Source organism: Cervus elaphus, chromosome 9, assembly GCF_910594005.1.
Source record: "Cervus elaphus chromosome 9, mCerEla1.1, whole genome shotgun sequence".
Lineage (NCBI taxonomy): Eukaryota > Metazoa > Chordata > Mammalia > Artiodactyla > Cervidae > Cervus > Cervus elaphus.
Genome location: NC_057823.1, coordinates 75,584,951 through 75,645,898, shown reverse-complemented (window position 1 = coordinate 75,645,898; position 60,948 = coordinate 75,584,951). Strand labels below are relative to the sequence as shown.

Sequence of the window (60,948 nt, the reverse complement as noted above, 5' to 3'; positions counted from 1 at the left end):
CTCAAGCAATCCCTAGTTATTTTTCACCTCAGATTTTTCTGTTAACGGATATTTCATATACATGGAGTCATAATGTGGTCTTCTGTTTCTGGTTTCTTTAACCTACATAAGGTTTTAGAAGTTCATCCATGTTCTAGAATGCCAGAGCTTCATTCTTTTTGTCTGGCTGGATGATATTCCATTGTATGATTACCACATATTTATCCATTTGTCAGTTGATGGACATCTGGCTACTATGAATAGTTATGCTGTAAAAATTCAACTACAAATTTTTATGTACATCTATATTTCCTTACAGAGGAGTGTAATCTCAAGTTTTAAAAAAACTTTACATCTAATCATTTGAGGAGGATTGTTTTCCAATCATGCTTGCTGCTGCTGCTACATCGCTTCAGTTGTGTCTGACTCTGTGCGACCCCATGGACTGCAGCCTACCAGACTCCCCTGTCCATGGGATTTTCCAGGCAAGAGTACTGGAGTGGGGTGCCATTGCCTTCTCCGCAATCATGCTCGATTGTTTTCCAAAGCTACACCATTTTACACTCCCACCAGCAGTATGAGTTTCAGTTTCTCCACATCTTTGCTAATACTTGTTATGTGATTTTTTGATCTTGGCCATCCTAGTGAATGTGGAGTGGTATAACACTGTGGTTTTCATTTGCATTTCTCTGATGGCTATGTTGAACATCTTATCTTGTACTTATTGACCATTTGTGTATCTTCCTTGAAAAAAATGTCTATTCAGATTCTTTGCCCATTTTTAATGGGTTATCTGCCTCTTTAATATTGAAGTGTAAGAGTTCTTATATATATTCTGGAGACAAGTCCTTTATCATACATGATTTGCATGTATTTTCTTTTTGTATGATTTTCACTTTCTCAACAGTGCCTTTTGAAGCCTGAATGCTCTGTTTTGATGTAGTGTAATTCATCATGCTTCTGGTGTCATGTCTAAGAATTTTGAAATCCCAGGTTATGAGGATTTTCTTCCCAATGTTTTCTTCTAAAAGTTTTATATTTTTATCTTTTACATTGAGATCTGTGACTTTTTTTTTTTTTTTTTTGGAGAAGCTGTGAAATATAGGTGGTTTCATTTTTTAGCATATAGACGTCCAGTTGTTTCAAAATCATTTGTCAAAAAGGTGTTCATTAAATTGTTTTTGCACTTTTCACAAAAATCAATTGCTATTTATATTGGTCTGTTTTTGGTCTCTGTTCTATTCCATGGATCTATGTGTCTTTCCCTTCACCAATACAACACTGCCTTGACAATGGTAGCTTTAAATTAAGTCTTAAAACTGGGTAGCACGATTCCTTCAACTTTTTCAGAATTGGTTTGGCTGTGTGGTTTCTTTGCTTTTTCATGTAAAGTTTAGAATCAGTTAGTCTGTCTACAATAAAAAGTCCTGAAATTTCCACTGGAATAGCATGTCTTCTGATCCATGAACATGGGGCATCTCTTCATTTAGCCCCTCTGATTTAGATCATCAACATTTTATGGTTTTCTGCTTATGGAACCTTTACATCTTATATTTATTCCCAAGTGTTCATTTTCTGGAGATGTTGTAAGTTATTTCTTTTTGAAACTTTTTGATCCTGTGACTTTGATAGTTGTCTCCCTGGAAATTTTTGCATAAACCACAAACAGCAAAGTTTTTGTCTGCTCTAGTTTGTAGGTCTTTTGTTTCCTTTTCTTGCTTCATTGCACTTGCTAGAAAAAAAGAGGTGGTGGAAATGGCCATCCTGTCTTGTTCTATATGTTAGTTTTGAAAGCATTCTAACATTAAGTATTATGCTAACTGTATGCTTTCATTGATGACCTTTATCCAGTTGAGGAAATTCTCATCTATTAATTCTTTGTTAGCTGATTTTTCTCATGAGTGTACTGGACTTTTCTCAAATGCTTTTTTCTGTATCAGTTGATCCTCTTATTTTTTTCCTTTAGACTCTCAGTATGGTGGATTATTTTGATTTTCTAATTTTGACCAGCTTATCTCCCTTCCATCAAACCTGGTCATGTTGTATTGTTGTTTTATATATTTGGACTCATTTGTTGAGCTTTTTTTGGGAGGTGATATTGTTGAGGTATTCATTTGGGATATTGGTCAATAGCTTATAAAATTAAAAAAAATGTATTATCTTTATCTTGGTTTGGTATCAAGTTATTGCTGGTCTTATAAAATGAATTCTCCTTATAAAATGAAGTGATTCTCCTTTCTGGGAGAGATTTATAGAATTTGTGTTATATTTTCCTTAAATGATTTGGGATTTGCCAGTAAGATTTTAAACAATGGACTCAGTTTTTTAAAATAGTAGAATTTACTCAGGTTACATAACAATTTAGTTTTCATAGTTCATGCCTTTCAAGGAATTGATTCATCTAATTCTCTGTGCAGTTATTTGTGGTATTAAAAAATATAGTTTCCTTTTAATGTCTTTCGAGTCTGTAGTGGTATCCCTTTCATTCCTAAAATTTGTCAGTCTTGCTAGAAGTTTATCTCCTGCTCTTTTCAAGTCCCAATTTTTTTTATTTTGATTAGCCCTATTGTTTCAGTTTCATAGATTTTTTTGTTTGTTTTACACATCCTTCTTCAGACTTTCTTCCTTCTGCTTGCTTTGGGTTTATTTTGCCCTTTTTCTAGTTTCTTAAAATAGAAATTTACTGGTTTTGAAACCTTTTTTTAACAAAAGTGATTGATACTATGATTACTAAGCACTGCTTTAGCTGCATTCCATATATTTTGATATTTTCATTCAGTAGGTTCAAAATACATTCTCTTTTTAGACTTTCACTTACAGGCATGGATTTTTCATAGATGTTTCTTATTTAACGTCCAAGTGTTTGGAGATTGTCCCGTTAACTGTTTATTTTCTAGTTTTATGGTCAGGGAACACATTTTGTATAATTTTAGTTCAGTTCTTAGTTTGTTTATGACCCAGGATATATTCTCTCTTGGTGACTATGCTACGTTCACTTGAAAAGAATGCTTATTCTGCTATTTTGGGATGAATTTTATATAAAGTAGATCCACATGGTGGTTGGTATTTTTCAGTCCTTCTACATCCTTGTTGATTTTCTAGTGCTGTACATTACTGAGTGGAATCTTTTAAGTCTGCAGCTGAAGCTTTGTCCATATGAGCTTTTCACTGCTGTCAGTTTTTAGTACTTCTTGTATTTTTAAGCTCTGATGTTAGGTGCATACGTATTTAAGACTCATATCTTGGTGAATTGATTCTTTTATCACTTTAACATCCTTTATTCCTATTAACTTTGATACAATTTCACATAAGTCCATTTAATCTATTTTGGGAAGTAATGTGCAGAGTGTTTAGGAACATAGCCTGTGTCACAATTGCCTGGATTTGAATCTCACATCCAAGTACAGGTATGTGACCTTGGGCTTATCTCTTACCTGCTCTGTTGTTCTGGTTTATTTGTAAATGGGATAATCTCATTCAGTTTGGAGAATAACATGAAATGATTCATATCTGACAACAGTACCTGACAGTAAAAACTAACACTGCTAACCACAAACGTTAGATCAGAAATATCTAGTTTTTAAAAAGTATGCCACATTAATTGAAAATACATAGAAGGTTAAAGTGCCTGTTTTAAAAAACAGCACTTATGAAAGCAGGGATTATTCAATATATCTAACCTGAGTCAAATAGGAAAGGAACCTTCTAAGTTTTTCTTTATTCAGTAATTCCTTACAGTATCTACTTTCTAGCTTGTTAGTTACATGAACAGTTCAAAATCATATATTAATAATTAACAAGCCGTCTGACCAGACTAATACAACACTTAGTGGTTGCCTGTCATTACCAACCACCTGTTGGTTTAATTAGGTAAGAGGGTCACACAGAACTACAGATGGGCTGAATCTGAGGGTGATTTAGTATTAAGGACAGTCCTAACAGTGATGGGGTAGTCCAGGTGGCGATGGTGGTCAAGAACCCACCTGCCAATGCAGGAGACATAGATTATGATATGGATTCGATCCCTAGGTTGGGAAGATGCCCTGGAGGAAGGCACGGAAACCCACTCCAGTGTTCTTGCCTGAAGAATTTCATGGACAGAGGAGGCTGGCGGGTTATAGTCCATAGGGTCACAAGGAGTCAGACATGACTGAAGTGACTTAGCACGCCCATACAATGGAACCTACATAATAAAAGTGACCAACAATGCATAAGCAAGTTTTTAATGCATATTAAGCATATTTAATTGTCATCATCTTGTGTTTATCTTTAAAAAACCACTAGAAAGCAAAGTGTCAATTAGGTAATAGCTATACTATCATAATTTTTTTTTCCTTACCATGCATCTTACCATGCATGTTCAGTCTCTAAGTTATGTCTGATTCTTTGTGACCCCACGGACTATAGTTCCACCAGGCTCCTTTGTCCATGGGATTTCCCAGGCAAGAATACAATTTCCCAGGTTGCCATTTCCTTCTTAGAGGATATTCCCAGACCAGGGATCAAACCTATGTCTCCTGCATTGGCAGAAGGATTCTTCAGCAGTTAGCCACCAGGGAAGCCCACCATGCATCTTACTTTAGTGCTAAATTTAAATAAAGTGAGTGGAGACAGCTTTTTATTGTGGTGCTATTATCACGTTGCCAAAATAGTTAATTGCATTAGAAGAGAAACGAAGAGAAAACTGCCTGGCAAAGGAATGCATTTCAGTAACTTTATTGAAAGGTATATCCCTTAGTACCAAAACATAATGGGAGTTGGTTAGGTTACCTCTGGCAACTCAAAATTAACACTGATGTATTCAAAATATTGAAATTTATCAGTATTTTGGGAAAACTGTAAAGTTATCCATAAAACATGGTTTACCAAAGTATAAGATACACTGTGGTTCTTTGGTTCATTTTCTAATGCCTCTGTAACCATAAAATGATGTCAAAATTGGGTACAGCCATCTTGGATGGATTCAGGTTACACACTGCATTGAGTAACTCTCTGCAACACTTGAACCCTGTAGATCTCTGAACACTGCACCTCGGCAACCTTATAATTATGAAGATGCCTACTTACCTTTCTTAATACTTCCTTTTGGCACACAGTAGGGGCAATTAATGTCAGTATATTCTCTTCCTTTTAAGCAAAATTCTAAGTTAGAACCAAGTTTTACAAAAACAGTCCTTAGTAAAAACTGATGGAGTGTTAAATCACAAAGTTTTCCGAGTGACACTAATTTGTTTTGAGTTATTAGTAAAAACTAACTTTCTTGATGGGACTAGACTGAGGCAGTAAATTTTGTATAAAACTTTTAAAATCATGGGTATAAGTATCACCTGTTTTCTAGAAAAATATTAAAGATAACATGCCAAAATTAACAGGTTGGTAGTTTTGCTTTACATAAATGCCCTCAAATTTAAATGTGATTTCTATGTACCAGTAAGGTCCACATCTCTGGGTTAATAATTACTTGCATCATAGGTGCCAAGAAACTAACTATTCTCACTGCCTAGAATAGTGACCCTTATTGTGCCTTAAAAAGTGCATTTGTGAAATGGTGTTTTTGATGTAAACCTCATAATTTAAAGTTTAAATTTAAGTAGGTTACCTTTTTTAAACACCACCTAAGTACAATATATTGACCCAATATAGAAACTTGGATCAATGTTAGAAATGAAGATTCACAGTTTACCTTTCCAGGCTTGTCATTTGCATTTCACATTTATACTGTTACTTTGATTTGTATGTTTCATAGGTGAATTCAAATTTGAGTAATTCCACTATAGGGTAATGTTAATTAGGCAGTTTTCCCAAATCTGAGAACACCAATGCTAATCTAGTTGTGATGTTTTGAGGCTTCACAGCTTAAATCCGTTATAATATTATAGAATCCACAGCTCAGGATTGTGGAGAAAGGCTTCAGAAGTTTTTTGTTGCTGTAATCATCCTATTTAACAAACAAAAAATCAAGTTATCAGAAGTCTGCCAAACACAAATTTTGCTACCTGTTAAAATATCTAAGATTCATAATCATCTCTTATGTAGATGTATTCTATGTTCACAATTAATTTTGAGTAGGAAGAAAGTTAAATCACCACCATGAGTTAAACTTAGATGGTAAGAAAGTCTATCATATATTCCTGAGGAGGTTTACATTTTTTATGCATGTAAATACTTGCCACTGTTCAACTCTTATAGCAATGATACACAACGCCAGTGCTGAGACACCCTGGCAGTTTCCAAAGACCCAGTGTAGAAACCACCTGTCCTAACTTATTTTTCTTTACGTATAACACCCGAGTTCATACTGACTTTCCTAATAAGCTAATAGTCTCAAATTAGTTCAATGTATGGTTCAAAATTTTGGTCCTGTTCGTTTACTCAGGCTTGTGTAACTTTAAATGAACTAAAGCTTGAGTCTACATATAGCAAAATGATGTGCAATTAGAAAAAAACAAAACACTGTTTTAGTGCTACTTTTAAAGTTTACATTATTAAGGAGGATGTGGCTTTGTAAGCTGATAATTTAATGAAACAGCTAACATATATATCAAAGTTTAGATAATTCCTTACTCTTGGGATGTTGTATTAATACCTTGAATGTAGTGTGCTCAGTCACTAACTTGGGTCAAACTCTTTGTGACCCCATGGACTGTAGCCCACCAGGCTATGTCCATGGGATTTTCCTGGCAAGAAGACTGGGGTGGATTGCCATTTCCTGCTCCACGAATGTAGTAAATGCCCTCAAATAATAGCTGACTAGATCAGTGAAGTCATTTTCCCCTTTCCTATTCCAACTCCATTTTGTTTATTTTGAAAATAATTCAGATTTATATTCTTGAATTGTAGAAGAAAATTATATAGCATTAGAAAATTTTCTATAATGTGGAGGATTAACTACGAACCAAATTTACCAATTAAGGGCCCATTTCCGGAATTGTTGGAAGGTGGGTTATTCTGTAGTAACTATGCCTCAGTTGCCGTGCAGTCCGCCCAGAAACAATCCATTTCAACTTCTGAACATTTGGTTTGGAACACTTGTTCGATGAATATTCAGCTAAACACTTGGATACAAGCTCTTGCCAGAAAGTCAAATCTCTGCCACTGATCTGTACGTAAATTAAAAAAAAATGTTAACAGTCCTGTAGTTTTCATTATAGTAATAATTACAATCTTATTAACATGTCTTTCCTTGTCAAAAAAATTTAAGGGTAAGTTACTTAAATTTCAAGCAAACATATGACACCTCACTTTAGGAACAAGTGGTTTAGGTTTTTTTACAGCTGTGAATAGGATTTAGGCTATGACCTTGACATACCTTGGAATGTTTCTGAAGACGTTCTACTCCTTCTGTTAACTCTATATACTTCTGCGCTTGGATCTCCAATGCGATGATAGACAATGCCAACACAGACGGCTAAAAGAGATAAATTTTAAAGTAAATATTGAATATGAAAATAGGTATATAAACAGATTTAATCTTTATAAAATATTTACCTTTGCTTTAGAAAATATGATCCTGCAGTAGCATGCCTTAAGTTGGGCTTCTAGTCTTTCAAAATTAAGGCTACTCCTCCTTTAAAGAGAAAATGAAATTTTATGTAGGTAATTTTACATTGAGTCAAAATAAATTTTTAGAAAAATAATGAAGTCAATTTTAAAGTGAAGTTTATGCACACTTATCATAGAAAAATGAATTATTTGAAGAAGTTTCCTTCCTTCAGAGACCTTAACTTCTTAAGGATACCATAGATGAATTTTAAATAATTTGGGCCATAAAAGAAAAATTTATTCTACAACTACCAAGGTTTCTTTTCATTTTAATAAGTCTGTTTTTGAATTGAAAGTTTCTTTTTCCATAAATTAGTGTTAGATGCTTGCCTATTAGGTTCTGTAAGTTAACTAGTCTATAAATGGAAAATGTAATGTTAAAAAATTTACCATCCTAAAGAATTCAAAGACTCCAAGAAGCTACTTTTGACTGAATGTCTCCTCACTCCTGCTGGAGAGTGAAGTGAAACTCAAGGGGCTTAGCTATCATTTTACTTGATTGACATTCTCCCAGGATACTGACTTCATATAACATTCAGACAATATTCTGGTTTCTACATCTCCTTTGTTGAAAACAAAGCTCACATACCTTTCATGTGGCACGCCCTCCTGAAGGAGTGAATGATAGAGTTGCAGAAACTGAAAGGCAGTGGTAGCTTTGACTTTCCAACACACCTTCTCCAGTACAATCTTCTCCATTCTCATCAGGTCTGAAACCGTGAACCTGTACTGACTGATTCGGATCAAGTCAGTAGCCAATGGGACATTCCTTTCCTCTTCTGTTGATTTTACAGCCAAATAGAAGCAGCTTAGTCCAACACACCCAAGGTGCTTGGGCTGTACCTAAAAAGACAATAAATCCATCTCTACCTTATTTCAATTAAAAAAAAAAACATAAAGTATAATCTAGAACTCAGACCCATCACTTTGAAAAATGTATTTGTGAGGTGAATCTCTCAGTGGCGAAGGACTTAGCAAGATCCACTGATGCCTCAACTGTAGACTGTTAACCATATGCACCCACTTGGAACCAATTTTTAAGTAAATGGAGTAAGTTTCAGTGTAATGTTTGGCTTTTGCATGTAACAATTCTTAGTTCTTTTGGTTTTTTAAATCACTGAAGAATGATAAGCAGTAATTTACTTGGTCAAAGACTTATATGAAGACTGAAATACCTTACAGCTTATACACAAAATTTCTTTTCAGAATGTTGTGTTTTTCCAGGCTGTTTTCTTTGTAGCAATACTTGTGAAATGTTTTTAAATACTGTGACACATATTGTTTACTCCACCTGTAAAGCTCTAATCACTACCAGTCTTTTAAATTTATCCATCATTTTCTGAATGTCTACAATCAAAATTCTATCCAGTTTATTTAAAAAGTTTTTTTTTTTTTGGCTATGCTGGGTCTTCCTTGCTGTGTGGGCTCTCTCTAGTTGTGGAGAATGGGGCCTATTCTTCACTGTGGTATGTGGGTTTCTCATTGTGGTGGCTTCTCTTGTTGCAGTGCATGGGCTCCAGGGTATGTGGGTTTCAGCAGTTGCGGCTTCTGGGGTCTAGACCACAGGCTCAGTAGCTCTGGCACATGAGCTTAGTTGCTTGGCCGCATGTGAGATCTTACCAGACCAGGGGTTGAACCCAAATCTCCTGCATTGGCAGGTGGATTTTTTACCACTGAGCCACCAGGGAAGCTCTCTATCCACTTTAAGTTTCAGCTCAACTGAAGCTTTAAAAAGCTTTTACCAGTATTTGGAATCTCCTCTTCTTAGAAACCCTTCAGCAATATATTTATATCTCTTTTGAAGTATAATGTAATTCTTTTCTTATTATTCCTTGTACTAATGATAGTTATAAGTGCAAACATTACTCCCACTAAGATTATAATATACTTAAGGAACAGATGCCATGTCATTCACCTGTGACACATTTAGAATTAAAGGTAGTGCCTACACATGGTGTCTAAAAGAGTTTTTTGTTTGTTTTAAAGAGTTGTTTAATCAGACTGTTGAATAAGTTTCTTGAGCCATTCAACAAACACTGAGTTCTTTCCATATATGTTGCATTCTGTTAGGTACTTTGAATAAAACATGAGTTTCATTTTAAGTGTCACATTATCTCATTATCTACGAACAACCATGGACACAGAGAAGTAGATGTATTTTTAATAATTAAACTCTGAAAGCTACACAGATGTCCTGCTTATCCAATACAGGGTAACAACTGTATATCCGCTCTGTCAGAAGATACTCTCTACTATGTGTAAACTTAGGCTGGAAATGCCAAGCATAAGCATGACCTGGGTAAATCTAAGGCTAAACCAGTTGGAACTTTATTATATATGAATAAAGATCAAGAAATATACTCTACTGACCAGGTGGTAGACAGCATCAACAAAAAGGAAAAAAAAAAATCTAATTTTTAACCCACAATCTAGCCTTCTGCCTTTAACATATTTCTTTAAAAACAACAGTAAATAAGTGAAAATACCTAAACTATCAAACAAGACTTTTAAAAACAATAGCCAACTCTCCTACTGGGAGGCTTTGCAATGATTTGATATTAGACTATTATTCAATGTCAGAAGTTAAGTCTAATAGCTGATGCATTATTCTTGATTAAAAGGAAGAATATTCATCAATGCTATAGTACACAGAATTACCAAAACATTTTGGTTACTTGCTGAAAACACACAAGAAAATGGTCAAGTTGTGAATACCAGCCCAAAGCTGGCAATACCATCTCCAAAACACATTAAGCAAAATCACGAAATACTCAGGGTGATGTAGCTTTAAACGTACCTTCATTTTAGACAGGAATCTGTCCAGTAAATTCACAGCTAGAGAAAATGTCTCCGTGTCAAAGCCAAAGAACTGAGTTAGACTAAGAAGATCTTTTACTTCAAAGTCCCTCAGTCTTGCAGTCATTCTAAGGCCATTATCATGTGCAGATTCAATTAGTCTCAAGCCGCAGACCTTTGGCTGACATCTCAACTCCTGTTCCAACAGGGCATTCAGCTGGTGTAGCAGTTTCTGAGAGTCAGTTGTTGTCAGTACCTCTATCATCTATATATAGAACAAAGCCCAGAAAGGAGTGAAAGAACAGCCCTTCCTGTCCTACCAGGTGTCTTATAACACAAGCCTCCCCTTTCTCAATGCTGTTAGTGAATCTCAGTCATTGCCAAGGGCCATCTGTTATTCTCCCGCTCCCCAACCAGTTGGTTACATCCATCCTAAATTGTGACTTCCTAGAGGGCCTTTAAAAAAAAAAAAAAGCTAATCTTTATGCCCAAACTTTGAAATGAAATGGTAGTATGTATTCTGCCGCTTAGTAACAATGTGAACTATTCAAGTTAAGTCAATTTTTCTTAGTCCTCAGTTCCTAATCTGTTAATAGGTTATTACCCATTTCATAGACTTATGTGAAATAAAGGTAAAGAATCTGCTTGCTATGCAGGAGAAACGAGCACGATTCCTGGGTTGGGAAGATCCTGTGGAGAAGGGAATGGCTACGCACTCCAGTAGTCTTGCCTGGAAAATTCTGTAACACCCGAGCCTGGCGGGCGACAGTCCACAGGGTCGCAAAGAATTGGACACGACTGAGTGACTAACACTTTCAGTTTCAGGAGCACAGGTATATAGCACATACAATAGGTGCCTAATAAACACCTGGACAATATTAACGAGCTTATTTATAGTCTGTAAAACAAGGCAATATCTGCCTCTCTAAATGGCTGTTAAGATTAAACAAGATGATTCAACTAGAGTTCAGCATAGTGCTTGGCACTCAGTGCTCAGCAACTGTTAACTTTTATTGATGTTACGAAAGGAAACTCAGGTGTTAAGAGCACCGGCAGTGGGACAGGAGGCTAATCCATCCCGCAAGAGAAACCTGGGAGTTTCATTAATTTAGGGCAATAATGAACGCCTACTATGCCCCAGGCACAGGATACATGGACAGTCCCTCCCCCCAACCACCAAAAGGCAGGAAGCAGAGCATCTTCAGGGTTGAGCGACGGAAGAGGTGGACAGATGCGGAATCACAATCTTCAGGGATCCAACTCTTTCGCCCCCCGGGCTGGTGCCTGGGACCACGCCAACTTGACAATAAGACGGCTCGGGAGGTCTGATCTGGCCCCGCCCCTCCAGGCTCGGACTAGCCTGAACTTGTTGCTCGGTCTAGAGTTAACCGAGGAAAAGGGCGCGAGACGAACCCTCCACCCCGGCCCCTTACCCTACCCCGCGCCCCCAACCTTGCTCCGTATCTGCACCCTGCAGTCAACCCCGAAATCCTAGCTCACCTTGATCGCGACTGCAGCTCCTCAGCGGTAACCACCCTCCCCGGGCCTGCTCTCACCTCACCCCACGATATTAGATCCGAGAGGCCTACGAGGCGAGAGGACTCGCGGGCAAGAGGGGACAGGCCCGGGGAGGGGGAGCCGTCTTGGGTGGGGGGTCTCTGCAGCGCCGCCGAGACGACACTGCCCTTCTCCGGGTCAGTTCGGAGCCGAAGGGGCCGCGCCTGGCCTTCCGAGTAATATATTGGAGGGCGGGGCTTTCTCGCTGCGATGGGAGGGGGAAGTGGGAAGATTTCCGCGCTAATTGGTGTAAGTCTTTTGATGGATGGCTCCTGCTGTCCAAAGAGGGCTGGTGCGTAGAGGGAAGATGTCCGGCCAATCAGCACACGTTTTTCATTATCCCCGGAGTCAAATTCTCCGCCCCTTGAGACCACGCCCCTGCCTCTAAGCGTCTCTCATTGGAGGATTTCCCCAAGTGTCTTCGCTGAAGAGGGGGAGTTAAACGCTGCGTTCACTAACCCAGGCCCGGGTAAGGCCTCTGTTGGCAGAAGGATTGGCCAGAATATCGTTCCAGAATGTACTGGGAGTTTTCATTCTGTTCCGTTTAGTAGAGTGGTTCTGCTGTCTTTGTAAAATCACGGTGGCTAGTTCTGACAAAAAAGTGAAGCCCGTATTTTTCATTACAGATGGAGAGGTGGTGGGTTTTCTGTGGTGTGGTTTATTAAGTTTCTAGAAGTTTTCCCATGTGCGCTTTGGAAATCACTAGTTCCTTGCCTTATTTTGCTTTTTGTAAAGTTTAATCAAAGAGTGGAGTTGGGCTACATAGGTTCTTGGTCTTCCTCCAATCTCCTGAATTTGAATTGTGAACAAATTAAAAAAGTTGGTAGTTCTTTAGGGACTTAAAAGGTATGTGGTTGACCCTTAAGAGGAATAAGACTAGAATGATTGCAGTGATTAAAAATCTGAGTCCACAGATCCCGTGTGTGAAACGATATTATTTTTTTAATTTACTGGCCATGAACTTAATTTCTGCTTGTGAGCCTCGCCGGGTAAGTGGGAAGATAATTAGCTTGAAGCGTTCCTGGACTCTTTCCCTCCTTTTTCCCCTGTTCTCACAAATGCGAAGGGTCTGCATTAAAAAGGGGTTGAGGATTGGAGAAGGAGGAGTTGGTTATCATTTCTCACGGACTGTATGTACTTTGATGTCTGGTCCCATGGCCTCTTCCTGTTAGTGGCTACCTGGGCTTTGAAAAAATGAGACTCTGAAAGGACATCTGTGTTGTTTGCCCTGCCAGATGCTTCCCCGAGGCAAATGACAGGCAAATGACGCAGAACCAAGCTTTGAAACGGGGGTTAGAGTTGTGAGAAGAAAAGGGTAGGGAAAACCGGGGAGAAAAAGTTAATGCCTCAAAAATATTATCTCTAAAGCGTCATGGGTCCGTTCGTCAAAGCTCCACTTTGTCAAAGCTCCATTTGTCAAAGGTTCGTTTGTCAAAGCTCCGACCAATGAAGAGTCCTTGGTCCTCCTTGAAAATAAACTCATGTAATGAGTATAAAAAGGCAATTTAAAACATTTTAAAAATTATTTTTACAGTAATGCGTGAGTTTACAAATGTACATATTTCTGCTTTAGTAACAAAGGAACAAATTAGGAATATAGGTATATATATATGCACTTTTCCACTATTTATTGAAGATGTATGCCCGTGGAGGATGGGATATACTAGTTCCTGTCCTTGTGGCACGTGTAGTTTTGTGGGTAATATAAACCGATTTGCTTTGAAGTCACAGATTACTAACTAGGTTTTAGACTTTTAGCAACTTTTTAGTCACATTAAGTTTCCATTGTCGTTTCTTAAAAAAATAGGAACTAAATGCCCTTTATTCATAGTGTTATCGGGAGGATTAAATAATACAAAGTACATAAAGAGGTAGGCATTATGCCCAGAGCACAGTAAGTACTTGATAAACAGTACCCTTTATTGCTAACATTTCTTTTGAAATGTTGTGCTTAAAGAGGTATTTCATTCTGTTTTATCTATTTTAGCCTTAGTCTTTTAGAATCAGAGTATTAGAATTGTTTGTTATTGTTGTTGTTTAGTCGCTGAGTCATGTCTGACTCTTTGCAAACCCGTGGACTGTAGCCCACCAGGCTCCTCTATCCATGGGATTCTCTTGGCTAGAATACTGGAGTGGGTTGCCATTACCTTCTCCAGTAGAATTGTTTACTTAACACTAATAAAAGTATCTAAAGTGCATGTGTTAATTTCTATGCCTTTTATACTTAAAATATATGACTGTTTATGTAATAAAAATGTTTCTCTTACATTATGATCTTATTATTACTTTTTATTAAAACCTGAAATTCCCTGTATGAAAAAAAACTATTTCAGTAGTACTGAAGAAGCATTGATTAAATAGAACTCAAATCAAATGAACATTTTTTACCTTTTCTCCTAACCTCTCACCTCCACCATCATTTATATTCCATAATATTAGAATACAGACTGTCATTTAAATAACTTAAAAGTTCTAATTAGCAAAATGTGCAAATGTAAGACAGTTGTGTCCTACTGTAAAAGAAAAAAAAAATGAGCCTTTTGTTAACTGTGATTTTATTTTTAAAGACTGGTAGGTTGAGTGATGAGTCTGTCAGGAATCTTTCAAAGGACTGACTTCCAGGCTATTTTCTAGGCTCAGTGATATATTTGGCTGTCAGTTTCATGCTTTCTTCTCCATCACCAGTTAAGTGCAGCAAGAACTGAAGCTCAGAATAATGGCCTTAAAGCTGGGCAAGAATCCAATACAGTAAGAGGAGGATTTAATCATATTCTCTACATTGCAGACTATTGAAGTGCCTTGAGCAGCAAAAAAAAAAAAAAAAAAAAAAAAATTATAACAAGCAGGTAAACACTGATGGCTTATCAAATGCTGCCCTAGCCGTGGGAACTTCCTCCTTGGTTCTGTTTCTGTCCTGGAGACTGGAGGGATCTTTGCACTGCTTTCTGTTGGGGCTCTCTGATAAGTGTCCAGAACTTTGGAATGTAGGTTTGTCCAGCAGTGATGAGGGCCAAAAATATGAGGATCAAAAGGATCACAGCTGAATTGTCTTCCCCTCTACTTCCTGATCCTTCCTGAAACTACTTATTACAGCCCCCTCCGTGTATCCAGCTGTTCTCTGGTGCATCTGCTCTGTCTTAGAAGAGAACTTGCTAGATTGTAGCTTCATGCGGTCTTCCTTGATCTCTGGGATAGTTTGGGGCTGAGAAATTGTGTATAGTTTGGGTGGTGATGGGAAGGCAGGGAAAAGGATACACAGAAATCAGATTACTATCATTTGTAAGATAGAGTGGAAACCTGCCATATAGCTCAGGAAGCTCAACTTGGGACCCTGTGGTGACCAAGAGGGTTGGGATGAAGGGGGGAGTCAGAGGGAGGTCCAAAGGAGAGGGGATATATGTATACATACAGCTGATTCACTTTGTGTGTGCTCAGTCATATCTGACTCTTTACGACCCTATGGACTGGAGCCCTCCAGGCTCCTCTGCCCATGGGATTCTCCAGGCAAGAATACTGGAGTGGGTTGCCATGCCCTTCTCCAAGGGATGCTTGCGACCTAGGAATTGAACCTGAGTCTCTTATATCTCCTGCATTGACAGGTGGGTGCTTTACCACTAGTGCCAACTGGGAAGCGATTCACTTTGTAGTAGTGCAGAAACTCCCACAACATTGTAAAGTGATTATATTCCAATAAAAATAAAATACAGGATGCCCAGTTAAATTTATATATGTATAATATTATATAAATTGTATATAATTTATATAATATATTATATAAATAAAATTATATATTATCCATTATTAAAATTATACAATATATAAAATTTGTATATAATTTTATATATGTAAAATAAAACAGACTGGTAATTTCAGTTATATCTTGCCCTTCAGAGATTCTAGCTACCTTGGATAAAGTCACCCTTTCCAATTAATTGAGATATTCACTGGAAAAATAAACTTTGTCAAGTAACTACTGCTTGGTTATATAAAGGTACCCGGAGACATTGGATGGAGATCTCCCACATGCTTGCATTTAGTCTAATGGCCATAGACTTTGTTGAGTACAGGGCACAAAGCAAAGATCAGTCAATAATCAAGAGTTTATATTTGTTATGAATTTCCCATGTGCTAAACTTAAACACACAATACCTTATTTAGTCCTTTAGCAACTGTGATATTGAGAAATGAGAAATATCTTGTATATCTCCTAGTTGCTAAATAAGCTTAACTATTTTACTGTTTACTAAATATACTTAACAGGGCTTCCCAGGTGGTGCAGTGGTGAAGAATCTCCCTGCATACAGGAGACCCAAAAAATGCAGGTTCAATCCCTGGGTCGGAAAGATCCCCAGGAGTAGGAAATGGCAACCCACCCCAGTGTTTGGCAACCTACCCCAGTATTCTTGCCAGGAAAATTCCACCGACAGAGGAGTCTGGCGGGCTATAGTCCATAATGTTGCAAAAAGTCGCACTTGATTGAACTACTGAATGTGTGTGTGCATGCGTGCACACACACACAAATATACTTAACAAAAAACTTGAATTTTGATTTTACAGTATTAAAAAAAAGCTGTAACATTGTAAACTGACTCCTTAACTTCAATACTTATTAATATTTTGCCCATGTTGTCCTTTTACTTTCTGTTTGTCCAGCATTCAACGCATATTTATTGAGGACTTTCTAGATGCCAGACCATTGTGTTTTGTAGTCTCAGATTAAAAATGTTAACGAGTTTGGGCAGTAGGGTGTGTTGATTGTTGTTCTCTGTGAAGATAGTGGTTGGAAGGATCAGCTGGGTCATTCTCCAGGGGCGATTTGTTTCTTTTTTGAAGGTTTATCTCTGGGGTCTGCTGCTTTGGTAGGAGGAGGGATTGGGGATGGAAAATAAGTTCCCTTCCTTATTCAGCTCTCTGTCTATGCTGCTAACCTTCCTTACAAAAGCATGTACACACACATGTACACACCCCTCTACAAAAAATTTTGACAGAGTTGAGATTTGGGAAATGAATACTTTCTTTTTTATTGGAGTATAATTGCTTTACAATGTTGCATTAGTATCTGCTATACAAAGAACTGAAACAGCTATATGTATAACATATATCCTCTTTCTCTTGGACCTCCCTCCCACCCCACCACCATCCCACTGCTCGCAGAACATGGAGCTGAGCACTGAGCTGACTTCCTTCTACTATATAGCAGGTTCCCACTAGCTATCTGTTTTACACGTGTGTGTGTGTGTGTGTGTGTGTGTGTGCGCTCAGTCATGTCTGACTCTTAGTGACCCCATGGGCTGTGGCCCACCAGGCTCCTCTGTCCATAAGATTTTCCAGGCAAGAATAGTGGAGTGGGTTGCCATTTCCTCCTCCAGGGAATCTTCCCAACCCAGGGATCAAACCCGAGTCTCCTGAGTCTCCTGTTCTGCCCGTAGTCCGAGTCCCTGGTCGGGAAAGAAGACTCCTCGAAACAATGCAATTTGCAATAGGGGAATTTATTACTGACTCGAGCCAGGGCCTCCCGCCCTCACCAAGTGTGTGAGAACGATAAAGGCCCCGAGCCCGAGTTCTCTCGGGTATTTATTAGGTCAAAAAAGCAGCAGGTGGTTGGCGCAAGCGGATTGGTTACACAGCGGGTAGTTGGCGCAAGCGGATTGTTTACACAGTTGCAAGGTAATTTTTGTTGGCCCAATCCTTCGTGGGCTTTCAGCTTTCCCCTGATAGGTTTCCTTTTTCTTGCTAGGCATATGTTGATTGGCTGGCTCCAGGTGGCCTGATAATTATGTTACCCTGGGAAAGTAGGCCTACTCCTAATCTAGGCTGCCTGTCATGGCATTAGCCGTGACAGCCTCACACTGTATTGGTAGATGGATTATTTACCGCTGATCCACCTTGGAAATCCCTGTTTTACACAAGATAGTGTACGTATGTTAATCCTACTTTCCCAGTTCCTCCCACCTCCCCTCCCCCTCACCACTTGTCCACATGTGTTTCTCTACATCTATGTTTCTATTCCTGCCTTCCAAATGTTTATCTGTACCATTTTTTTAGATTCCACATTTATGTGTTAATACACAATATTTGTTTTTCTCTTTCTGACTCACTCCACTCTGTATGGCAGGCTCTAGTTCCATCCACATCTCTGTAGATGACCCAATTTTATTCTTTTTTATGGCTGAGTAATATTCCATTATATGTATGTACTATTCCATGTGTGTACCACATTTTCTTTATTCATTCATCTGTCGATGCACATTTAGATTGCGTCCATGTCCTGGCTATTGAAAATAGTGCTGCAGTGAACTTCTGGGTACATGTGTGATTTTCTCAGGGTATATGCCCAGTAGTGGGGTTGTTAGTTCTATTTTTAGTTTTTTAAAGGACCCTCCATATTGGCTCCATAGATACATATCTCCATAGTGTCCATATCAATTTACATTCCCTCCAGTAGATCAAGAGTGTTCCCTTTTCTCCACACCTCCAGAAGGTGTAGTTTGTAATTTGTAGTTTGTAGATTTTTTTGCTGATGGCCATTCTGACCAGAGTAAGGTGATACCTTATTATAGTTTTGATTTGCGTTTCTCTAATAATTCAAGAATCTTTTCGTATGCCTTTTGGCCATCTGTATGTTTTCTTTGGAGAAAATTTCTAATCTAGCTTTGTTGTTCCTTTGCATTGTACTAGAATAAGGGACCTCATAGGCCAGAACTTTTGTTCTCTAGATTGGCCTTAATTGCTCAAAGTCACCTACTTTCCTCATTTCTTTAGCCTTTTAGCTCTTTCACTTTTGATCTGAGTTTTGATTTAGTGAAGTTAAGAGGTTGGTGCAAAGGACACTGCAGACAAAAGCCACAGTATGTGCAAAGGCACAGGGAAGAGACTAAGAGTCTATAAATGAAATATGGATCACTCTGCTGGAACACTGGGGGCATTTGGGGGTGTCTAGCAATGAGATGGGGAGTGAAGCAGTTGCCTATCCTAAAGGACCAGGTAGTCATATATACCACTATTGGGATTTCGGACTTTATAGGTTTCTAGGAGCCATCCATGGAATTTAAAGAGAATACCACATTGGATTTGTGCTTTAGAATGACTGTTTGGCATCAGTGTGAAAACTGGAAAGAGGGAGCCAAGAGTAGAGTTAGAAAGAACAATTAGGAGCCATGGCCTTAATCTAGCAAAAAATCGGAAGACTCAACTGAGGGAGTGAGAGTGGGAATGGAAAGGAGGTGGATTCAAGGGACCTTAGAAGGTCTGGCTGATGGATTGTGGTGATTGATTAGATTTGATTGGTTAGGGGATCAGGATGAAGGAGTCAAGAATAATGTTCACATTTCTGGTTCAGGCAAGAGTTGAATGGAGAAGCCTATTCATGTACTAAGATCAGAAAATACAGGAAAAGAGACCAAGTTTGTGGGGGAAGACGTTGAGGTAGTGATGCCTGAGGAAATTCCAGGTGGAGATGTCCAAAGGCATCCAGAGGAACATTGATGCCACAGATAACCTTGAGACTCATTAGAATATGGGGTGGTGGTGGTGATTGACTCATGGAAGTAGATAGTTAGGGGCCATTGGAGATGGTAAGAGAAGCCTGAGGAGGGAGTCTAGGGAACAGGAGTCTGTGAAGGGATCTAGAAGGAAAGGACTTGTTTCAGGATTCAAGAGAAAGTGTTTCAAGAAGAGAGTGAACACCAGTGTCCGATGCTATACTGAAAAAGCAAGACAGGAAACGAAATCATTGAATGTGTAACCCACTCTTGCAAGGAACTCAAACAAGGATAGAGGCCCTGGAGAGAGTGGATGTGGAGTTGAGAGAGAGATTTTATTTTTCAAAGATGAACTAAACTTGCACATGTTTATACAGAAACAGGAAAGAGCCAGCAGAGAAAAAGAAGGATCTGACTACTGGAACAATCTAAGTCCTCATATGACACTAGTCAATTTGCGTTTAGTCAGCTGTATTGTTATGGAAGCTTCTAGTCAAATACTCACAGACTACAATGGAAGCACACCACACAAAGGGGCAGAAATTCTATGTGTTTAGCGTGCCAAAATTTTCTAAGTAGATGTTAAGAAATATTACTACATGCTTGATAAATGTTTGTTTTCTATAGCTATTTTATATTCAGTATTTCCAGTGTCAAATTATCCAAAGCATTCCTCTTGATTTAAAATATTCTGACTTGTCAGTTTTAGGAACTTTATATCAGTGTTGAAGTAAGAGTAATAAATAAAAACATGCATTTTATGTACCCATGTATAGTTAAAATATGATAGAACAAGGCATCTATTTGCAAAAGCTTTAAATATCAAGATTTTGTTGGAAGTCAGCCATACATAGATTGAACTCAAATATAATAAAAGCTTTAGGCACATTACGGAAGTTTCTATTTTTAATGGAAATATACATATATTTACATCAAACAACCATGAATGTTCATGAGCATGGAAATACATGGTTGTGATAACTAATACTGCCAAACAGCCTTGATAAAAAATTTTTCTATAACACACATCCTGTCAATCTTGGCCTTTAAGAGAACTTTTAATAACTAAAAGCAGTGGTTTGGTTGAGACATCAAATGACAGACTATAGTCTGAGTCTCATTTTTCCCCGTCTCCTGACTTCAATACTTTCATATTTTAATTGGAAAAATAGTAACAGTACTACAGGCTGAGGTTTAATTAATTGAAATGATACTCAGAGATAGCACATGTTAGAACTCAATAAATGTTAGATATTATTATTTGGAGAAATAAGTAACCTTCTGTGAGATAAATAAATTACAACCCACGTACCACTGACGTCAATGACTAAGTATATTTAAACTATCAAGGTCTTTGTTCTTTTTTATTTACAATAATAAAATAGTCTTCCAGTTGTTTTCACTTTAAAGTGGCAATTCATCTCCTAGTATGCCAGGTATACGACCTCATAAACTGGGAGTGGTTGGCTTAACACAAATCAACTAATAGACGTAAACCAATATTATACGTTTTCCTTTAGTCTGTCTTCTGTGAAGCATTTTCTGTAAGTGGACTCCCCCTTACATATAAAAGTGTGTGGTGATTCCCATCAAGAGATAGTAGCTCATTTCAGTTGCTCAGTCATGTCCAACTCTTTGCGACCCCATGAACTGCAGCACGCCAGGCCTCCCTGTCCATCACCAACTCCCAGAGTTTACCCAAACTCATGTTCATTGAGTCGGTGATGCCATCCAACCATCTCATCCTCTGTCATCCCCTTCTCCTCCTGCCCTCAATCTTTCCCAGCATCAGGGTCTTTTCAAATGAGTCAGTTCTTTGCATCAGGTGGCCACAGTATTGGAGTTTCAGCTTTAGCATCAGTCCTTCCAATGAACACCCAGGACTGATCTCCTTTAGGATGGACTGGTTGGATCTCCTTGCAGTCCAAGGGACTCTCAAGAGTCTTCTCCAACACCACAGTTCAAAAGCATCAATTCATTGGCACTCAGCTTTCTTTATAGTCCGACTCTCACATCCATACATGGCTACTGGAAAAACCATAGCCTTGACTAGACGGACCTTTGTTGGCAAGATAATCTCTCTCCTTTTTAATGTGCTGTCTAGGTTGGTCATAACTTTTCTTCCAAGGAAGAAATTTTTAGCAAACTCTTAGTTTACAAGGGTCTTCCCTAGTAGCTCAGCAGGTAAAGAATCAGCCTGCAATGCAGGAGACCCCAGTTCAATTCCTGGGTCAGGAAGATCCCCTGGAGAAGGGAAAGGCTACCCACTCCAGTATTCTTGAGCTTCCCTTTAGTTCAGCTGGTAGAGAATCAGCCTGCCCAGTTTGATTCCTGGCTTGGGAAGATCTGCTGGAGAAGGGAAAGGCTACCCACTCTGGTGTTCTGGCCTAGAGAATTCCATGGACACAGGGTTTTCGTATTTATCTTCTCAGGCTCCCTAAAGTCCTTGCCAGATATTTGGGGCAGAGATTGTGTGTTAGTTTGCTAGAGCCACCGTCACAAAATAGTAATACCACAGACTGGCTGTTTTAAACAACAGATTCATTTTCTCACAGTTCTGGAGGCTGAAGTCCAAGATCCACACGAGAGCAGGCTCGGGTTCTCCTAAGGCCTTGCTTTGCCTTGCATGCGGCCACCTCCTCGCTGTGTCCTCATGTGGACTTTGTGCTCGCATCCTCCTGGTGTCTCTTCCTCTTCTTTTAAGGACAGCAGTCATATTAACTTTTTAGGGACACACCTTTACAGCTTCATTTAACTTCAAGTAGGAAATGGCAACTCACTCCTGTGTTCTTGCCTGGAAAATTCCATGGACAGAAGAGCCTGGTGGGCTGTAGTCCGTGGGGTCCACTGAGCATCTGAGCACAAATCTCTTTAAAGGTTCAATTTCCAAATATAGTCACATATGAAACTGAGGGAGGTACAATTCAGTCCATAACAGATTGTGATTCATATTTTCTTGGGGAGAGCCATAAGGCCAAAGGGGTTAAATGATTTTATTTAGGGTCACTTGGCAGGACTCCTCATCCTCCTATTTTCCCCTGTTGAATGTCCCACATTCCCTTCTGGAATTATTTCTCCAGAAATGCTTTCTTGATGGCATGTGTTTATAAACATGATTTTTGGTTCATGAACTGAGTAATGGTATTTTATCCACAGTTGAACTCTTAAGTTCAGAATTTCATTGCTTGATTATAAACTTTTCTTTATTCAACTAAACTGTCTGTCTTAGAGTTCACTACTGTTAATTTTTAGGTGGTCATTTCACAATAGCATTTGAAAAAGCTTGAGAAATTAAGGGCTAGCTTACTTAAATACTCTCTACCGTACACACCCCTTAACAATAAGGACTTGAAAAAGAAAGAACCTGTTATGAAACTGCTGGTAAAGAATGTGATGTTAAGAACCTCTCTTGGGCTGTGAATTAATAATTGTTGTGGTTCCAAATTTTAAGTTTTTTAAAATAGGATAATGAATAGGGACATCTTGTGAATATCGATACAAATGAAATGTCCTCTGTGGAACACAGAGTCTGAGTTCTTCTAGCTTTTCCCACCCCACACTCCATCAGGAGCAGCCTGTTTTGATTCCTCTCTGTCCTTCAAGGGTCAAAAAATTCATAGCATATTGGGTAACAGAATTTGTTAATATTTGAGAACTCAAAACATCTGTCTAATCAGACATTTTATTACTCTTACACATTCACATTTATTCTTGATTCATTATATAGTGAAAAAAAAGATGTTTCATACAGATTTATCTCTGAAGATAAGTCTTATCTCTTATCAAACAGAAGGTGTTTTCATAGCCGGTATGACTATGCTTGATCTTAGCTAAAAGACTGAGAAGTGATAGAGCTAGTATGACTATAATCCCTTTTCTTCCAAGAAGAGGCCATCATAACAGTATTCTGCAGAACAATGCCCACACACAAGCCACATCTGCTTCCTTTTTCCTACCTCCAATTTGAGATCATAACTAAGAGGAATTTAATGAATATATAGACCTAAGTGGACTTCCCAGGAGGTGCTAGTGGATAAAGAACATGCCTGCCAATGCAGGGGATATAAGAGATGCAGCTTTGATCCCTGGGTCGGGAAGATCCCCTAGAGGAGGGCACGGCAACCCACTCTGGTATTCTTGCCTGGAGAATCCCATGGGCAGAGGAGCCTGGTGGGCGATGGTCCGCGGGGTTGCAGTCAGACCCGTCTGAAGCAACTGAGTACACACACACTCACGCATGTGGTAGCGCTCTATTAACATTCTGAGTAATGGCCAGACTGTTTTCTAAAGTAGATGCACCACTGTACATTCCTACCAGCAATGTATAAGGGTTCCCATTTTTCCACATTCTCATCAACACCTGTTACTATCTGTTTTTTTGATGACTGCCATCCTAGTGGGATCATACAGTATTTGTCTCTTTGTAACTGGTGTATTTCACTTGGCATAATGTCCTCAAAGATCATTCATGTTGTAGCATGTGTCAGAATTTCTTTCCCTCTTAAGAGTAAATAGTATTCCATTGTATGTATGTACCATATTTGTTTATCTCTTTATACATCAGTAGACATTTGGGTTGTTTCTGTCTTTTGACTTTTGTGAATAGTGCTACTGTGAAGATTGCTGTAGAAATATTTTTTGAGACTCTGCTTTCAAATCTTTTGGGTATTCTGAAGTGGGACTGCTGGATCATATGGTAAGTCTATTTTTAATTTTTGAGGAAACATCATACTGTTTTGTATAACGGTTGCACTATTTTACACTCCCACCAGTAGCACACAATAGTTCTAATTTCTCCACATCCTTGCCACACTTGATAGTTTCTTTTTTCTGTCTTTTTCTTCTTTCTTTTTTTTTTTTCATTGTTTTTGATAAGAGCCATTCTAATTGATATGCAGTGGTGTTTTTCTGGTCTTGACTTGCATTTCCCTAATGATTAGTGATGCTAAGCATCTTTTCATATTCTTTTTCATTGTTTTTAAGATTCAACTGATGTTTATCAGGTGTCTTCCAAGACCTCAGTCTGAGTATACAGAAACAAAGTACATCATAATCTCAGACCTCAAGAAACTCTTCTTAGTAGAGTTTGCTACTGGGATACTAGTGGTGCTTCAGACCTTTTTGGATTTACATTGGTTCTAGCTGTGTGACCTTGGGAACATTTTTAACTTATCTTAACATCCATTCTCTCTTCTCTGTAAAAGTAATAACATCCATTTCACAGGGATGTTTTGCCTTTTTATGTTGTGATTGACCATTTATGTATTTTCTTTGGAGAAATGTCTATTCAAGTCATTTGTCCATTTTTTTTTATATCAGATTGTTGTTGTCACTGTTACTGAGTTGTAGGTGTTTCTTACATATTCTTGAAATTAACCCCTTGTCATATATATGATTTGAAAATTTTTTTCTCCCCTTCCATGGATTGCCTTTTCACTGTCTTGGTAGTGAGCTTTGATGCACAATAGTTTTTCATTTTGATACAGCCCAACTTTTAATTTTTTTATTTTGTTGCTTGCACTTTTGGTTTCATATCCAAGAAATTATTGCTAAATTCAATGTCAAGAAACTTTCCCTCTGTGTTTTCTTTTAAAAGTTTTACAGTTTTAGTCTACCCAAACATAAGCAGAAAAATCTTGCCTTAGATTCAGTATCTCTCTCCTTCCTTATTCTCTCCATGTTGTAATCCCTCATGATTTTTGTATCTACTACAAAATGACTAGCTAATCTGAAAAGTTAACCTGTACCAGTATTAATGTGTTATTCCTGTTTCTTATCTATGGGTACTTGAAAAACTCTCAAAGCTAAGTACATAAAATAATGTTGTCATTTGCTTACTAACAAATCTATACTCAGCTAGTCTTGGCTTGAGTGGGTTGGAGGTTGGTAGATGGAATCCTCTGCAGGGTCACTCACTCACTCACATTTGTGGTCTTAATGCCGTGTGGGGCATCAGGTTTGGCTGTGATCAGAATGCTTACATGTGACCTTTTCTTGTGGCTACTGGGCTTTCTCACAGCACAGAGGCTGGGTTCCAAGGCTGATGACTTAGAGAGAGACAGAGACAGAGAGCAGGCAGAAGCTATATTGTCTTGTCTCAACTAGTTTTAGAAGTCATGCTACATTCCTTCAGCTGTTTTGCAGTGGGGTCTGTGTGCATGCATGTGCTCAGTTGAGTCCGACTCTGTGCAACCCATGGACTATAACCCACCAGGCTCCTCTGCCCATGGGATTCTCCAGGCAAGAATACTGGAGTGGGTTGCCATTCCATTCTCCAGGAGATCATCCCAACCCAGGGATAGAACCCCAGTCTGCTGCATTGCAGGTGAATTCTTTACCTTCTGAGTCACCAGGGAAGCCCCTTTGTATTGGTAGCCTAGCCCAATTCAAGGACAGGGAAAATGGGTTCTTCTTCTTAATGGAGAGCTGCCAAGTTCTGGAAGAGCATGTAAAATGAGAAATAGGGTTCTGGTGTTTTTGGAATATACAATCTCTGTACTTCTCCATAGTAATATACAAATTTTAAAAAGACAGCTTCAAAATCTAAAGAAATGATTGTCTAAGTGGTAATTTCAGGCAGAGTTCTGAAAGGGAACCATGAAGTTTTCTAAGGCTTAAATGAGCCAAGTTTTCATGATAAGTGTTGCAAAGTAGAATTTATTTTTGCAGACTCACTAATCTTAGGATTTGAATGAGATGGTCTAATAAGTTTTTTTAAATCATTCTACTTAAACTTGTACAGAAATATTGCTATCTGAAATGGTCTGGATGTTATCACTGTGGGTTCTTTTTTAAAACTTTGAAACCTCCAAATTATAAAATTAGGAAAGGTTAGACAGTTTGAAAGACAAATGTTGAACAAAGTAATACGTCAAGGAAAGTCAGAAAAAGACATTGGATTTGAAGTTAATTTAGAATTCTATAAAGAAAGAGTGACTGTATTGCCAGAATATGGTCAGTGCTTTTATTTATGCTCTTTTTGGACTTACAGTGATTTACATTTGTGTAACCAGATCTGATTATTTCCATGGTCAATATGAGCCTTTTGAGAAAGTTGCTCATGACTGGGGATAGGGTGGGTGGTGTGGAAAACTACTCCAAATTTTATTGTTTGTTACTTTGCTAAACAGAAAGTTCTATAATTAGATATATTTGATACTTTTTATTTGAACTTCAGTGTAATTACTGGTACAAAATGCTGACCCTCACAGGAATAAAGCATTAAATGAATGTTGAGTTGCTGCAGTTAGTTATCACTTTGATTTGAGAAGAAAGCCACTGTTACTTCGTTCTCTTAGTCACATGATGTTACTGGTGGTGTTTCTCCCACCAGTGGATTGTGAATTGTGGGTTAAAGGTTAAGGAAACCTGAATGTTATCAGTCAACCAGAATGTTTTCGTAACTCTCCTTTATCATTCCCGGGACAACAGAGCCTTTATTTCATATGTAAACTCAAAGACTGTTGTGGTAGGTACAAGGAGTTCTTGTTAAACAAGTGCTTATTAAAAGTTACCCCGCAGTTGCAGTTGTGGATAGTAATATGAACATACTTACCAATGAGCTAAACTCATGAAATTAGTCTCATCTTAAAGATTCTTTTGCTCATTAGCACTTGTGTCTAGCTCACCCATCAGGTCAGTGTCTTTGTCAAGCAGAATATATAATGTATATGGGACATGCACAGATTACAAAATGAAATTGCAGACCTTGTAAAAAGGATGATAGCAGGATAGATGATTCAGAATGGAATGATTTGAATATCAAAGGATAAGGAGAGGCCCTTGGGAAAATTGATGAAGCTCTGTAATGTTTTGCAAAAACTCTGAAAATTGAGTGTGAAACAAAGACTGATTTATGACTCTCAGACAACTTTATCAAAAGAATTATGCCCCAAATAAAATAAAGTCTACCCTTAATTCATTTTTTGTTTGTTGTGTTAGAATTTAATTGTAATTATAAACTCATTCTTAAATGTGACATGAAATTATTTCATAATCTTTGATTTCTCTTCTCATGATGAATGTCCTTATAAAAATTTCTCATTACTTATGATATTCTCCTTTTAAGTACATATAATTTTCTAGTGATTAGTTATCTGCAGATAATAAGGACATCCTAAAATCAATGCTCTTCCTCTTGGTTCAGTTCAGTTAAGTCACTCAGTCATGTCCGACTCTTTGCGACCCCATGAATCACAGCACGCCAGGCCTCCCTGTCCATCACCAACTCCCAGAGTTTACCCAAACTCATGTTCATTGAGTCGGTGATGCCATCCAACCATCTCATCCTCTGTTGTCCCCTTCTCCTCCTGCCCCCAATCCCTCCCAGCATCAGGGTCTTTTCTGATGAGCCAACTCTTCGCATCAGGTGGCCAAAGTATTGGAGTTTCAGCTTCAGCATCAGTCCTTCCAATGAATACCCAGGACTGATCTCCTTCAGGATGGACTGGTTGGATTTCCTTGCAGTCCAAGGGACTCTCAAGAGTCTTCTCCAACACCGCAGTTCAAAAGCATCAATTATTCTGCGCTCAGCTTTCTTCACAGTCCAACTCTCACATCCATACATGACTACTGGAAAAACCATAGCCTTGACTAGACGGACCTTTGTTGGCAAAGTAATGTCTCTGCTTTTTAATATGCTATCTAGGTTGGTCATAACTTTCCTTCTAAGGAGTAAGCGTCTTTTAACTTCATGGCTGCAGTCACCATCTGCAGTGATTTTGGAGCCCAGAAAAATAAAGTCTGACACTGTTTCCACTGTTTCCCCATCTATTTGCCATGAAGTGATGGGACCGGATGCCATGATCTCAGTTTTCTGAATGTTGAGCTTTAAGCCAACTTTTTCACTCTCCTCTTTCACTTTCATCAAGAGGCTTTTTAGTTCCTCTTCACTCTCTACCATAAGGGTGGTATCTTCTGCATATCTGAGGTTATTGATATTTCTCCCAGCAATCTTGATTCCATATTGTGCTTCTTCCAGCCCAGCGTTTCTCATGATGTACTCTGCATATAAGTTAAATAAGCAAGATGACAATATACAGCCTTGATGTACTCCTTTTCCTATTTGGAACCAGTCTGTTGTTCCATGTCCAGTTCTAACTGTTGCTTCCTGACCTGCATACAGGTTTCTCAAGAGGCAGGTCAGGTGGTCTGATATTCCCATCTCTTTCAGAATTTTCCACAGTTTATTGTGATCCACACAGTCAAAGGCTTTGGCATAGTCATTAAAGCAGAAATAGATGTTTTTCTGGAATGCTCTTGCTTTTTCGATGATCCAGCAGATGTTGGCAATTTGATCTTTGGTTCCTCTGCCTTTTTTAAAACCAGCTTGAACATCTGGATGTTCACAGTTCACATATTGCTGAAGCCTGGCTTGGAGAATTTTGAGCATTACTTTACTAGCATGTGAGATGAGTGCAGTTGTGCGGTAGTCTGAGCATTCTTTGGCATTGCCTTTCTTTGGGATTGGAATGAAAACTGACTTTTTCCAGTCCTGTGGCCACTTCTGAGTTTGCCAAATTTGTTGGCATATTAGTGCAGCACTTTCACAGCATCATCTTTCAGGACTTGAAATAGGTCAGCTGGAATTCCGTCACCTCCACTAGCTTTGTTCATAGTGATGCTTTCTTTTTTTTTTTTTTTTTTTGTATTTTAAATTACTTTTGTTTGTTATCAAATTTTTTTTCATTTATTTTTATTAACTGGAGGCTAATTACTTTACAATATTGTAGTGGTTTTTGTCGTACATTGACATGAATCAGCCATGGATTTACATGTATTCCCCATCCCGATCCCCCCTCCCACCTCCCTCTCCACCCGATTCCTCTGGGTCTTCCCAGTGCACCAGGCCAGAGCACTTGTCTCATGCATCCAGCCTGGGCTGGTGATCTGTTTCACCCATAGTGATGCTTTCTAAGGCCCACTTGACTTCACATTCCAAGATGTCTGGCTCTAGGTGAGTGATCACACCATCGTGATTATCTGGGTTGTGAAGATCTTTTTTGTACAGTTCTTCTGTGTATTCTTGCCACCTCTTCTTAATACCTTCTGCTTCTTTTAGGTCCATACCATTTCTGTCCTTTATTAAGCCCATCTTTGCATGAAATGTTCCCTTGGTATCTCTAATTTTCTTGAAGAAATCTCTAGTCTTTCCCATTCTGTTGTTTGGAACTCACTGGAGTTCTCAGTCTTGTTTTTGCTGACTGTATAGAGCTTCTCCACATTTGGCTGCAAAGAATATAATCAATCTGATTTCAGTGTTGACCCTCTGGTGATGTCCGTGTGTGGAATCTTCTCTTGTGTTGTTGGAAGAGGGTGTTTGCTATGACCAGTGCATTCTCTTCGCAAAACTCTATTAGCCTTTGCCCTGCTTCATTCTGAACGCCAAGGCCAAATTTGCTTATTACTCCAGGTGTTTCTTGACTTCCTACTTTTGCATTCCAGTGCCCTATACTGAAAAGGACATCTTTTTTGGGTGTTAGTTCTAGAAGGTCTTGTAGGTCTTCATAGAACTGTTCAATGTCAGCTTCTTCAGCATTACTAGTTGGGGCATAGACTTGGGTTACTGTGATATTGAATGGTTTGCCTTGGAAACGAACAGAGATTACTCTGTCATTTTTGAGATTTAATCCAAGTACTGCATTTTGGACTCTCTTGTTTACTGTGATGGCTGCTCCATTTCTTCTAAGGGATTCTTGCCCATGGTACTAGATATAATGGTCATCTGAGTTAAATTCACCCGTTAAAGTACATTTTAGTTCGCTGATTCCTAGAATGTCGACGTTCACTTTTGCCATCTCCTGTTTGACCATTTCCAGTTTGCCTTGATTCATGGACCTAACATTTCAGGTTCCTATGCAATATTGCTCTTTGCAGCATCAGACCTTGCTAAATGCAGGTAGCTGGGCCTTACTCGAAAAGTTTGCAATTCAGTAGGTTTGGCAAGGTTGGTTGGAAAACTTGCTTTTCTAAAGGCTCCAAGTTAATGCTGATGCTGCTGGTCTGATGACCACACCTTGAAAAACATTAGTCTAGAAAGAGCACAATGAGTGAGGTATAGAATTGGCTAGAGATAGGCTGAATGTGGGCCTTCCCTGGTGGCTCAGATGATAATCTGCCTGCGATGCAGGAGCACCTGAGTTCGATCCCTGGGTCAGGAAGATCCCCTGGAAAAGGGAATAACTACCCACTCCAGTATTTTTGCCTGGAGAATCCCATGGGCAGAGGAACCTGGTGAAACACCGTCCATTGGGTCCCAAAGAGTCAGATATGACTGAGTGACTTTCACATTTTTCAGGCTGGATGTGAAGCAGGGACTAGATTATAAAGGGTTTTAAAAGATGATGTTTGAGGGACTTCCCTGGTGGTTCAGACTCCAAGCTCCCAATGCAAGGGGCCCAGGTTTGATCCCTGGTCAGGGAACTAGATCTCACATGCTGGAACTGACAGCAGAGATCACAGATGCAACTAAGACCCTGGTGCAGCCAAATCAATAAATATTTTTAAAAGATGATGTTTGAATTGGGTCCTGAGGGCCACTGGAAACTCTTGGTTGGTCTTGGTGGTGATGTATTTTTGTTATGGAGAATCTATCTCTGAGGACAAAATTGAAGAGGTCTATTCGAGGAACGGAGGAGAGGCAATGGTTACTTCAAGCACAGAGGTAGCAGAAGAGATAGAGAGGGTGGATAGATGTCAGAAATAGAGGAGGTAGCACAGGAACCATTTACAGAGGTGTGCCTTTAAAAATCCCTTCCCTAGAGAGTAACATGGAGAAGGCAATGGCAACCCACTCCAGTACTCTTGCCTGGAAAATCCCATGGGCAGAGGAGCCTGGTGGGCTGCCATCTAAGGGGTCACACAGAGTCGGACACGACTGAAGCGACTTAGCAGCAGCAGGAGCAGCAGAGAGTAACATGGAAGCATATGTAAAATAGCCAGTGGAATTTGCCCTGTGACTTAAACCAGGGCTCTGCAACAACCTAGATGGGTGGGATGGTGGGGGAGATGAAGGGGGAGGTTCCGGAGGGAGGGGATATAGGTATACCTATGGCTGATTCATGTTGATATTTGGCTGAAACAAACACAATATTGTATAGGAATTATCCTTCAATTAAAAATAAACAAATTTAATTATTAAAAAATCCTCTCCCTCATTAATTGTCTCCCATCATGAAATTCTGTCATAGAAATTAGGGTCCAGAGTGTGATCTCCAGACCAGCAACATCACAACATCCCAGAAATCGTTAGAAATCCTTGTTTCCAGAGTGTAGCAGTGGGGCCAATATTCTGTTTCATAGAGCCTTCAGGGGGATTCTGATGCACACCAAAGTTTGAGAGACCCTGCCTAAGCAATCATGTCCTTAACTGAACAGAATAAGATGAAATGGAAAATAAAATAAAATCCAAATAAATCAAAATTAAAATGCAAGTCTCCCATGGAATGACCCTGCATTAGGAATTTTTTAAAATAAAATAACACTGGAGTTTACTTGGATTCTTTCTAGTGAGGTGGGTGGCTGACAGCAGGTTTTGGTGGGAGAGGTTGGGCACCTGGTTGGGCAGAACTCAAAGAAAGGGTCTGAGTCAGTAGCCTTGTTGCTGTACTTAAGATGTTAGCTGTTTATTGCCAATCAAGTCTTGCGGTGAGGGGGTATTTTTTAAAATAGGGGTGCCTTTGGAAAGATTCTTAATATACAAAGGGTCTGGCTTTCATTCATTCAACCACAAGATGGCAGCCTCATGTCACTTTTTAAACAGCAAAGTCTAGGAGGAAAAACGAGCTTAAAAGATGCCAACCCATTCATCTCTATCCTGTGTGTGGTTCTGGCATTCTATTTTTTTTTTTTTTTTTTTTGGACTTCCTCCATTAATTATGACACTGAAAGGTTTTTTTTCTCAGAGAAGCAAAGAACCAAAGTTTTAATTAAACCCATGGGGGTACTGCCTTAGTAACTACCATGTGCCAGGCACTTAACATGAATTGTTTCATTTACTTCTCATAATATCCCCATGAAATAAGTTCTATTACCTCTCATCTTACTTTGGAGAAAACTCAGGGTCATGAAGTTTAGTGATGAGCCCAAGACTACGCAGCCAAAAGGTAGAACTGAGTTTGGAACCCAGGTTAGCTTAACTTGCCAGTAAAACACTCCCACTTAATTCTTGAGAAAACGTTGATTGCAGTTAGTATGTTTTTAAAACCTCAGTTAAAAAAAAAAACACCTAAATAAAACCTCAGTAAATTAAAGCATTCCCCGATAGCTCAGTTGGTGAAGAATCTGCTTGCAATGCAGAAGACCTTAGTTTGATCCCTGGGTTGGGAAGATCCCCTGGAGAATGGAAAGGTTACCCACTCCAGTATTCTGGCCTGGAGAATTACATAGACTGTATAGTCTATGGGGTCGCAAAGAGTTGGACATGACTGAGCTACTTTCGCTTCAAATTACAGCTAGATTCAACCCCAAGTTTTGTAAGATGGGAATCATACATAAGGCTTTAAATAAACCATTCTCCGCATTCCAACATCAGAAATTTTATTGGTTTTATTTTTGGGATGGCATTTAACCTTTTTTAGATCTGTTATAGAAAAGAATAAGGTTTAATTAGAATTTAGGTATAAAACATCTCCAATTCCAACTGGACATTAGAACTAACTCTTTTGCTTCAAAACTTATGGAAATATAGGCATGATTTTCTTAGGACATGTAATAATAATTTTCTACTTTGTAATATAAAATAGTACACAGATAAAATTATCTATTGCCCTGTGAGTCCAGGAAGATAGAATCCATACCTGAGTCATTTCGTTATATTCTGGCCTTATATTGCCTTATTGAGTTCGGTATGGTCAGAATGTATGTAATCAGATAAGAAACAAAATAAATGCAAAATAATCTTTATGAAGAAAATATCAAATTTTATATATAGATAGGACCAGCATCAGTGCATGCTGACCCATCTTGGAGCCTGAGGCAAAAGGCTCCAAAAGGTTTTTTCATGCCCCCTTAAATATTGCACTCACATGGGTACCTCACTTGCTTTACTCTAGTCCCAGCCCTGGAAATACTCCTAAGGGCTTATTCAGATAGGTTTTCTCAATGTTTATCCAATAAAATTTTACTGAATGACTAATACATGCCAATCACTGTGCTCAGTTTTTTAAACAAAATGATGAGCAAAGATGGACCTAATTTTTCTCTCATGGAACTTTATTTTTCCTATGTAAACTTGGAAAGCACTCTAATTCAGTACATGGCTATTAGTTACTTACTTCTTTGTTATAAACAGGAAAAACAGGTGGCAAACTGAGCTGTGTAATAGTGCTTTAATGGAGCCCTATTTCTCTAATGAATTTTTATAACTTCTGAGTACAATTTGCAGATTGAGATCAGAAAATATTCTGAAAGAAGTTTGACCTGTTGATATAAACCATCATCCTTACCTCCTCTTCTTCCATTGGTTTTCTGAACAGGAAGATCAACACACTCTCATAATCAAGGATACCATATGTTGTTTTCCAGTTTCATAATGGTTATGAGTATGGGTTTGGGATGGTCATGTTGAGTCGATGAGGTATTAAGAATGACTGGTATTTTAGTGCTGGGATTTGCCTCTCAGCTCTAACACTTTGTATTATTAGCAGGGTAACTTTGGAGAATTTCACATCTCTCTGCTGCTGTTGCCTCCTTGGCTAAAGGAAGATAATGAGTAAATAAACTAATCTATATACGGTGCTTAGAGAATTCTTTGATACATTGTAAATGCTGTGTATGTATACTCCTACTAGAATCGGATAGGACTGAGCGATTGAGCACACACATACTAATAATAGTAGTAGTTACATCATTGTGATCCTGTGTAAATTACTTGCTTATCTAAACTTCAGTTACCTAAGTGGCATATGGAAAAAACAACAGTACTTTTATCATGAGGCTCTTGTGATGACTGAGAGAACAAATGAAAATCAGGTAGCTTGGTATCTAAGTGCTCAAAAATTGGTAGCTTTTATAACAATGTTTGTCTTCTTAACTGAGGATCCTTTATAATCCAGTAGGAACTATAGATTACTCATCTTGTATACTTGGTGTTGTTCATAGTGTCTGGGACACAACAGATACTCAATAAATCTTTGATGAGCGCATTTAGAAATAAATATTGGATTCATACAAGCCCTAAGTTCTGAAGTGTGTGTACAGTTGTGAAGTAAATAAAGGTCATTTGTATGTGTATGTGGGGTGTGTGTGTGTGAGGGGGAGAGGAAGAGATTATACCCATCTAGGAAAGTACTATGGTCTGAATGTTTGTGTCCCCCCACCCCCGAAAGATACAAACTGACATATAATGATATTAGGAGGTGGGGCCTTTGGGATTAGGTTATGATAGCTCTGCCCTCATGGATTAAATTAATGCCCTTATAAAAGAGGTTTCAGACCTGTAAGGACACAACGAGAAGATGTCAGTTTGTAACCTGGAAAGGGCCTTCACCAGAACCCAGTAATACTGGCACCCTCTTCTGGGACTTGCAGCCTCCTAGACTCTGAGAAATCCATTTGTGTTGTTGATAAGGCACCGATCTGTGGGATTTGTTGTAGCAACTGGAATGGATGATGACAGGGTAAATGAAGAGCTCCACTGAGTTCCAGTGAACCTTTTCTGTGCGTCCCTTGCTAGTGCTTAATAAAGACCACAAAAGAAGGCTTCAAAAAGACAATGCAGATTTTTGCATTGTAAAAGAGAATATTCCCAGTTCTCTGTCAATTTCTCTGACAAATCACCCAAGTCAAGTGGAGTTATTCAGGTAGATATCAGAGTAGATTAGTTTATTGGAAAAATATACAGCTGAGAAACACAGAATAGTGGTGACATTTTTTTCCCCTTTTCTCCTTGATCCTCTCCTTCTTGGTCACGTTCTTTCTTTAGCTTATCCTTTTATTTTCTTTTTAAAGCTTTTTCAAAAGTTAGGGAAAGAACACCAAGTCAATCAATATTTACTTTGAAGATTAAGTGCTGTAACTTTTTTAGAGTATGTCTTTTAAGTTGATGCCGTATGAGGCTGTCTGGACTCCCACCCCATATCTGGAAAGATTTCATCTGCATTCACTAAGAATTAAATCATACTGAACAATTGACAATAAGAAATAGTCACACCTTAGTTATGGGAGTCAGGCTCTAGTGGTTTTATCATCATAATGTCAGGATTGTTGGACTAGTTAGAAAAAAAATCCATTATCTTCTAGAATTTTGCCAGTGCCTGTTAAATAATCAGTTGAATTAAACTATCCATTTAAGAAAAGAACTAGCCTTGAAGGTAAGAGTGTGAACTCTTGAGTTAAACTGCTTGGCTTTGAATTCCTATTATACTGTTTGCCAACTATGAGACTTCTGTAGTTTACTTAACCTCTTCAAGTCTGTTCCCTCATCTCTAGACTGGAGATAATAATATCTGTCTCATAGTTGCTGTAGAAATTAAATGTATGTAAAGTGCTCAGCCCAGTGTTAGCATATGACAAGTGCTCCATAAATATTAATTATCGTCACTGTTATTCAGCTGATTGAGCATCCGATGGCTGCAGTCACTGGTGAAGTCACTTCCAAAAGGGGAAAAGTCAGAGCATACATTTTTTCCAAGGTTGCTATTTTGCAAACTTTAATATTAATGCACTCAATTCAAGGGATGAACTTCAAAAAATTGGATAGCTGAAGAGGAAAATTACCTAATCACCAATATCATTTAAAAAGATTGTTTCAAATTACACTGAATACTAATACTGAACTGTTAGGGAATGAGAATATGGATCATGCCCTAAATTATTTCATCTTCTTAACTGCACCCCATAGACACCTTCTCAGAAAATATCAGTGACTAGGAGCTCTTTCAGTGTGTATATATTAGAGAATGTATAGTGTGCAAACTCTTTCTTTTTTTTTTTTTTTTAATTTTTGGCCACACCTCATGACTTATGGGATTTAAGCTCACTGACCAGGGATCAAACCCATGCCCCCTTCAGTGAAAGCGTGAAGTCCTAACAACTGGTTTACCAGGGAATTCTCTTTGAAACTAGTTATAATAACTTCTGCAAAAATTCCTAGGGTACCAGAAATTTCCAAATGGTTGGATATAAAAGAAACATGAATTTAAGGTAAGATATTTTAGTCTGTCTCTTCCACCACCAAGTGAAAATGCATGGGTATTTGGTTTAGGCAGAAGAACCAGAGTTATTTCCAGCCACTTTCTATAATATAAACTCATGTGAGTAAAAATATGAGTAGCTACTATTTAGTTCAGTTCAGTTCAGTCGCTCAGTTGTGTCCGACTCTGCGACCCCATGAACCACAGCACACTAGGCCTCCCTGTCCATCACCAACTCCTGGAGTCCACCCAAACCCATGTCCATTGAGTTGGTGATGCCATCCAACTATCTCATCCTCTGTCATCCCTTTCTCCTCCTGCCCTCAATCTTTCCCGGCATCAGGGTCTTTTCTGATGAGCCAGCTCTTTGCATCAGGTGGCCAAAATATTGGAGTTTCAGCTTCAACCTCAGTCCTTCCAATGAACACCTAGGACTGATCTCCTTTAGGATGGACTGGTTGGATCTCCTTGCAGTCCAAGAGACTCTCAAGAGTCTTCTCCAACACCACAGTTCAAAAGCATCAATTCTTCTGCGCTCAGCTTTCTTTATAGTCCAACTCTCACATCCATACATGACCACTGGAAAAACCATAGCCTTGACTGTTTAGTAGGTTCTGTATTTAGGTCTGTCAAAAGCATTTGATTTCCATTAAAGTGTTTCTCTGCAGAGGGTCAAGAACCTACTCATTTTTCTACCCTATAGATCCAATGTTATTTATGTATTTTATTTTGGGGCACAGTTTCAGGATAACCCACCAGTGGTTTTACTCTAGAGATATGATTATCTATTGAAAGTTGATCAGTTTGAAATCTGAATTTTGCATGGATTAGGTAGGGGGCTTTTCTGGTGACTGAAACAGTAAAGAATCTGCCTGCAATGTCAGAGATTCACGTTTGATCCCTGGGTCAGAAAGATCCCTTGGAGAATCTTCCAATATTCTTGCCTGGAGAACCCATGGACAGATGAGCCTGGCAGGCTACAGTCCATGGGGTTGCAAAGAGTCGGACATGACTGAATGACTAATACTTTCACTTTTTTCAGGGCTAATTTACCTGCTAAGATATTAGGGTCTATGGGCTTTTTATTTTATTTATTTATTTTAATTGGAGGATAGTTGCTTTATAATATTGTGATGGTTTTTGCCATACATCACTGTGAATCAACCATAGGTATACATGTGTCTCTTCCATCCTGAATACTCCTCCCACCTCCCTTCCCACCCTATCCCTCTAGGTTGTCACAGAGCACTGGCTTTGGGTGCCTTGCTTCATGCATTGAACTCACACTGGTTATCTGTTTTACATATGGTAATGTATATGTTTCCATGCTATTATCTCAAATCATCGCATCCTCTTCTTCTCAAACTGAGTCCAAAAGTCTGTTCTTTAAGTATCTCCTTTGCTGCCCTGTACATAGGCTCATTGGTACCATTTTTCTAGATTCTATATATATGTGTTAATATATGGTATTTGTCTTTCTCTTTCTGACTTATTTCGCTCTGTGTAATAGGCTGTAGGTTCATCCACCTCACTAGAACTGACTCAAATGTGTTTCTTTTATAGCTGAGTAACATTCCATTGTGTATATGTACCACAACTTCTGTATGTATTTATCTACCGATGGACATCTAGGTTGTCATGTCTTGCTGCTGCTGCTGCTGCTGCTGCTAAGTCGCTTCAGTCGTGTCCAACTCTGTGCGACCCCATAGACAGCAGCCCACCAGGCTCCTCTGTCCCTGGGATTCTCCAGGCAAGAACACTGGAGTGGGTTGCCATTTCCTTCTCCTGTCATGTCCTAGCTATTGTAAATAGTGCTGCAATAAAGCTTTTGCACAATGAAACTATAAGCAAGGTGAAAAGACAGCACTCAGAATGGGAGAAAATAATAGCAAATGAGACAACTGACAAATAATTAATCTCCAAAATATACAAGAAGCTTTGTAGTTCAATCCAGAAAAACAAATAACCCAATCAAAAAGTGGGCCAAAGACCTAAAGAGACATTTCTCCAAAGAAGACTTACAGATGGCTGACAAACACATGAAAAGATGCTCAACATCATTCACTATTAGAGAAATGCAAATCAAAACCACAATGAAGTATCATCTCACTCTGGTCAGAATGGCCATCAAAAAAAGTCTACAAACAATAAATGCTGGGGAGTATGTGGAGAAAATGAAATCTGGTATGGGCTTTTTAAAGGCCTGCATTTGAGACCTGAAAAAGAATTCTTTGAATTGGCTCAAAAATGCAATAGAAAGCTGAGAAATCATAATGGAAAAATATTAAATCAGGTATTCACAAAATATATTTTTTCAATGTTAATAATCTTAAATGTATCAGTCATAAAATTTTATTCAGTTTGGAAACTTTAAAAAATTAATTTGCTCACCTGGTAGGAATTCCTAAGTAGGTGTGATGATTGCTCATAAAATTAAATGTGTTATCCAGAGCCAGATATTTTAACAAGCAAAATTTGTGAAGTGTTTAAGAATGTTTATATAGCAAAAGTTACTTTAATGAAGCATTTGTAGTTATATGCTCATATAATTCATTAACATGATGTTAGGGAGAAAACTCAAGTGTGAGAGTGAAATGGCTGTGTGGTTGTCTCAAAATATTCTGGGCAGACTTTTATTTTTAGCTTGATATCTCTTTCTACATGACCAACAGTGGTCATGGTTAAGCTCTCTGACAGGATTAAGGACTAAAAGCTAAGATAGCAAGCTCCATGTGTGCCTGTCCCATCATTAAGTCAACGCAAAATAAGCAAGGTCATTGCTTTTCAGTCAGTATTGTCAGCTGAGTACTGTCCTGCTGTATTGACCTGTCAGCTCTGATTCACCTACATAGAAAGATTAGGAGAGGGGCAAAATGCCCTTTTAATCATCCTACTGGGAATCGACCTGCTCTTTCTCTGTAACCTAACAAGAGAAAACTGAGGTATAAATGCTGATCTCTTGAATGGCCAGGTAGGGCTTCATTTTCAAATGAAACACGAAACTCCTTGGTGCAATTGCTGATCTTGATTTAGGGGCCTCAGCTGCGATCAGGATGAAGCCTTGGGTTGGGAAGTAAAGCCTTCAGAACTCACATGTGCTCTTGCACCCTGGAATGAATTTAATTCATTGATTAGTATTTTGAATAAGGAAAAAAGAATACCAAGATCATCCAGTCCACATTTTCTGTCTCTAATGAAAGACAAGTAGGAACCAGTTGTTGTATTCCTAACACTGGATCAGAAATCCACTCTGGGTTCCTGATTTGTATTCTTTTGCTCACTTTTCCAGTAAATATACATTGAGCCTTATCTAGCGGCCAGGGACAATGCTAGACCCTAGATATCTAGCAAAGAACAAGTCAGATAAGCAATGTGTTCTCATTTAGCTTATGTGAAACACACTATCTGGTCATTCCTATTGTGATGGGCACAATTAAAGAAGCTACCAGGAGTGTCAGATATTGAGTCACTGGAATTTACAAAGAATGGTCTGGGCTGCCCTCTGGGAAGAAGTGGCATGTAAGCCAGGAGCTGAAGGCTGAGAACGAGCCGGCTGATTGAAGAGGTGGGGAAGAGCATCGCAGGGGAAGGACCAGCAGGTGCCAAGGCTCAAAGGTGGAAAACACACCTCTGTCCTTCATGAATGGTAAAGAAGGAGCCAGGGAAACGCAGGAGAGAGCCTCCTCTCAACTCTCTGTGTGTGTGTGTATGTGCTCAGTTGTGTCTGACTCTTTGCAACTCCATGGACTGTAGCCGCCAGGCTCCTCTATTCATGGAACTTTCCAGGCAAGAATAGTGGAGTGGGTTGCCAAACACTGGAGGCAAGTATACTGGAATAGATTGCCATTTCCTACTCCAGGGCATCTTCTCAACCTGGGACTCAAACCTGCGTCTCTTGCATCTCCTGCCTTGGCAGACGGATTCCTTACCACCTGGGAAACGCTCTCCACTCAATTAGATAATCCTTTAACAAATGGTGGTTAGGAGGTATTTTACTAAGTACATTTAGGGATACAAAGATGAAGACATAGTCCTTGCCCTCAAGGAATTTGTATAGAAAATGTTATTATTTTCCCTGGTAGAGATTCACTCTCTTAGTCAATTAATAAATAAATAAACTATAGCTTTGTGACTGCTGGTAACATATATCTCAAATTTAACTTATCCTGAAAAAACAAACCAACTGACAGGCAGAGAAAATGGTCTGTGGCGGGGGTGGGGGTGGGGGTGGGGTCACATTTTTAAAGATGTAGACTTGAGTTGCTCCAAGAAGCTGAGCAGTTGACCCAAGACACACTATTTTATTTTAATCTCATAGCTTTAAAATCTCAGATATCCTCTGCTGTGACCTCCAATGGGGACATTAACTTCACCCACAACATCTGAAAAATGGAGGTTTTGGGTGGAATCTGGCTGTTGATACAAGCTAATTCTGCAACTGAATGATATGACCATGAAACTGTTGCCAAAAAATTGCAGAAAGGAAGGATACATTTCCCAAATGTGCTCTTACTTCCTGCTGGCATCTTCTCAGGGGAAGTAGAAGGACTTTAGGAGACATGACAACAAATAATATTTGGTAATCTACTACTTTGTCCAGCTACTGTGGTAAGCCCCTTTATTCATTCTATCTCTTTTAAATCTAAAAAGTGCAGATGATGAACTGAAGTTTAGAAAGCCCAAGGCCATATATCTATTGAACAGTAGAGCCAGATTTGGAACTCTTGTTTGTGCACTTTCTACTGTATCTAAAGAAAGCCCCATGGCAGGCACATGAGTAGATGACCAGGGACATCTTTTCTGGTTTCATCTTTTAGGAAGAACTTCCTAAATGAGATGATTGCTATAGTCTGGAATGGTTGCTAAAGAGAGCTGTTAGATTTTTAAAAACAGAAAAGCTATTTAGCCAGAAGAGAAATAAAGTGAAATCAGGCAAAGCAAGTCAGTAACATTTATTGAGTATATACTTTGTACTAGACTCAAATGCTGTCAACACATTTCAACTCATCTCTTAAGTCTCCCAGCAAAATTTCAGTGATCATCCCTTTGTTGCTGAGTATATCAGTCCTGACTGAGAAAGTAAGGCTAAGAGATTAAAAAACTTTGCCCTTTACACAGAACAGGTAAACCTCAGGGCTAACATTCAAACTCCTGTTTCTTTGAACACCAAACCTGGGCTATTCCACTAAGAGAAGCCAAATTCTAGAGAGGAAGATATATGACTTCCAGATGTTTTTCTCTAGTTACTAGTATTTTTTGATTTTATCCTTTGGCCATCTTCATTTTATTTTTTTACTTCTGCATCCATATCTTTCACATACACAAAACATTGTTGATGCACCTTTGCTTTCCTTTACTCTTTGCTCAGCTCATTTATATATATATATATATATATATTTTTTTTTTTTCCTCTTTGATTTTCCTCTTTGCTGTCTGTGACCAAAGACTGATTGATGAAAAGTTAACAATTCTCTAGTTAGCATATTAAATAGACTTTTATCCTTCCTGCCAATGTTGAGGCAACTAATTATCAGCCCCGTTTGGGAGCAAGGAAAGTTGACCTCAGATAGAGTAACAAAGCCCTTCAAAGAGAAAAAGTGGAGTCTCCCAGCTTCCTCAGCTCCAAGCCAATCTGATATAATTGCCTGAGAACAAGGACTCAAGTACTTGGAGTCTTCATAGATAGAGAGCGTCAGAAATAATGATTACAGCAAATCAGGACTCATGAATATGCAGTTTATTTCTGCTTAGAGACACTTCAGTTATCAAAATTAAAGATACAAAATTATGGATTGCAAAGAAAGCGGCAGGGATTTTTTTTTTTTTAATTTTAACAATTGGAAAATATCACTGGAAATGAAGTCTTCCTGCCAACATGAAGCACATAATAATCATGCCAGAGAAATGATGCTTTTCTAGATGCTTGTTTTAAATAGATTCCTTCCCCCACCACCAAATTGTGTTTAAAGATAGCCTACGGAAGCTTTAACTCATGTGATTTTTCCTTCTGTGGATTTCAGTTTCAAGGTTATTCATTTTGGGACAGAGTGTAATACCATCTCATTCACGAGACATTCCCTATAGTTAGCATCTACCCTCAAAAGCCCTGAAACAAGACAACTTGGTTCTGGTGCCTGTTTCTTTCAGAATTTCCTTTTTTTCCCAAGCATCTCCTCAGATGTTACTAAGCCTGGTGTGCCAGAGATCCTCCATTCCTCTAGGCTTGACCTTTTAGATCCTACCGCATGCTATAGACCTTACTTCCATTCCCTGCTAGACCCATCAAAATGACTCATTCTGTGCTCTTTATTCAGGATTTTTTGAAGCAATATAGTTAATAAATGTAAGTGTATGTGCTAATGTTTTATAATTTGTCATGTTACAGTTATCTTTTTACAAGTTAAATTTGCAAATTCCATTTTTAAATGTATGGGCCTGCAATCCCAGGTTGCTACCATGTGGTTAAAATTGACTTGATCACATGCATTGAGCTATAGATGTAAGGATATGTAACTAAAATAGTTCTTTTAAAATGACTCTGTGTGTGTGTATGTGTCTGTGTGTTTGTGTCTGAAGAAATAACTAAACCAAAACACAGGATTTAGTGATTCACAGGGGAGTTGGCGAACATACTGCAGACGTTTTTCCATTTCTCTCTTAGCGACTGTAGCGAATATCGCTAATTGCTGAGGCATCCGTTCCAAGCAAATCAGGATAAGACATCAGAATCTTTCTTAACACAAAACACCTGAAACAAATTCTATCGATTAATATAAAGTAGCATTTGGAGTAAAATCACGTATCTTTCTTGATATAGAGGAAGTTTAAAATAACAACAACAGCACATCAAGGCTTTGAAACATCAGGCTGGTGAGCTGGTGCTGGGATATAGGAATGAGACAGAGATGATCTTTGGTTATTGGGGCGAAGTCAAGGTAGAGGTGGGAGTGTGGTTTTAATAGAGTAATTTAAGTGAAAAAAAGTTTCAAAACCACAAGGCAGTGTGAAAGTTTGAGTTATAAGGGGATGGGGCATGCAAAGAGGCAGTAACCAAGCCTAGAGTGAAGGGAGTGCCTTCTTGGGGGACTGGGCAGGTTTGGGAGGGTAAAGGGGGCTGAAAGTTTAGAGATTTCTTGAGACTTTGTAGCTTTACTTCTGCTCAAAAGGTACTTCACAGCCTTTCCAAAAGGCTCACCATGTGCCTCCATAAAGCAACTTGGCATTTGCCATTTTGAATGTATAGGTTTGCACACTTGCCATGCTCTTTGCATTCCTAAGTGGGCTTCTGAAATTGAGTAAACAGTCATGTTTCTCTTAATAACGGGGGCAAGAACAGGACAACATGCTTCTCCTACAACCCTTGTTTCTTGAACAATGCAGTAACCTTAACCCATTCTACTTTCTGTGCTTTTCTACTGAGGTTGCTTTAGAGGTTGCTTTCCTACTGAGTTTCTACTCGGTTACACAGTCTTGTATGACTCTTTCATGATCCTATAGACTGCCGCCCACCAGACTCCTCTGTCCGTTGGATTTTCCAGGCAAGAATACTCGAGTGGAATGCCAGTTCCTCTTCCAGATGATCTTCCCCACTCAGGGATTGAACCCACATCTCCTGCGTCTCCTACACTGCAGGAGGATTCTTTACCACTGAACCGTGAGGGAAGGCCACCCTAATGAGGTTGAAATGACAACAAATTCTAGACTTTTCAGGCTACTTTAGGACCAGTTAATAACTACCTGTACTTCATCCTGCATTCTTGATACCTATTGGAGAACAACTGAACTTCATGCTCAGATTGACCAGTGAATAGGAAGCTAAGGGCCTTATAGTTCTGCTAAAGCTGTACCACTATCCTAGAAAAGGAACTTGTTGGAGCCATGGGATCAAGGTGTCGTTTTATCAGATATATTCTCTTCACCAAAGCTCTCATTCCTTTCTTGGATGGGTGGGAGGCTAATGCTTCTGAAATGGAAAAGTTCAGAAGCTTAGATATGTTTCCAGGCAGTTCTGGGTCTTGACCTTCACCTGACACATAGAGGCAGATGATTGGAATTGTCACTTCGGCATTTCCAGCATCATCTTCATCCCTCCCTCCAGCGCCTTCTCCACAACTTGCACAGAAAGGTTCATGAACCCACAAGGAACTGAAAGGGGGAGTAGACTAGACACTGAAACTAGGGCCAAATTGCTTAGCAGGTTAGGAAGGGAGAACCCTTCAGTGGTCTCTTCCCTGTATCAGTGAACAGAGATGGATGAAGGTGTGAAGTCGTTTTGGTTAAAAATAGTCTAAACTCCTTTACCTAAAATCAAGTTTACTACATAGTGATCAACCAAAGTTGAGGACTGACACCATTATCTGGATTATTTAGTCAGTAGGAAGGAACCTAATTTTGCTTCAATTAATCTGATTTTACTGACTAAAGCATAGTAGAAGTTTTGGCCTGGGTTATCAAGATATTTATCTCAATTTCTGGCTTTTATTTGGTCTGAGAATAGACTAAGCCCTTTCTTCATTAGAGTGTATGCAAAAATGAAAATTCAAAATTCTCAGAGGTCGTATAATCCCCCTTTCAATTCCACTCTTGTGATGCAACATTTCTTGCTTTATGTATTAGTTTCCTATAGCTGCTGTAACAAAGTACCCCAAACTGTGGCTTCAACAATAGGAATATATTGTTTCACAGTTCTGAGTCAACAAGGTTAGTTTCTTCTGAAGCTATAAGGGAGAATCTGTTCCATGAGTCTTGCCCTGTGTCTGTGGATTTTCCAGCAATTTTTGGTGTTCCTTGCCTTGTAGAAGCATTACCTTGCTTGCTGCCTTTATCCTCACATAGCATTATCCCTGTGACTGCTTGTCTTCAAATTTCCCCTTTTTATAAAGATAGCAGTCATATGCTAATGACATCATTTTAAATTGATTATTTTCATAAAGACTCTGTCTCCAAATATGGCTATATTCTGAAGTATGGGGTGGGCTATGACATCAACATATGAATTTTTGGAGAACATAATTAAACCCATAATACTCGGATATATTGTGTGGATCCCTGATATACACACTGAATATATAATTATAAAACTATAATTATATAATCAACATACCATTGCCTTCATTAAGAGTCTGGTTGAATAAACTTTTCAAATACACATATTTCCTCTTAAGCTGAAATGAGAGAATCAGAATTTATTGATATCTATTCAGTATTGTGTTAGAGATGTGTAGTAATCCTTTTTCCTATCTGGGAAATAGAACCGGATGGACAGCTGGCTTCAGAGTTTGCATGAAGAGTACATAATCCTATTTATGTAACCCATCATGTTTGCAAAATCTGCACTGCAGTTTTTGAGAGGGAATGAGATGTTTGGAAATAAAACCTGCTGTGCAAGAGTGGAAAATTTATCCATTCCTCACTTTATTTCTGTTGTCTATATTCTTATTTTGCATTCTCAAGAGGTATGTATTCCTACTTGAGTTTCTTTCCTGCACATGTCATGAATTCAGAAAAGATGAATTATGTTTCTAGGTCTATTCATTGATCTTCTTTGTGATGTGCAAGTTGTTTAATTCCTCAAGGATTATGATTTCTTAAGTTTAGGGTCAGTCAGATTAGACTGAAGGGGGATGAGGAAAGAATGCTTTAGGAATGAATAGTTATGCCACCCTTAAAAGTGTGAGGGTTCATTTTTCAAAGTGTAACTCCACAAACAAGTCAACCATTATATCCATATAGTAGCCATCTTTATTTTTTTTATCAGTCCAGCAACATTTTCACCTTGCTTCTTCTGATTTATAGCGCTATCACCCTTTATTTTGTAGAAACCTTTATTGACACTGGCCAATCATATTACCCTATCAACTGGTGACAATGATTGGACAATAATTGGACCAAGGAATGTGAGCAAGTCAGCCAATCAGAGATCTTCCCAGGGATTCTCAATACTAGTAACAATAGGTTGAGGGGGAAAAAGCTATCATTTTTCTCTGAGCTTACTAAGCTGGGGTGATTTAGTCTTTTCGAAGTCATAGCCTGCTCAACATCTTATGACCAAAGACTTTGTATGATAGGAAAGACTCAGATAACATAGACACACAGAAAGAAAGAGAGAGAGAATGAAATTATCATTTGAATTCTTGGAGAAGGTCAGTTTCATGTGTGAACTTTTAAAAGTTTCTTGAGTCGATAAAGATGTCCAATTGCTTAAGTTGGTTTCAGTTGGCATTCTGTCAGTTGTGACAGAAACAGTCTTTTTCTAAGACAGTCCATAAAAAGAAAAAGCAATAATACTTGTATTAAATGTTTAGATTTCTCTTTTCACTGGCAAAGAAAACTTTCTGTAGGTAGCAGTATTTGAAAGGTATTGGGAATTGTATATTTTTCATAGTCTTATTTTTTAGAATTGAAGCTAATATTTTTCATGGCGTTACTCTTCCATTACCACCTGGGATTTTACTTCTCACTTCATCCTTGTATCTCCCATAATTTGAGGGGACCTTCAGGCTAGTATCTAGGGCTCTCAGAAGCCTTCTGTAAGAAAGAATGGCTTCAAGTTTATGCTATACAGTATATGAAATGCTTCTTGTTTTCAACTTATCCTTTAAGATGAGCTGAGATTGAACTTTTCTCCAATTTTCTTACTTGGAAGTGGATCTTTACCTGTGTCCCATATCACCCTATGTCTTAATGATACCTATCCCATCTGTTATGTGTTCCAGTGTTGTGGAATAAATCACCCCAAATGAATGGCTTAAAATACCCACTCTTTTATTATAACTCATCATTTTGTTGGTTGGGATTTGAATAGGACTTAGCTGGGCATTGTTCTCCATCTGTTGATGACTGAGGTCACTTGCTGGCATTTAGCTGGTCTAGTCTAAAAGGTCCAAGACAGCCTCACTCACCATTTTGGCGCCATGGAGGGGATGCTACTGCTGTTGTCTCCTCAATGTCCTTTTGGGTTCTGTTTTCCTTTTTCTTTTGGATTCATGCTTGAAAAAAAGTCCCTTTCCTCTTATTTTAGAAGGGTTTCTGGAGGGAGCATGTGTTCAATCTAGTGTTTTTCCCTGGAAGTCCCCCAAACCTAGTTTAAAAGTACTTTCACGTTCAGTTTCTATTTTGTCTTTATAAGAGCCTTATGATTGTTGTTCCTCTATCTTTTAAGATAGTAAAACTCAAACAGACAAGGTGAGTGTTTTGGTATTCAAATCTTTTTGATTGGGAGGAATTGAAGCCCTTTCAAGCCATTGAAGGTAAATATCACTTTTCCATTTCCTTTAAATATCCTTATCAGCCCACAGGCTTACACTTGTGGTGTCTGCAGGTTGCTCTAGGTACACTACTTGGATTCTCCTGATCTCTGGAACCCAGGAGTTTATTAGGGTTCCCAGATTAAATAAAAGATGCCCAGTTAGATTTGAATTTCAGCTATACAACAAATACTTTTTGAATAAAGATATTTCAAACATCTCATGGAATACTCAAATTAAAAATTTTCAATATTTATCTGATATTCCAATTTAAATAGGCATCCAGTATTTTTATTTGTTAAATCTGGCAACCCTAGTCTACTTAGGTCAACATAGGGTCTGTTCTTATGAGGCCTGGTTGGATTTTATAAGAAAAATTAGGAAAGCATCCTTGGTTCTTGGCTGCCAACTGTTTGTAAACCTGGAAGCATTCTTTTTTTTTTTTTTTTTCCATTTATTTTTATTAGTTGGAGGTTAATTACTTTACAATATTGTAGTGGGTTTTGCCATACATTTACATGAATCAGCCATGGATTTACATGTGTTCCCCATCCCGATCCCCCCTCCTGCCTCCCTCTCATCCCATCCCTCTGGGTCTTCCCAGTGCACCAGCCCTGAGCACTTGTCTCATGCATCCAACCTGGGATGGCGATCTGTTTCACCCTTGATAGTATACTTGTTTCAATGCTATTCTCTCAGATCATCCCACCCTTGCCTTCTCCCACAGAGTCCAAAAGTCTGTTCTATACATCTGTGTCTCTTTTTCTGTCCTGCATATAGGGTTATCGTTACCATTTTTAAAAATTCCATATATATGTGTTAGTATACTGTATTGGTGTTTATCTTTTTTATTTTTATTTATTTATTTATTTATTTTTTTTTTTTGTCATACATTGATATGAATCAGCCATAGATTTACACGTATTCCCCATCCCGATCCCCCCTCCCACCTCCCTCTCCACCCAATTCCTCTGGGTCTTCCCAGTGCACCAGGCCCAAGCACTTGTCTCATGCATCCCACCTGGGCTGGTGATCTGTTTCACCATAGATAGTATACATGCTGTTCTTTTGAAATATCCCACCCTCACATTCTCCCACAGAGTTCAGAAGTCTGTTCTGTATTTCTGTGTCTCTTTTTCCGTTTTGCATATAGGGTTATCGTTACCATCTTTCTAAATTCCGTATATATGTGTTAGTATGCTGTAATGTTCTTTATCTTTCTGGCTTACTTCACTCTGTATAAGGGGCTCCAGTTTCATCCATCTCATTAGGACTGATTCAAATGAATTCTTTTTAATGGCTGAGTAATATTCCATGGTGTATATGTACCACAGCTTCCTTATCCATTCATCTGCTGATGGGCATCTAGGTTGCTTCCATGTCCTGGCTATTATAAACAGTGCTGTGATGAACATTGGGGTGCACGTGTCTCTTTCAGATCTGGTTTCCTTGGTGTGTATGCCCGGCAGTGGGATTTCTGGGTCATATGGCAGTTCTATTTCCAGTTTTTTAAGGAATCTCCACAGTGTTCTCCATAGTGGCTGTACTAGCTTGCATTCCCACCAACAGTGTAAGAAGGTTCCCTTTTCTCCACACCCTCTCCAGCATTCTTTAGCAAATTCTTTAGCAAAATCTTAAAGAAAGGGAAATGTGGTCTGTCTTTTTAACTTTTTACCTTTGCTTTTCTCCTTCACCATATGTAAGCTACCTTGAGTAATCGTCAAGCTATTTTCCAGCAATACTGTCATTGCCATACATCATAATACAAATAATAAGTATTATTTATTGGGCTGTATGCCAGGCATATTGCTAAATACTTTAGATGTATTCTGTCATTGAATTCTCACACTAACAGTAAGTAATATCTCTTGCAAATGGGGAGAGTGCTGAGGCTCATAAAGCTTGACTGACTTGTCTCAGACCAGTTAATATGTGAGAGAGGAGGCAGTGGATCACTAGTGCCCCAGCTTTTCCCCAAGAGCAGTTTTGTGGAGAAAGAAGGAAGGAAAGTCTGTGAAATTAGTCCTTTGCATCTTCTTGTGAGCCTATTGGAAAGTTTTCTTTTTCTAGGAACTTTGGAGTTCTGTTTTGGTCACAAGAAGAATCCAGGTCTCAGAGTTCCTTATCTCTGTCTTCATGGCACTGAACCAATTCTCTTTCTGTCTGAGCTGCTCATCTTTGCGGGCTTGTTGGACAAATTCAAATTCTAAAATAGAAGAGAGACTGCAAACCCAGAACACACTGACTTGTACTTTATTCTTCCAGGAAACAATGCTAAGTGGTTCTATTCTGCTGGACTAAGCCTGAAAGACTCATCATATTCATTGTGCAAGGCATCTGATTAACGCTTGAGAAAACAGGCCAGGAGCTGAAGTTTGTTTACACAATGATTCAGTGGTGGTGGTGGTTGTTGTTGAGTCACTAAGTCATGTCCAACTCTTTTCGACCCCCTGGACTGCAGCAGGCCAGGCTTCCCTGTCCTTCTGTATCTCCCGGAGTTAGCTCAAACTCACATCCATTGAGTTGGTGATGATATCCAATCATCTCATCTTTTGTCGCCTCCTTCTCCGGCCCTCAATCTTTCTGAGCATCAGGGTCTTTTCCAATGAGTCAGCTCTTCACATAAGGTGGCCAAAGTATTGATAGAGATGGTAAAAAATACCTAAAACAACATCCTTAAGCATTTGGGAAGTATCTAGCTAGATGCAGTTATGTTGAATAGTTGTCATGTACTAATGCCATGCATATGCTACCTCATTTAATCTCATAATACCTACTCTGAGAATAGGTATATTGGTCTGTATATTTTATAGATAAAGAAACTGAGGCTCAGAGACATTCAAGGATACATCATTGCATTGGAGCCCAGATTTTGGAATAAGTCTGGGCTTCAAGGAATGCTTCCAGCTCTACCATTCTTTACCACCCCTCCCTGCCCTGACACTGTTGCCAGTTTTTGAGGCAAAGATTCTTATTGAGAAAGGACAATTTATGGGCTCCATGTTTCATGCCATTTACTTTGTAAACTTTACAATCAAAAGCTCACAAATCAAATGACTTGCTTATCTTTATTTTTGGCAATTTTATTCATCACAATTATTTGAAATGACCTGATTCTCTTCTCATTATGCTCTTACATTTAGGTGATAAGACAGCAGGTTGGAAGAAATAAAGAATGACTGAGGGACTTCCCTGGCAGTCCAGTGGTTAAGTCTTGGTGCTTCTACTGCAGGGAACATGGGTCGGGAACTAAGATCCCGCATGCCACATGGTGTGGTCAAAAAAAAAAAAAAAGCATCAGAAATGCATCAAAAAGTTAAAAATTGTGATTTATATAGAGAAAAATGATTGAAATAGAATTTGACCTTGACCATGGTGGTGGAATGTCCTCAAGTTTTGGAATTAGAAGGCATAGATATCAGTTATGGTACTACCACTCTTAGTGGCTGTGGTTAAGCTATTTAAATTATCCAAATCTCAGTTTCATCCAATATATGATACAAATATGGATAATAATATCACTCATACTGTTGTTTAAAAGGGAAGGAAAAGATAAGATGTCTGTGGCAGCATTTTGTTTAGAACAAGGCACTTGCAGATAGAAAACGTTATGTTGTGTTGGACACTGAAGTACTGATCAGGTCTTTCTCCAAGTTGTTGTAGTTCAGTCACTAAGTCGTGTATGACTCTTTGAGACCCCAGGAACTGCAGCACACCGGGCTCCTCTGTCCTTCATTATCTCCTGGAGTTTGCTCACATTCATGTCTCCTCTCCTTTTGCCTCAGTCTTTTCCAGCATCAGGGTTTTTTTTCCAAGAAGTCAACTCTTCGCATCAGGTGGCCAAAGTATTGGAGCTTCAGCTTCAGCGTCAGGCCTTCCAATGCATATTCAGGGTTGATTTCCTTTAGGATAGACTGGTGTGATCTCCTTTCTTTTCAAGGGATTCTCAAGAGTCTTCTCCAGTTATCACTATTTGAAAGTAGCCTTTTGGTGCTCAGCCTTCTTTATGGTCCAATTCTCACATCTGTACATGACTACTGGAAAAAACCATAGTTTGATTACATGGAACTTTGTTGGCAAATGATGTCTCTGTTTTTTTTTTTTTAAATATGCTGTCTAGGTTTGTGATAGCTTTCCTTTCAAGGAGCAAGCATCTTTTAATTTCATGGCTACAAGAACAAAACAGAATTTTGTTATGTATTATATTTGCTTGGTCAGTGCATACTATCACACTGCTGGTTTGAATTACAAATCTAGTTTGTCTATTTCTCCCTAACAAATGAATGCAAAGATTGCCAAATATTTACTCACTTTGTACTGTGTGAACATAGCCTGCTGCTGCTGCTGCTAAGTCACTTCAGTCATGTCTGACTCTGTGTGACCCCATAGATGGCAGCCCACCAGGCTCCTCCGTCCCTGGAATTCTCCAGGCAGGAATACTGGAGTGTGTTGCCATTTCCTTCTCCAGTGCATGATAGGAGAGTTTAATATAATAAAAACTATTTCATATGCACTACTGTTTTGTATTTTTTTTAACTGAAGACTTGTCTTGTTGGTTTCATTAATTAAACACATTTTGAGCATTTAGTCTGTGCCAAGCACCATCCTAGACACTGGGGTTGAAAAGCATTGCCCTTGTTCTTCAGGATTGTATAGTCCAGTGTAAAGCGTAGTACAAAAAAGGAACCCTAGAGGGGTCATAACAGGATGCCCTGGTGGGGACTTTAGTTCCATCTCATGAACTCAGGACAGGATGAGACCCTACTGACCCCAATGGAAAGGAAAGCCTCTGAGCTGTAAGCTCAGACAACCAATGTACAGAGGGTTATTTCTGAAAAAGTGTCCATGTGTCCATGGGAGAGATCTAAAGGAAAAATAGGATTTACCTCAGCAGAATCCCTCCTCTATATGACCCCAAATGGTCAAATACTTTCAAATACTTTCATACATGTTACCTGGTTATGGTTGTCATGTTTACTCTTTGCAATAAATCTAGGAGACATTATTAGTCCCATCATGCAGATCATGCCGTTGAAAAACACACACTGCTTCTGATGGAGGATCTCTTTCTGCTTCTCAGGTGTATGTTGGCGGTGGACACTGGTTCCTGTGGGAGGAAGGGACACTGCTGTTACAGTAATGGGCAGACCTTAGGGCCCCCAAGGTCAGGTTCTGGGATGACGGTGTTTTCTTGGTAGGGTTGTTATGAGGCAGTGTGCAGAGTTTTTACTTAAAACATTTTTTATTTTATATTGAAGTATAGTTGACTTACAATGTTGTGTTAGTTTCATGTGTATGGCAAAATGATTCAGTTACATATGTACATATATCCATTCTTCTTGAGATTTTTTTTCAGATTTTTTTCCAATATAAATTACTGAATATTGAGTGAGTTCCATGTGCTATACAGTAGATTATTATTGATTATCTATTTTATGTATAGTCGTGTGAATATGTTAATACCAAATTCCTAGCTTCACAGGTACTACTTGATCATTAAGAAATTTTGGAATCAGAGTCTTCTAATATCCCACCAATATTCAACTAAATCTGCCTCTGCAGATACTACTAATTAATTAGCAAATATTTCTTGAGTGTTTACTCTTGGTAGAGCATTTGCATGAGGTTGAGCAGAGTTGCCAGAGGCAATTCCGTGCAGTACAGTCAAGGGTCATCATTCACATGGACTGGGATGCCATAGTACTGCTCCAAGGTATGCAGTGTGGTGGCCTGTTAGAAGTGGAAATATGTATTTTTGGGTTTAGCAGTTAAAGTATAAAAAAATTTCAAGTGATGCCCCACCGGGCTTTTGCAAACAGTGATAATTTGCACTTGGAAGTTTATTTCAAGGGAAATTCAAACATTTCAACCGAGAATTATCTACTAGGGGTTTTAGAGCCTGATATGAATTAATGAAGGAATTCAAAAGCAATACTTTGTTTCAAATTCATCAGACTTCTTTCCTGAAGCAATAGAGAAATTTTACCTTGAAAGGGCTTAGGAGAATGAAACAAAAGCTGATCGCATAAACTCTTTCAAAATTCTAAATCTGAGAGTGCGATTACTTTCTTCCTAAGTTAGGGCAAGAAACCAAAGATACTTCTAAAAACTTCAAAACTGAATCATTATATTCTGCTCCTTTCGAAGTCTGACATCTTTTAACATGTAAAATTGTTGACAGACTGGGTCATTATTTGTAATTAACGAAAAAAGTACTCATGTTGAGTAATAATTTTATTTTTTAAAGTAATTAGCCATTACTCAAATATTTCAGATTTAAACCTTATTAGTTAATTATACCTACCATGTGCCAATACAAATATTGAATTAATTCACTGTCTGTAAATTATGTTTTCTTCCTTGTGAAAGTGATAACTTGGAGTTTTAAAACAACAGGGACAACATTGGATATGAAAAATTTCTCTTCTCTGCCTGATAAAAATAGCTTAAAATCAAATAATGCAGTGACAGTTTGGTAATTGAAATAAATTAAAATTATCATCCAAAGAAAGGTATGAAAATATCACTGCTTTTTTAAGATTTATTTTCAGTTGGAGGATAATTGCTTTACAATATTGTGTTGGTTTCTGCCATACATCAACATGAATCAACCAGAGGTACATTTATGTCCCCTCCCCTTTGAACCTCCCTGATGAACCTATTTGCAGGGCAGCAATAAAGATGGCTGTATATGGTCACCCTGCTTATTTAACTTATAGGCAGAGTACATCATGAGAAATGCTGGGCTGGATGAAGCACAAGCTGGAATCAAGATTGCTGGGAAAAATATCAATAACCTCAGATATGCAGATGATACCACCCTTATGGCAGAAAGTGAAGAAGAACTAAAGAACCTCTTGATGAAAGTGAAAGAGGAGAGTGAAAAAGTTGGCTTAAAGCTCAACATTCAGAAAACTAAGATCATGGCATCCAGTCCCATCACTTCATGCAAGTAGATGGGGAAACAGTGGAAACAGTGACAGACTTTATTTTTGGGGGCTCCAAAATCACTGAAGGTGGTGATTGCAGCCATGAAATTAAGATACTTGCTCCTTGAAAGGAAAGTTATGACCAACCTAGACAGGATGTTAGAAAGCAGAAACATTACTTTGTCAACAAAGATCCATCTAGTCAAGGCTAGTTTTTCCAGTGGTCATGTATGGATGTGAGAGCTGAACCATAAAGAAAGCTGAGTGCGGAAGAACTGATGCCTTTGAACTGTGGTGTTGGAGAAGACTCTTGAGAGTCCCCTGGACTGCAAGTCAATCCAACCAGTCCATCCTAAGGGAAATCAGTCCTGAGTGTTCATTGGAAGGACTGATGCTGAAGCTGAAACTCCAGTACTTTGGCCACCTAATAAGAGGTACTCATTTGAAAAGACCCTGATGCTGGGAAAGATTGAAGGCGGGAGGAGAAGGAGATGACAGATGATGAGATGGTTGGATGGCATCACCGACTCAGTGAACATGAGTTTGGGTAAACTCTGGGAGTTGGTGATGGACAAGGAGGCCTGGCGTGCTGCGGTCCATGGGGTTGCACAGAGTCAGACATGACTGAGCAACTGAACTGAACTCAACAGAGTGGAGACGGCAGACATAGAGAACAGTCTATTGGGGACAGTGGAGGGAGGAGAAGGAGGGATAAATTGAAAGAGTAACACTGAAGCATATATATTACCATATGTGAATAGAGAGCCTGTGAGAATTTGCTGCCATGACCCAGGGAGCTCAAACTCAGTGCTCTGTGACAATCTGGAGGGGTGGGATGCGGGGAGGTGGGAGGGAGGTTCAAGTGGAAACATTACTCTTAATGAGTGATTTGTTTGATCCTAAATTGGAAATGTTTCTAGGAAGTAAGTGTATAGAATGGAGTTGTGGAAAAAATAATGGATGAGAATGATAAAACAAAAACAGAAACAAAAATGATAAATTGAACCCCACACTGCATTGCTTCACATCTGTGTGTATGGAAGGTGGATGGTTTGTTCAGTCGTAATATTTGATCCACAAGGTCACCCACAAGTCATCAACACAAACTGTTGAAAGAGTATGAGACCTCCAGGTTTTCCTTTTAATCTATACAAGAATCAAGTACTATTTTGAAGAATCTTTGGTATGTGATAAGGCAACCAATCCATTCATTAAAATAAATGAAGCTCTTATCTGGTGATTTGAGCCATATAGACTATCATGACTGGATTAGTATTAAAAGGTAAAAATTTCTAGGTGTTACGGGTTTGTACGCTTACTGGAAAAGTACAAATTAAAGCAGTTTCCTCATAAGACGTTGTTCATAGCATTGATTGCCTTTGTACATTTCTGACCTCGTATAATCACAGTCACTGTGGTCGAATATTAAATATAGTTATTACAGGTGATGTAGCTATTTTAGTTTATATTTTATTTTTGATCTTGCTCCTCAGCCTGAGGGATCTTAGGGACCAGGGATGGAACCCATGCCCTCAGCAGTGACAGTGTGGAGTTCTAACCACTGGACAGCCAGGGAATTCCTTAATGAAGCTGCTTTAAAAATTATTTTAAAAATGAATACTTACAAAATCAACTGATTGTTATTGCATTAAAAGCCATTCCTTTATCCAGTTACTGTGTTTCAGAGTGAAATAGCCCTAGAGTGTGTGTGTGCTCTCAGTCGTGTCCAACTCTTTGCGACCCTGGACTGTAGCCCGCCAGCTTCCTCTGTCCATAGAATTCTCCAGGCAAGAATGCTGGAGTGGGTTGCCATTTCCTTCTCCAGGGGATCTTCCTGATCCTGGGATCAAACCCATGTCTCTTATCTGCTGCATTGGCTGGTGGGTTCTTGACCAGCTGAGCCACCCAGGGAGGCAGCTCCAGAATTGTGTGGGAAAGAGACTGTGGTAATCGAGTCATTCTTAGCGGACCGATCAGGAAAGCTAGCTATGTGGAGGCCAAGTTGCCCAAGGTCACCTAGTTCTTTGTGAAATTGCCTTCAGAAACACACAAGAAAGCCAATCATTGTGGTAGAGACAAATATAGTTTTCAACCAAAATGGAATAATCCATTTTAATCAATACCTCACTCATGAGACTTGCTTCCAAATTATTTGAGGCATAAATTATTTTTATTATGGCAAATTTCAAACAATTGGGAAAAATTTTTTAAATTTCAAAAAAATTAAAAATTTTCTGTAGAAGTAGAGAGAAGAGTGTAATGAACCCTACTGTACCTATCACTAAGTTTCCATGTTGTAAAACATTTTGTTACTCTTATTTTATTTTCCATTCTTATTACTACTACTATGACTGATGACATTGCCATTGTTTTTGCTGGTATATTTCAGCCTTTAAAGAAAATCCCAACTATCATGTCATCTAACTACAGTTACTAATTTATTATGTACATTATATGCATAATATATATCTGGCATATAATGGCATATTTTTAACACAAATACAATGCCATTTGGTTCAGTTCAGTTGCTCAGTTATGTCTGACTCTTTGTGACCCCATGATCCACAGCACGCCAGGCCTCCCTGTCCATCACCAACTCCCAGGGTCCACCCAAACCCATGTCCATTGAGTTGGAGATGCCATTCAACTGTCTCATCCTCTGTCGTCCCCTTCTCTTCCTGCCCTCAATCTTTCCCAGCATCAGGGTCTTTTCAAATGAGTCAGTTCTTCGCATCAGGTGGCCAAAGTATTGGAGTTTAAGCTTCAACATCAGTCCCTCCAATGAACACCCAGGACTGATTTCCTTTAGGATGAACAGGTTGGATTTCCTTGCAGTCCAAGGGACTCTCAAGAGTCTTCTCCAACACCACAGTTCAAAAACATCAATTCTTCTGTGCTCAGCTTTCTTTAAAGTCCAACTCTCACATTTATACTTGACCACTAGAGAAACCATAGCCTTGACTAGATGGACTTTTGTTGGCAAAGTAATGTCTCTGCTTTTTAATATGCTATCTAGGTTGGTCATAACTTTCCTTCCGAGGAGTAAGCATCTTTTAACTTCATGGCTGCAGTCACCATCTGCAGTGATTTTGGAGCCCCCAAAAAATAAAGTCTGACACTGTTTCCACTGTTTCCCCATCTGTTTGCCATGAAGTGATGGGACCGGATGCCATGATCTTAGTTTTCTAAATGTTGAGCTTTAAGCCAACTTTTTCACTCTCCTCTTTCACTTTCATCAAGAGGCTCTTTAGTTCTTCTTCACCTGCTGCCATAAGGGTGTAGTCATCTGCATATCTGAGGTTATTGATATTTCTCCCAGCAATCTTGATTCCATATTGTGCTTCATCCAACCCAGCGTTTCTCATGATGTACTCTGCATATAAGTTAAATAAGCAGGGTGACAATATACAGCCTTGATATACTCCTTTTCCTATTTGGAACAAGTCTGTTGTTCCATGTCCAGTTCTAACTGTTGCTTCCTGACCTGCATACAGGTTTCTCAAGAGGCAGGTCAGGTGGTCTGGTATTCCCATCCCTTTCAGAATTTTCCACAGTTTATTATGATCCACACAGTCCAAGGCTTTGGCATAGTCAGTAAAGCAGAAATAGATGTTTTTCTGGAACTCTCTTGCTTTTTCAATGATCCAGCGGATGTTGGCAATTTGATTTCTGGTTCCTCTGCCTTTTCTAAAACTAGCTTGAACATATGGAAGTTTACAGTTCATGTATTGCTAAAGCCTGGCTTGGAGAATTTTAAGCATTACTTTACTAGCATGTGAGATGAGTGCAATTGTGCGGTAGTTTGAGCATTCTTTGGCATTGCCTTTCTTTGGGGTTGGAATGAAAACTGACCTTTTCCAGTCCTGTGGCCACTTCTGAGTTTTCCAAATTTGTTGGCATATTGAGTGCAGCACTTTCACAGCGTCATCTTTTATGATTTGAAATAGCTCCACTGGAATTCCATCACCTTCACTAGCTTTGTTCGTAGTGATGCTTTCTAAGGCCCACTTGACTTCACATTCCAGAATGTTTGGCTCTAGGTGAGTGATCATACCATCGTGATTATCTGGGTCGTGAAGATCTTTTTTGTACAGTTCTTCTTGTATTCTTGTCACCTCCTCTTAATATCTTCTGCTTCTGTCAGTTCCCTACCATTTCTGTCCTTTATGGAGCCCATCTTTGCATGAAATGTTCCCTTGGTATCTCTAATTTTCTTGAAGAGATCTGTAGTCTTTCCCACTCTATTGTTTGGTCCCATTCTCTTCTATCGTTTTGATCTTAATTATAGTTAAATTTACTTAAGCATTTCCAGCTGGGGAATGAGATGGCCAGATTTAAACCTTTCACTCCATTCTCTGCATTCCTTCACTTTAAAAAATAATAATGTTCTATTTTGATTAGTCAGGATCTTTGCTGTTGTTTGCAGTCAATGAAGCTTAACTGAATCCAGTGTGCTCTTGATTTGCATTCCGCTGTCAACACTCAGGTGGACTGGATTTCATTATACTGGGTCCTGTTTTATTCTGTTGTCTGAATATTGCCTAAAGCTACAAATACACTGTTCAAAAGCTTCTTTTGTATTTTTAACATCTAGTTGTTTTTGGCTCCCTTTAATAGCTGTTGTTGCACTCAAATCCATTCACAGCTGTCATTTTTCAGGTACAATTCTCAAGTTAAATCTCTTTTCAAGCAAGTCTTTCACTATGTCGAAAAGAACTTTAATTTGTTTCTGGCATGTTATCTCTTTTAAGTCCTAAGAACTTCAGGCATGACAATTGTTACTGCATGATTCAGTTGCAATTCTTTTGTCGTCTTTTTTCTGTTTGTTAAAAATTTTTATTTGTAAAAGGGCACAGATTCATGATGGATGAGGATCACGTTCCCCTCCCCCTTACCTGAACCTGAACATTTGTGCCTGTCTCCGCTTCTTTCACCTGTGGTGCTGATCAGACTAATCAGTGAACCAAGGACAGGGAGGGGATTGTTCAAAAGGAGGTAAGTGGTATTGCAGAAGCAACAATGCACCACCCCCCATCCTCAAATGCTATTACCAAAGAGAGTCCAGGAGAGGAACAAGAAAACAGAGCTGTCTGTGAGGATAGGACTATTGGGTAATTAAAATTTTTTTTTTCTTCCAGAAAATGAAGAGTGAAGAATGGGGTGAACAATTTGGGGCAGTTAACATGAAAGATGGGTGTGAAGAGAAATGTGAGAAGAATTCTAAGATGTGATGCACTCGGTTTATTTTAAAAAAAAATTTGAAGAATAAGAATTATTATTTTTTTCTTTGAATGTTGTGAGCCTGGGTCATACAGAACCTCACTGCAGAACCTTGAGTAGTAATAGATCTGTAATTTGTACTAAGATTGGGAAACAACAGATGGAGCTCCAAGTTATTATTATTTGGTAAAGCATGCTAGTGGCAGAGTTCTTTGCTAGTTTAAAGAAATAGGCTCTAGGCATGGTCTGGAAGGAGAGGGCAGTAGAAACAACCACTTTTTCTGCATGAAAGCATCATGGGCATATACTTTTTTAAAAGAATAATTTTATTTATTTATCTTTAGCTGTGCTGGGTCTTTGTTGCTGCATGAGCTTTTCTCTAGTTGCAGCAAGTGGGGGCTACTCTCCAGTTGTGGTGTGCGGGCTTCTCATTGTGGTGTCTTGTTGTGGGGCACAGGTTCTAGGATCCATGGGCTTCAGTAGTTGCGGCTCCCCGACTCTAGAGCACAGGCTCAGTATTTGTGGCGTTCTGTGGCATGTGGAATCTTCCCGGATCAGGGATTGAACCCGTGTCTCCTGAACTGGCAGGTGGATTCTTTACCACTAAACCACCAGGGAAGCCTAGCATATGATTTTTGAGAGGGTATCTTAAGGTTAAAGAACCAGAAAGATAGAGAGAGGGTCCTGCAGCATGACAAAAGGGCCAGGGCCAGGGCTTAAATGCAAAATATGACCACTGCAAAATTCCCAGTAGTGAAGATGGTTCAGAGAAATTTAAGGACAGGGATGGGGCATCCCTCGTAGCTTAGTCAGTAAAGAATCTGCCTGCAATGTAGGAGACCCGGGTTCGATCCTTGGGTCAGGAAGATCTCCTGGAGAAGGGAATGGCAACTCAGTCCAGTATTCTTGCCGGGGCAATCCCACGGACAGAAGAGCCAGGCAGGCTACAGTCCATGGAAATACAAGAGTCGGATACGACTTAGCAACGAAACTACAACCACCAATGTTAGATTTAGAACTGTTTGCTCTGCTGTGTATGCTGGGAGGGAACCCTCCTTCGTTATGT

At 38.9% G+C, this 60,948-nt stretch overlaps 1 protein-coding gene across 1 annotated transcript; it reads right to left on the bottom strand.

The window, feature by feature from the left end:
• Positions 1-4,679: 4,679 nt before the first annotated feature.
• Positions 4,680-12,047, bottom strand: CCNG1 (cyclin G1). Its single transcript, XM_043913483.1, is given in 9 exon segments — positions 4,680-5,892; positions 5,894-5,917; positions 6,885-6,905; positions 6,955-7,079; positions 7,289-7,387; positions 7,468-7,546; positions 8,111-8,364; positions 10,319-10,582; positions 11,818-12,047. Coding segments are annotated over 8 exon segments (906 nt in total). The 5' UTR covers positions 11,818-12,047; the 3' UTR covers positions 4,680-5,852.
• Positions 12,048-60,948: the final 48,901 nt, after the last annotated feature.